This window comes from Taudactylus pleione, unplaced genomic scaffold (genome assembly GCF_031769625.1).
Source record: "Taudactylus pleione unplaced genomic scaffold, aTauple2 ptg000005l, whole genome shotgun sequence".
Classification (NCBI taxonomy): Eukaryota; Metazoa; Chordata; class Amphibia; order Anura; family Myobatrachidae; genus Taudactylus; species Taudactylus pleione.
This window is the reverse complement of record NW_028284408.1, coordinates 2,313,297-2,385,385: the sequence shown is the minus strand read 5'-3', so window position 1 is coordinate 2,385,385 and position 72,089 is coordinate 2,313,297. Positions and strand designations below refer to the sequence as shown.

The 72,089-nt window shown below is 42.0% G+C and overlaps 1 long non-coding RNA gene across 1 annotated transcript; it reads right to left on the bottom strand.

Annotated features, from left to right (window-relative positions):
- Window positions 1–29,766: 29,766 nt before the first annotated feature.
- On the bottom strand, window positions 29,767–61,736 carry LOC148543179 (uncharacterized). The gene is made up of 3 exons (XR_015878882.1): window positions 61,599–61,736; window positions 55,165–55,297; window positions 29,767–33,610 (listed from the first exon to the last, which is right to left on the bottom strand). It is a non-coding gene; the product is annotated as an uncharacterized LOC148543179 (long non-coding RNA).
- Window positions 61,737–72,089: the final 10,353 nt, after the last annotated feature.

Here is a 72,089-nt window from a genome sequence, read left to right as displayed (position 1 = left end):
AAGTCATAGTCCGACTTTTGCAGGCTAGGAAACAAAGTGGGCAGTGGCAGCAGCGGGTTGCAGGTAAGCGGGTGGCAAGCAATCACCCCTGATGGCAGTCCCAACAGTACTCCTCCTAATGGTGGCACTGAGTGTGGTGGTAGGTGCAGGCGGGACCCCAGAGTGTCCAGGCCCGGGACTCCAGTCCCGGCAGTCCCCCCTGATGGTGGCCCTGAGTATATCATACTTCATTACAGTATTATATTATGTTCAAATTGGGTAATCTCACTTTAGCATTAAGTACTAACACTTCAAGAAACTGAGTAAAATCTATATGAACTCACTGCTTCAAACTCCAACATTTCCCTGTGAATTCATATTATCCTCTACATTATGCATCTATTTGCTTATTGTCAACACCTACTGTACATTGGTGCATTGACTTCCTCAGAATCACCTACCACTCAGTGATGGTGTGGTCCTGTCATACCACAGTTTTTTACTATAAAAATTATAAGAAACATTTAAAGAAAATATTATAAATATCTTCTTTGTATTATTCAAATAATTCTTATAGTCAAAACTCTAGAGTCAAAAGTGTATGGCAGGGGAGGCGCTGCCTCCCCTGCCTACCTTTTCCGCACATACCTGATCAAAACTCAAAACACACCAATTTTCCAACACTATATACTGCTGCGCCTTGGTATAATGCCCACATGAACCCTTGGGTTCATATATGTATCTGTAAATCTGGCTCTGAAACTAGCCAATGCCTCCCCAGCCATTTACCTCACTGCACATCACTGCTACCACTATGCCATCATGGACCTTACACATAGTAACTTAGTGGTCTACTACTTCTACTTTTCTTAAGTGTCTCTGCATAGTTCCCCATCACCTAGTCCACATCCAAACCTCATCTGTCCCACTTGATCTCTGTGGTACAACTAGGTGTGCAGGCAGGGCACCTTCCTCGGTGATGAAGGGAGGGGGCACCAGTAGGCGAGTTGGAGCTACAACCACGATCCATACAAAAAGGAGAGAAAGCAGACTCTTTTTTTTACGGGGTACTCTTATTGATTTGTATGATTCAGCTAAAATATAACCTTTCTTAATGTATTAGGTAAAATTAATGAGTACAAAAATTATTTAAACAAACAATGCTAATAATTATGCTCGGAGTATACACAGCAATATTTTTTGTTCAAAAAACATCAGATCTGCAAAAATCACTTGACGTGAGTTTAGTTTCTCTCATAAATAATGTGGCTACCCAATTCTACAACTGCTACTAGTCATCAAGTATATAGCTAGTACAAGCAAGCAACAGCGAATTTGACTTCCACATGTAATAAATTGTGTATTAAATTAAAAAAAAAAAATCTTTAGTATACACTTTAATACAATACCCTTTAGTCCAGCAATAAATTGCATAGGCCGACGGAGCAAACCTGATTTATATCATATCACAAAACCATGTAATGGACACATAGGGCCTGATTCAGACCCACTCGCTGTTGGAGGCAGCTCGCAAGTCTGATGGGAGTGTTTTTTTATTTTTTTCTATGTCCACTCGCTAAGCTTTGGGAGACCTCCCACAACTTGTGTGAGCAGCCAGGAGGCCGTCGCGACCATCGGCCTTGCGACGAGACCCAGTGGTTGGCCGAGTGAACTTCCTGCTCTAATAGAGCAGGAAGTCCACTATTGACATCAATTATGATGTCAGTAGGGCCTCCCACAAACGCCAGGCATTCCTAAGGGAACGCCTGCGTATGTGTTAGTCTACAAGACGGGGTGAGCTGTCACTCACCCTCAACAGCCACCCCATCTTATAGTGAGCCCCGTAGCGACTGAGCTGCAGTCGCTGGACAGGGCTAGTGCATGCCGGATGTGGCGTGTGCGCAGTCAGGGACCATCGAGCCGCTTGCGAGCGCTGTGCGCTTGCAAGCGGCTCTGAATCAGGCCCATAGTTCCAACCTGGTATATCACATTCATTAAGTATACATTGTAACTTTTTATGCTTGTGACATGTACTGTATCACTTTTGCTTGTAAAGAAATAACAAGTGTTCCCAGTATATTATCATGGGATTTAATATTGTTTATAGAAACACAATTTCCACATCCATATATCAATTATAACCATGAACTGCGGTATTAGATCTCTGAGCACCGGTGTCATATGTATAAATTTATACAGAGAAAGCATATGTTTGTGCATCAGTGTTAAATCATCTGACTACTGTCCATAAGTAAGTGAACAAAGGGAAAGGGAAATAGCAACCTCCGCTCTCATGATATCTAATCCGATCTCAGCATGCCCGTAGATATAAACATAACGTCAGAATATAAAACATCAAACCACACATGCTAATGAGTGCTCTGATTGAGATAAGACTCTCAGAGCTTTCGGTTCCTGTATCACATGAGATCAATGCTCATTTAGTGAGTGTAGGTATTGGAACAAATGCATATAACCGTCTAATGAGTCGTGGTGTCTGCAGGGCTGGTTCCTGTATTGGTTGGTCCCGGCTAAGGTAAATGGAAGAAGACGATCATTTCGCCTGAGCAGCTTGCAACCATGATCACAAGGAATTGGGTGAGCAGTGTGGGAGAGCAGTAAGCATATGGCTATCTCATTACAAGGACTGTGTGCTGCAGTGGTATGCAGTCGGGAAGCCGGCGGACGTAATCCTAACCGCCGGCTTCTGAACTGTCTAATCCCAGCAAGGGTCTAAAGACAGGCGTCAAAATCCTGATGCCTGTCATTAGACATAAGCTGGGAGATCGGGATGCCGGGCGCTGAGCTCAGATAGCCATGGGGGGGGAGAGTTAGGTGTAGGGTTCCCGGGGAGTATTTAGGGTTAGGCACCCCCCCGGGAGGTTAGGTTTAGGCTAGGGGAAGGGGGTTTAGTGTTAGGCACACACGGGGGGGAGGTTAGGTTAGGCACCCCCCCAGGGGACTTAGGGTTAGGCAGCGGGGAAGGGGGGGGTTAGGTTTAGGCACTTAGAGGGGGGATTAGGGTTAGGCACTGGGGGGGTAGGTTGGGCACCCCTAAGGGAGGGTTAGGGGGTAGAATAGGTTAGCAAATACTTACCTTAGGACAATCAGGATTTTTACTGCTGCTGGTGTCGGGATTCGAACCGCCGGCCATGCGTCCAGTGGTAAATCATACCGATTCTGCTGCAGCAATAGTCTGCAGGGCCCCTGTTTCTGCATGGCCCCCCTCCTCCTCACTGACAGCAGCATACCTGGAAGGCTACTGAATGTTGTGTGACTGCAAAAGATGAGGTTTCCAACAGGTAAGTTATGCTTTAATGGAGGCAATTAGTATGAAGGCTTTTTGAAGCCTGAGGGAAGTTATTAGGGCTTTAATGTGCATAAAACAAATTATTTTATGATGTTGGGGTTAGTTAAGTAATTATTGTACATATGTTAATTGTATTAAATACATGGAATGGATTTGTTTCAAAGATGCTGAAGTAGATAATAGTTTTCGAGTAAGGGCAAATTCTTTATGATGGAGTGATATTGTAAGGAAATTAAGAATACTCTCTGTACAGTATTGTATGATGTTATCTGGAAAATATGGTGGTCACTGAAACTCTGTATTAAGTCCAGGTGGCACTTAAGTGGCCACCTGGACTTAATACTCAAAGTAGTAGAGGTTTACACTGGTCACCTTCTGAAACCAGAGAATATCAGAAAATACTGGAAACTGGAAGAAAAGTCCGTAGTACGGCTAAAAAGCCGATGGCATGGTTATGAGTGCCGATGGTGCGGCTAAAGCTGGTAGTACAATTTGCAAAGTTAACGCGTGTTATTGTGGCTGGAGCGCCAGTGGTGAGATGCAGCTTTGAGCCGGGAGTGTGGCTGGGGAGCTGATGGTGAAATGTGGCTTTGAGAGCTGGTAATGTGGCTGGAGACATGGTGGTGAGATGCGACTTTGAGCCAGTAGTGTGGCTGGAGAGCCGGTGGTGAGATGCGGCTTTGAGAACCAGTAGTGTGGCTTGTGAGTCGGTGATGAGATGTGGCTTTGAGAGCAGGTAGTGTGGCTTGTGAGCTGGTGGTGAAAGGCAGCTTTGAGAGCCGGTAGTGTGGCTTGTGAGCCGGTGGTGAGATGCGGCTTTGAGAGCCGGTAGCGTGGCTGGAGAGCCGGTGATGTGGCAATGAAGCCAGTAGTAGCTTGGGAGCTGATAGTGCAGCTGGGCAGCCGATGGAGTGACGACAAAGCCAGTAGCAGCTTAGGAGCTGATTGTGCAGCTGGGAAACTGTTGTAGTGGCAACAAAGCTGTTAGCAGCTTGGGAAGAGATGGTGCGGCTGGGAAGCTGATAATGCTGGATACAAAGCAACGGAAAAACCTACAGGAATGCTGACAATGCAGCAGAGCTGACAGATCCACAAGGAATGCTATAGTCAGCGAGGTGGCAAAAGGTCAGCATGCACAAATAAGGGAAGGAACCAATCATGCCGTGTTGTGGATAACACATAACATCCTGCGGTGTCCAGATCGCCTAGCAACCAATGGAACTAAAACAGCACCACCAGAAGGAGGTAATTATTGGAAGGAAACAAGTTGTGACCACAGAAGGTTAGTAATCATATGCAGTACAGTACCTCTGTTTCATTCTGTCTCATGTCTGTACTCTGTCTATGTAAAACATTGTGGTCTGGCTCCCTATTACCAGTTCCAGCAGTGCCACCTAACTGCCATCTTTGTCACCACTGGCTACTTGCAGCATCCCTGAGACATGTGGTCACACATCTATGAATGTGGCTAGTACCCCACTCCTGGCAGTTCCCACTATTCGGCCACCATCTTGTAGAGATACGCATGATCAGCTCTAGAAAACCAGTCTCCAGCAACTCTGTTCACATAATTCATCCAGCCTATCAGTGCTAAGGGTGCCCTAGTTATCAGGAACTGCTGACAGCTCATTACCAGTACAACTCCTCTCCATGGAGATCACTGCTTTGGCTCCTGGTTCTGTTTTGCATTCCTGCATTCTGTTCTACAGTAGTTACCTGCTCAGTATTTGTTTCACAAAATTCTGCACCTTTTTCAGTTACCTGCTCAGTATGTTCTTCACTGCATTTTGCACATGTTCCAGTTACCAGCTCAGTATTTGCTTCACTGCATTCTGAATCTGTTCCAGTTATCTGCACCAGTGTTGCTTCCCAGCATTCAGTCATGTTACAATCCTGCAGCTTGTTTCAGTTGTGTTCCCAGCACATAGTTCTACAGTTCCTGCAGCCTGCTTCTATTGTCCTATAGCATACAGTTCCAGTACCTCTAGCAGTCTGCTTCAATTATGCTCCTAACACCAAGTTCTAAAGTTTCTGCTGCCTGCTTCTATTGTGCTATAGCACCCAGCTCCAGTGTATTATTGCAGTCTGTTCCAGAGTTACCAGTATACTACTACCACCACTGGTTATCTTGATAGCCTGCACCCAGTATTACTGTGTCTGTTCCATGTCATTCTGATATGCATCATTATATGTTACTACCAGTGTTCTGCATGATGAATAGTATAGTCAGGCCATCCAGCTTCGTTTACACTTCATCATATTCAGCTAGCTTCAGGGGTCCCCTACCCAAATTTACAAACTCCCAGTGACAACACAGTTTGTACTACTCCCAGTGTTGTCACTGCCTGTCCTCATTTGTCACTTGTCATGTTTAATTTTCAACATTTCCTATGTGCCATGTTATTTGCACTGTTAATTACATCTATTTATTTAACACTGCTCAGTTGTTTGACCCCTGCCATTTTGATGCTGATTTTTTTTCTATACAGTATGTCAAGCAATATACTTTAATGGCATCTATGCATTTAGAATTTTCATTTGTACTGTGGGTGCATGTTATGTCTGATGTTACATATTCTGCATGCCATACAATTTTTTCTGTTAATTGTATCCCAGCATTAATCATTTTGCTCAATTGTACCCACATATCTGTTATTATGATTATTGCTCTTATTTATGTCATATATACCATTTGCTACTGAATCTGTGGACCCATATAAATAAACAATAATAATAATAATAATAATAATAATAAAAATAATCTCCTGGTTTAAACTTATGCTACTGCTAAAGAGTTGGACTCATCTTAACATATGCACAAAATTGGGACCTTTTTGGACACATTGGGCCTGATTTAGCCGATGACTCAAATGCAATTGCAACTGCAATCGCTTACAGATCACAGTTGCTAAAATATGTTAATGCTTGATAAAGCACAGCCGACATAAAGATGCCCACTTCTGCCTTCTCATATCTGCCCAATATTGCTCTCCTGCTTAAACATCGGCACCATCGATGCACATCAAGCCTTCACACAGCATGTACAGTATGGGAGGGCTGCTATGCTGTTCTACAGAAGAATGCAGAATGTTCATAATGAACAACTGCCAAATGGGCAACATTCTGGAATGAGCCACTAAGCTTATTGAAAAATACATACTTTTTTGCAGGTATTAATTCAGAAATACAGAATTCTGCTCTTAGACAGCTTACTAACTCTGTCCAAAAGGAATCTCATATCTGTTCAACCATTTCAAGATGATCTGCTTGTACCAAAATGGGGAGAAAGCTCTGGCAGTCATACTGACTACTGTCATATTGTGGTCTCCAAACCCGCTTACCTCACCCGACACTGTCCCTATTCCACATGGCATGTTCTCGGAGTCCAGATTCCAAATGTTGTTCCAAACATGGATTCAGGGTAACAGCATTTCCTGAGAAACAGCATGGCTAGGGCGCCACTATGTTGTGTCTCATCCCATGATCCTGTTGCTCCTATTCCAAGACCCCGACATTCCCTATGACCTTTCCAGCCAATACGCATTTGGAGTGCCCTATTTAGGTTCCCCAAGTTCACGAGCACATTTCCAGCACAACTTGTAGTACCGCTAGTTCCTGGTTCTGGGTCAGTGGTTTGTCTGCTGACTTCACCTGTCTGTCACTCTCTGAGAGTATCCAGCATTCCTGTATATCTCTCAGTACTGTGCTAGTACTCTTCCGAGGTGTGCGGCCTTACCATACATCAGTGTGCTCTTGCCTGTATTTACCTTGATTTACTGAAATCCTTGTTGCATTACCTGTGTATCACAGCTAGTACCAACATCCTGGTATTTCCTGCATTATTCAGCTTCCATTACAGATTCTACCTACAGAGGGTGCATGTAATAGAGTGTATCCTGTTCTTCACTAGATTAACATACGGTTATTAAAGCACCACATCCCTAGGGGTAAACTGACTAAGAATCATGTAGGCCTGATTTTGCTTTCATGGGATATTTTGTCATTTTTTACTATGGCAAAAACTGGTGTATTTTCTGTATTTTCAGAGGTGAACATGACTGAATCAGAAGTTAAAATGTACCCATAAATACTATTACAACTGAATACACCATTGTCGGAACATGGCAGTTCTTTCCATAGACAGGAATACAACAAGGGAATTTACCAAGAATCATTATTATAATCACGGGTGTAAAGTTTCAAATAGACACCTCCTGAACAGCGTCTTTGGCAGAAACAAACACAGATCTGTGTGATCCTTGTATGTTTCTGCCTCTAATTAATAAAATGAAAGGTTAACTTTTTTTTAAAATTATGTGGGGTCCCCCTCAAAGCATAAAAAGACCCGGGCTCCTAAGCCAGTCCTGGTTCTAAAAATATGGGGGACAAAACGTGTAGGGGTACCCGATATTTTATGAATGAGCACTGGTCTCCCTGAGCCAGTCCTGGTTTTAAAAATATGGTGAAAGTGGCGTGGGGTTCCCTGTATTTTTAAAACCAGTCATTTACCGGGGTAGAGATGTATGTGGAAACACATACATCTCTACAGTGTCCAGGAGCTTAGTAAATTCTCAAATTTCTTGAAGAAATAACCCCCCATATATGATCATTTCCACCCGAGTTTAAAAACGGACAGACACGGGTCAGGACGCGATTCTTAGTAAATTTAACCCCTAGTGTTCTAGGGTTTGGCAGTGTTCAGCCATTGTCAGGCAGTTCACCAGTGCCTCTACCTAGGTTTAATCTGTCCTACTTCACTATTCCTGTGAGCTCTCACCTATAAGTAAAAGCATCATGCATGCATTAAGTTTTACCTATATCACCAATTTTGCCCAGTGGTCCCAGTAAAACAAGTACAAAATCTGATGCAGTAACTACAGTTAATGCCTCCTTTCTTTATATACCAGTCACTGTCTCTTTTCCTGAAGGTCAAGTTGCTGCCAGGGGTGTAACTAGGTATTTGAAGGCCCCATATCAAAAGTTTGTAAGGGCCCCTATGTACCACCCAATGGTGAAAAATATATATAACACATGTAACTTTGAAAAGGAAGATGGACCCCCCCATCAGCTCTGGGTCCCGTAGCGGCTGCACCTCTTGCACCTATTGTAGTTATGCCCACGGTTACTGCCCTGCCTGAGGCCTTAGATGACTGTGCCATCCAAGGTCTGTTGGATGATTTTTCTTTCCAAGGTCTCTGAAACAGCAGCCTTGCCTGAGGTCTCTGAGACTACTGCACTGACCTCCAGGAATGAGGAAAAATCTGCTGCCTTGGCCTATGAGCCTGAGAACAAATTAGCAGTCCTGACCTCCCAGCCAGGAGACAATGCTGCTGCCTTTGTATTAGTAAAACAAAAACAATCGATTACAGTATGTTTAAAACATATTGACATTTGATCATACTTAGTAATGTATCTTGTTCATGTTAGCAGGTGGCTGGATTTCCACAAGCACCTGAGACAAACTTTAGAAACTCTGTATTCACAGCATGGAAACTGTTAGTGGGCCTTGCACTGTTTTGGAGCAGGGAACTCTCCAGTGGACTGCATTTATCTGTATGGATAAGCCCAAATGGACAAGGATGGACAATGACACAGGTCACACTGAATACCTTGCCTGCAAGATGCAAGTAAGTATCAATATACTCAAATATATATACAAATACAAAAAACAAAGACTGCAATTTGCAGAAACATTAACTCATGAAACATCTCTTTGCTTTACAATGTAACTAACTCCTATGATATTGTTTTCATTCTAACAAAAACACTTTTGGTTTGAAAAACAAAAAAACAGTGGCTGAACAGTTTTCTGCTGTAGTCTTCCTACACACATCATTTATGACATTCTCTCTCTCTTTCTTTCAAGAGAGACAGAGAACACAATAAATTATGTGTATAGACAGATTATTATGTAATAATAATATATACTGTAAGAAACACTAAGTAATGCTTTAGAAGATGTGACACATTTTATTACTTGTTGTTTCTACTGTTAGATGTAGATGATAAACCCACCTTGGGAGATTGGCTAACCTAGAATCTGAAGGCAAATAAGAACCACTTGGCCCATCTAGTCTGCCCTTTTTTAACATTATGGTAACCACCATAAACAAAAACAAAAACACCAAAACCCAACTAAGAATTAGAACCAAAACGGGGGTCGCGCACATCTCTACAAACTATACATATTAATATCTTTTAGTCTTTCCTGGTAAGTTTTGTGATGTAGGCCATGCATTATTTTAGTTGCTTTACTTTGTACAGTCTCTAATGTATTTAATCCTTCTGGAGATACTGTATGGCCTTCAGAACTGATCACAGTATTCTAGATGAGGCCATACCAATGACCTATACATGGCATTACTGCATCTTTCTTCCTGCTTGATGATTTTGAGTCCACACAATTGCACTGGTGTGGAGCATGAATATTAATGGCAACATATGCCAACCTTGTAATCCCCCATTGTTTGAGCATCCCCATCTGGATAACTCCTGGAGGAACTAAGAGAAAAGCATACAGTTATCACTTAACATACTGGAAAACAACAGCAACTTGGAAATCCTACACACCACCATGGGAACCATCAAGTGCACCCTGCATGAGATGAAGAAGTATTGTAGTAGGTGACCATGACCATATTAAGGAATTAGGCATTACCTTGTCAGCCTTCTTCAAACAGCTGGTTCCCATGGACCCAGTGCCTGACCCCACATTTGCCCCTAAAGACTCTGTGTCTGTGGAGAAAAGCCTCATTATGAGATATTTCTTTTATTTTATTATATGTGCCATGAGCTTGATGTTTTAACTTGAAAAAAATATTTTGTAAAGTTATGATAACACAATAAATGATTTTGAGCGCAAATAGAAATCTGTTTTTTTCTTTATTTTATTTTTTATTGAACATAAACATTGATGTTGCATGTAAAATCAAGAGATAAGTATTTGCACAATGGTTGTGCATGTTATGAGATGTTACGGCCATAACATAAAAAATGTGATACCTCATGGTTTTATTTCTAGTTATTCATTTTTAATGTGTGTCATATATTTGGTTGTTGATTAAATTGTATTTTTGGTATTTTCTAATAAATATTTTGAAACAATATATCTTTTCAAATTCTGGAAAGAATTTATGAATTTTTTTGAACATTTGAAACTGTTAAAAAATGTCCATGTGACCCGATAAAAGTAAACTTCTACAACAAAACACTCATATAAATATATAAAGGTGTAAATAACATGTTTAATGGGTATCATACTGTAATTGTTTTTTATCCAAAAAGGTTATTCTATAGTATAGCAATATCTAAGGTGTCAAACTACGTCAGAATATACAGTAACACTAATAGTTTCTTGTGTTTAAATATAACATAGTCAAAGTTAAGTAAATAAGTTAATTCATTTAACCTTGCCTGCCACCTACAGGAATATTAAAATATATGTATGCTATGAGAATGTTTTTTTTTTGCACTTTTTAATAGCGAGGCTCCAGGGGTTTTCACACGAATGACATTTACTTAAAATTGTTAGCAACCTTTTACGTAATTCCATTGCTTTAAGTATTTTAAAAAAATATGAAGAACTACATTACATAGCAGCTTGTATTTCATTACTTTCCCGAAAGTGAGTAAAATTACTTAACAGATACAATTACTGATAGTATGAAAGAATCTCATTAAGCTTGCCTTGCAGAGGATACAGGCAGTGCAAGGAGCCATGTCCTATAAGGTAATTATATTATGGCACAGGGCTGCAGAATGCTGCAAAGATAACAGTGCATTATTATTGTATGCTATCAACATCAAAATTGGGAAAAAATTGCATTTAGACTTAAACATAACTTTAAACATGGTAGAAACATCTTCTTCTTTGTACAGATACAGTTTTTTGAATAATATATATGTCTTTCATGCTTACAAAAGAAATATCCCTACAGCAGGGATTAATATTTGTGCCCCCTAATAGTTAAAGTAATCAAGGAACAAACCATATTTTCCACAGGAAAAAAGTTGTATTCTATCGAATTGAGATTATGGGACTGATTCAAAGTCACATATTAATTTTTTACCATAATCGTGTCTTCGACTTTATGCTAATTAGAGTATCAGCCATTCCCCTGGTGCACAATCATGCATCTGAATATGCAAGGACTGAGACGCCTCTTTGTAGTGTCATTAAATGCTGTAATACCACTTGGTGCATCTTTAGATGTCACCTCCCAGTCACCACACAAGAATACCCAATACAATTCCAATACATTTCTGTTACCGTGCATCTCAAACAGGACTGCACCCATTTGAGCTGCCGATCTACAGTTAGCAGCCGCTGATTGGCTGGCGACTTGAGCTCCTGACAGTTTCCATGTGGCATGTGCAGTCAGTAGCCGGGTAGTCATGTATGTAGTCAGACATACATCACTACGGTATGCAGTCGGGATGCTGACGGTCTAAATGCCGACCGTCGGCATCCGGACTGTCTAATCCCAGCAAGGGTCTAATGACAGGCGTCGAAATTCCGACGCCTGTCATTTTACCTACGCCAGGCGCCCGATGCCCAGCATCCCAATCAAAGGTAAGCCGGGCGCGGACAGCCGTATGCGGGGGTTGGGGGGGAGGGTTAGGTCAGGGGCTCCCAGCAGTGGCAGATCTAGACTTTACTTCTAGTGGGGGCGGTTTCAGTGCACCAGACCCCCCCCTCGACCCCCCAATAATGTGCACACATGCACATACATTGCCTTACTAACACGGACACCCCTTACTCACAGATACCACTTTCTAACACAGACCCTTACTGACACTGATACAGACACACTTACTGGCACAAACTCTTACTGACATGATGAATGACACAGATACCGCTTACTAACACAGACAACTCCTACTGTCACAAACAGTCTTACTGACACAGATACTGCTTACTGACATGCACACCACTTAGTGACACTGGTACTGCTTACTGACACTGACACGCTTACCTACACAGACACCCCTTACTGACACGGACATCTCTTACAGACAGAAACCGCTTACTGAAAAAGACACACAATGAAACACACATTTATTGACACAGATACCACATACAGGGCAAGATGCAGCAAGGTGAGAAATAAAGTCAAACCCCGAAAATGCGTGTTTGACCGCATTTCTCATATGCACCAAGCCTCGTAATACAATGCACTCCGGGGCTTGGTTGCGGTCAGTAACGCCATCTCCTGTTTGGCATTAGAAATCTATGGACTTCTATCGGGAGAGTGCTGTTAGATGGATCCAATCAGATTCCTCCCAGCACCCCGCGACGTGTGCGCTCTTCTGTGCATGCGCAGAAGGATGCCAGAGGTGCTTCTAGGTCAAAGACCCAGAAGATCCTCCTTCGCAAAGGGCCGCTTTTACAGAGAGAGTGGTCCTTTGTGCTTTTCTACATACATACTGGATTTCCAATGCCGGCATGCATACGAAGAGCGTCAAGATGCATTGTGTCATGCGAATGCGATACGTCATGCATCCCGCCCACTGAAAGATTCCCCTTACTGACACCACTTATTGGCACATTATACAGACATACTTCCTGACAGATACCCCTTACTGAAAGACAACACTTACTGACACACACACTGACATCCCTTACTGACAGGCACACTAACTGACACTGACATAACTTACTGACACACACACTGACAGTCTGACACCACTTACTGACAAACTGACACACACTGACATCACTTACTGACACACACACTGACTCCACTTACATACACACTGACACCACTTACTCTGAAACACACACACTGACTATCAGACTTATTCATTTATTATGGATTGACACAGCACAATTAGACACACAACATCACAACCCCCATTGCCATTCCCCCCAGGCTATAACAGGAGAGTCTTGGAAACATCAAATAAACAACTCTCTCCCCTCCCTGCTCGGCAACCCCCCCCTTCTGTCCCGCACTATAGCAGATGGGTGCTGGAAACATGTAACTGCATCTCCGCAGGAAGCATTTCCAGCACTGCCACGGATCGGCTCCTCCCTCTGATTTTTACAGGTGATGGTGGCAGTAGTGGGATTATAGAGAGGGTTCATGAAGTGGGTCCCCACACACAGCAGTAGTGGGGCTGGATGGGAGCTAGGTGCAGCCACTCCCCTCCCTCTCCCTCCAAAGCATTAAGTCACGCTGGTGTTGCCCAGCGGTTCTGCACGGCTGCACAGCTGAGCCGGCTGACTGTTAACAAGTGGATGGGGATTTTGGGAATCGGGGCTGTGTTTACGGGAGGCGATCGCCTTTTTACGTCACCCCTCTTGGATCCGCCACTGGCTCCTGGGGAGGCACTTAGGGTTAGACACACCCACGGGAGGGTTAGGGTTAGGCTAGGGGAAGGTGGGTTAGGGTTAGGTACCTCATGGGGGAGGTTAGGGTTAGGCACCCCCACAGGAGGGTTAGGTTTAGGCAGTAGGGAAGGGGTGTTAGGTTTAGGCATTTAGAGGGGGGTTAGGGTTAGGCACCAGGGAGGGAGGTTAGGGTTAGGCACCCTAAAGGAGGATTAGGGTTAAGGGGGTAGGTTAGTTAGTACTGACTTTTAGTGCAGTTGGGATATTCACTGGTGTCAGTCATCCGGCGATTAATCATACCGATCCCCATCACAACAGTCCATTCTGGTCCAGGTGTTGGTTTGTTATGTTGCCAAGACCCGAGGATGCTACAGCGACCAGCGCAATGACTTAGATGAGTATAGGAATTTTTTTGTAACAGGTACACATGTGGATTTCTACTGGTCAACGGGACCGAACACCTGGCAGTAGGTAATTATGTGTGTGTGGTAGGTTTGTAATAAAATTTTACTTACTATGGTGTGCATGTCTCATGGTTTTATAACAATTTTTTTTTACACCAGGGTACAGGTACCACCTGCCTGCTGGCACTTGTAGTTCCACAAGTGACAAAAGGGCAGGCATGCTGGCACCTGTAGTTCCACTGTAAAAAACAATAGTTTAATGATATTTTCAACACTATTACCCCTGTACCCACAGCCCAGGGGTGTGGGGAGGAGCTCTGGGCTTCAGCATAAGCCTGGGATGCTTGGGAGAGGGGGGACCCCTTTATTGGGGAGGGTCCCCACCTCACCTGAGATCCCCAGCTTGGGCTGACCAGCTTGGGGTGATAATGCTTTGGTTGGGGTGACCCAGTGAAATGGTCCCCTGGCTGTGGCATTACACCCTGGCCGGATTTGAGCCCAGTGCTGATTTTAAAAATAGGGGGCCCCTATGCAATTTTTTCCCCCTATTTTTAAATCCAGCACTGGCTCATCAACTCAGTGCTGGTCCCTAAAATAAGGTGGAACCCTACTTGTCCCCCCCCCATATTTTTAGGAACCAGGGCAGGCTGAGCAGACCGGGGCTTGTTATGCTATTTGGGGGGGGGGCCTACATCTTTTTCTTTAAACATTTAACCTTTTTTTTACAGTAAATACACACAAGCAGCCTTCACATATCTCACTGATATGTGCATGCTGCTTATTCAGGGCTGTTTGGCTGTGGTCAGACACTTTCAACTCGAATGAGAAATCTCAATCTGATACACCATTGGAACACTCAGTCTCAGCTAAACATGCTTTTTGGTATATTTGACAGTTTCAGAAGACTCAAATCACCCGAGTTTCAGATTTGCAAATCGAGTTTGAAAATAAAAAAACTCGATCAGACACGATTCTTAATAAATGTATCCCCCATTGTATGTAAATAGCTAAGCCACTATGATTTCTAGATGAGAGAAAAACTGATTGTAGAATTGATCACCAAGTGAGGGGAGAAAGAGCAAACCCTCACTAACTGGCATGAGCCCCTTACAAGTGTACCCCCTATACACCTTGATTGCATCCCTGATAATATCCGAATCATCAAAGACACTGCTAGCTACAGAAGATAGACACTATGCTGAATTGGGCCCTAATTGGGTGTCTAGTTTAGTACAAGAAAGCCTTCAAAAGAAAGTGATAATTTGTCACCCAGAGCTACGTTGCACCATGGTCTACTGTTAGATTTCTCCTTAATGACTACAGTTATTTTGACTAAGAGCCCTTAACACATGAATAATCAAAGCAATGCATAGCATAGACCTCTGCCCCTGCACTATGGTACCACAGAAAAGCCCCTGACAGCTGTAGGACAGCTTTTACACCCCTCTTCTCAGCAATGTAGAAGAGGCAGTCAGTGACCATTTTGGAGTCCATGGATTCCAGTGTCTATATGACTCCTGACACTGCCTGCTCCCCAAGACTGCTTTCTCCCCTGAACAACAGTTGTCAAACCCTATTAGCTCGATTGTACAGCATTATTACATGGAGCTTATTTCATAATATGACCTGAGCTCAGATAGTGGAGCTTTCCCTCCTCATTTATTGTAAGCAATACAAGAAGGCTCACCTTCTGAGAAAGTCATGTGAGCATGATGAAACACATTAAGGACTCCATTTCTCCTGTTATACTTACACCAGGGAACCAAGTCCTGCCGGCATTGGTATTAATACAGCCTCATCTTTTACATCCACTTTGTGACTAACCAGTCTAGTTGACTCTGGAACAAGTGCATTTACCTGCAAGGGAGCCACTCGCACAGGATCTGGGGATGCTTGGAGGAATAGCATGTCAACCAGCAGCCGCTGTGTGCTAAGACAGTGAGTGTGCGGCATATGCCGTTTTACCATCACTCCTGTCATAACACCAATTCACAGCAGGTATCTAAGAATTAGACTGCAATCATTGATACAGAGTTATTATGTATCCAAGCAACATTTAAGACAGTCTTTATTTGGAAGTGTTGGTTTCTGATTGCTCTATTTTTGTCAGGACTGCAGGAATCCGCATTTCTCAGCTACCAAAATATTTATTCACCGTAAGCAGTTGGCTTTCAATCTTCAGCACATTACTATTATTTAACCCCTTCTTGGATCAATAAAGAGGTGCATATTAATTCAGAGGGAATTTAAATTAATTACGCTTTGAAATTGGGAGATCGGTTATTTACACCTATAAAGAGACATTTTAACATTTGCTTTTTGAGACTATACATTGTAATATTATAAAGGAATAAATTGTAATTTTTAGTTTTACCACTGGGTTTCTGTTTTAATTGCACAGTTTGATTTGGTAAATACAAGAAGGCTACCCTTTTCCTACTACACCCCCAGATCCACCTGTATACTAACATCTGACCTGAGGACTATTACTCACACACCTGAAAATTAAACTCATTTGCCTCCTTGATAACCACACAGAGCATGGATAAACAACTAGTCTAGGTAAAGCCCAGTGGAACAGGCCCAACAAAAATGGAGATGCCTATTTAACTATCTCAACCTCCTACTGCCTCTCCTATCATTAGTTTTGCTTCCTCATTAGCCAGCTCAAGTTTATCAGAGTGTCATTCATTCCCCTTGATGTATGATGAGAGCCATAAAAGTTTTCATGGCTCCTATTATGCAACAGCAAGTGACTCAGTTTGCAGAGGCTAATAATGTCTTCAAAGCCCAATCAACTTCCACTGACTTGCAAGTTTTGAGGAATGAAACAAAAATTGGGGAGCACAAGCAAGCCATCTTTGATCTACAGCAACAGGTAACCTCACTACAAAAATCCAAGTACCAACTACTTAACAAAGTAAACCAAGCAAAAAAGCACTAGTAATCAATATTTAATGGTCAAATATATAATAAAATCTTAACTAAAATAGTAACATAAAATACTGGCCAGGTTAATAGGTTATATTAAACTCTGGCCAGGAAGGGACATTAAAATATCACTAAGTGAATGAATGGAGAGTGTTCTTCACTTTAATCACACAATTTCTAATCCTTATGATACATAAAACTGACTGTCAATAGTCCTGAGAAGTTAACCAATTCCTATGCTGGGACTTTTTAGAATATCATGATAGCATAAATTGTTTTTAAATACTGGCTGGTGTTTTATTTTACTATTTTATTTGTGATTTTATTCTATATTTGACCATTAAATATTGCTTACTAGCGCTTTCTATCTTGGTTTGTTTTGTCCCTATATGGGTTGAGTATTCCCTATAATAGAAGCAGCGAGTAATCAAATTATTGCACTGATTAATAATGAAGGGACAGGTGTTCCTTTGTTACTTAGCAAAGTAAATGGAATCTGGAAAATGTTCATGCACAAATATCCTGAGAATAGTCGATTACACAAAAGTCTGAAAGGTCCAGATTTAAAAAAATTCCTTCACATTGATTTGCTACATATTTTGGGTGTTGTTGAAGCAATCCCAGACTATGATAGATCAACAATAGCTAACAATTATATCTCCCTTGTTCTCCATTCATAGAGGGATCTCTAAAGGTTTCCCTCTTTCCCCATTATTATTTGCACTAGTCTTAGAACCCCTAGCAGTATCTCTGCTACATAATACCACTTGTCGTGGCATATATGTAGATGATGTTCAATTCATATTACAGGTTGAGTCTCCCATATCTAAAATACTTGGGACCAGGGATATTTTGGATATCAGAATATTCCGTATTTTGGAATATTTGCATACCATAATAAGATATCTTGGGAATGGGACCCAAATCTAAACACAGAATGCATTTATGTTTTATATACACCTTATACATACAGCCTGCAGGTCATTTTATACCATATTTTTAATAAATGTTGTGCATTGAAAACAAATTTTGTGTACATACATGAAATTCATTTATGGTTCATATACACCGTATACACCCAGCCTGAATGTTATCTTATACTGTATTTTAATTATTTTGTACTGTAAACAAAGTTTGTGTACATTGAACCATCAGAAAGCAAAGGTTTCACTTTCTCAGTTATGTTAAAAATATTCTGTATTTCGGAATATTTGGATATGGGAGACTCAACCTGTATCATTATTTGCAGACAACATGCTGCTATTTGTCTCTCATACTGATACGTAAACTCCCAAAAGGTTTGAAAAATAACATTTTATTTAGAGGTATTTATAAATCCTGGATTACATTACATAAACATTTGCAGGGGTATTCAATTTGAAACGTAAACTTCGCCGTCTATGCATGTCGAAGTTTTCACCGCACATCGAAGCTTTTGCCAGCGAAAAAGTATCACGTGCCCCCACTTATACCCGTATTCAATCGGAAATCGTCGAAAACGGCACCCGGCGAAAGTGAAATCAGCGAAAACTTCGCTGATTTTTGGGGAAATCACCCTACCACCCCCAGAAAGATGGTCTGACATGGGGGATCACTCTGGATACCCCCGATTAGCCCTGCTGAAGGTTTTTGGGGTCTTTAAACGGGCTCGATAGCTGCTATTGTGGGGATTTGGGAAGGTGGTGAAGAATAGTATTTAGAAGTTTTCTTTGCAGAAAATAAGTAGTCCCAGCAAATTATAAGGGGTATTCAATTTGAAATGTAAACTTCACCGTCTATGCGTGTCGAAGTTTTCACCGCACATCGAAGCTTTTGCCGGCGAAAAAGTAGCGTGCGCGCCCCCGCTTATACCCATATTCAATTTGAATTCATCGAAAACGGCACCCGGCGACAGTGAAATCAGCGAAAACTTTGCTGATTTTTTGGGAAATCACCCTAACACCCCCAAAAAGATGGTCAGACATGTGGGATCACTCTGGATACCCCCGATTAGCCCTGCTGAAGGTATAGTATAGTATTTAGAAGGTTTTTTTTGCAGAAAATAAGTAGTCCCAGCAAATTTTGGGTACTTGAAAATGGGGGTGAGCATATTTAAAAGTTGCTAAAGTGAAGTTTTAAAAAACTTGAAAAATCCACCTGCTACAAACACCTGCAATGAAAAAAAACCTGGGGCATACTTGGGGACCCCCGTAGATTGTAGTTCGCTAGTTTTTAACTTTGTACCCCCCAATAGTTTTTTCACCCCCAAAATGAAAGTGCTTTTTTTGGGGTCTTCTGAGGTTTTTTTTTTTTTATTTTTGACACAGTTTACCTTTGGGGGACTGTCTGAAGGTTGCCGGGTGGTTTCCGAAATGTTGCACCCCAAAACCCCAATTCTGCACTTTTTTCGCCACCCATTCCTTGGTGATACTTTTTCGCAGGGTCGAATGCAATATACTTTTCGCACCGGCGAAAAGTTTACAAATTGAATACGGTGTAAAAGTAAAAGCGGCGAAAATGACTTCATCCGAGCGAAAACATCGCAAAAACTGAGTTTTCGATCCATATTAAATACCCCTATTGTTCTCTGATCCTCATTTACCAAATATTTACTGTTGTGGGGCAACCCCAACTTTCCACCATCCCTCCCTACTACAACACTTGGAGAAAAAAAAGTAATTGCAGCAATCAGTGATATTTGTGTCCCAGAAGGACAGCTTTATTCGTATCAGGAGCTTAAAGCTAAATATGATATACCTAATATGCAACCTTTTCTGTATTTACAGACCAGACACTAATATTTGGCAAGCTAACCCCCAGCACCATCTGTCACCCTTCAACACACTGCTCAATTCTTTCTCTCTTTACACTTTGTACCTCAAACAAATTTAAATTCTGATTTTTATATAGTGATTTGTTACCATCCAATATTTAGCACTTATGGGCTGAACTATGGACAGCTTAGTCCAATGATTTTTTACTTTTCCCAGTGGTGTTTTGTCATCTATGTCAATCACCATATGATTGACTACAAAGAAATCCATTCAAAACTTCCTAATAGAACTTACATCTCACAAGCCCTAAGGCATCATATAACATCGGACAGTTCGTCATACTTCCAAAATGCTAAGCTGGTTATGCAACATTTATACAAAAAAGTTTGGCAATGCTCCAAAAAAACATTTTGATATAAACTCCATCATTTCATTATGATTTACCTTTCTCATGGGATGTGTTTTTTGCTAGCCAACTTCGTGTCTGGTCAGCCACAGCCTAACCTACTAAATATATTCCCTTTCTTTTAATACTAATTACACTAGCTACAAAGGCTGTTCTACAGAAATGGCTCTATCTGAACAACTCCTCACTTGCAATAGTTAAATCGGAACTACTTTCAGTATTATACTTTGAAAGATACACCGCACTCTATGATATTAAATAGCGGTTGCCAAATTTCATAACAAATAGGATTTATGCCTATATTATCTCCCTGCAAATACCTCTGAACAAATTATCAAAGTCTGAAAACACTTTGTGGTCTCTACTGCGCAACCTTACTTGATAATCTGGTGCAATCCATTCCCCACCTCCATTTAGCAAACTCATACGATGCATCACAATTTCCTTTACGGAATTTACATCTGAGCACAATCTCCCTCCCCCTTCTATTCTACCCTCTACTCTCCCCTTCTATTCTCCCTCTTTTTCTTCCTTTTTATTCTATCCTATGAAAACATAAATACTTGTTACTATGAATTTACAATATTAACTTAGCTTTTTGATCCTTGTGACTGGTAGATTATATTTGACACTAGTTTTTTATATCTGCATTTTATATTTTTCTTCTAGACTACTAAACCGTAGGTTCAAAGTTTTCAATGTTTATTATGCAGAACTGTAATATAATGTTCTATATCTGTGTATAAGCAGCTATGTTTACATATATATGAGTTTACTATGTTATATATCAGTATACTATGTATTGCATCCTTTATTCCTAAGAAATATATTTAAATGTGCTTATTATTTTGAATATGTACAGTATGTCTACTTAATGAACATTTATGAAACATGAATTAAATCTTAACCTGCAATTTTCCATGAATGTGAAAGAGCAGTAAAATGTCAATTTAAGATGTAGAAAGTAGATAAATGTGGCTAAGCAGTAACTTTAGTATTCTTTTGCCTTTTCTTTAGAGAAGAATGCAATCTATTGCTCATGACAATTTATATTTATGAATTTCTGTCTTATATCATTACAGCCAGCAGCACCAGTCACCAAACACCAAGCTCAGAGAGTTCATCTGCTTCTTCAGTAATGCAACCTGACATAGTGTTGTGCATTTTCGAAGCTTAGTCCTGTAACCCTTTCACTTCTTACATATAACCTAATGAAGAAAAGCAGATTTTCATGTTATTTTCTAGTTTAGACTGTGCAGTCACTTTTGAACCAGGGAGCAACTCAGCGCATTACTTGCCACTGCACCTGGCGTCTGACTGCTCGAGAGGTCAGGCGAAGCAGGCGCTGAGGTGAGTAATGGCCAATCCTAGGCTGCAACCTGACACACAGGGCAAGTGGCAACAACCTAGCAGCTGATACATGTAAGATCCTCTCAAAATTTACAATAGAATGGCAGTTGCTTGTCTAATAAAGGAGTCAAGGCGTGCAGTCCAAATCTCAGAGGAAACTCTAGAAGAAGTAAAGTTAACAGTTAAACATACCCCCAGCAGGGGGCATAAAGTTAGCTAACCACCATGCAGAGAGAGGACCCAAAATGGAGGGTGCGATTATACCAATTCATCTGACTCAACCTTGCTGCTGATCTGGTAACAGCACCTCCTATTTCATAACTTGTGGGAGTGGCAGAACTCCAAAAGAAGTCTCAGGAGCTGTGGTTGCTGAGATATTATGCTGCAACACAGTACAGTGAGCACACCAATCGAGAGGGGCACTGCCATGTGAACCTTTTCCTCTGAGCCCTGTGAGTGGGCCATGACAAAGGTATTCCTGTGACAACCATGGTGTGTGCTGCCACCAAAAGGATCACCATACCTGGCTGTGTATGTCTGTCAAACCCAACTAGCTGTGGGGAGGGGGACTGGTTACATCCTTTTGAGACACAGGGTCTGATTCAGAGCTGCTCATAAGCGGCCGCTTGTTCGCTCCGAGCGATGTTCGCACAACTGCGCATGCGTATGGGTCATAATACGCATGCGCGAACCAGTCATTGCTGTCGGAAATTGTGTGCTCGCAAAATAGTGAATGCCTGCTAATTTGAGTGACAGAATGAGGCGTTTGCGGGTGGTAACAGGGGAAGGTGCATGAAAACGGGGAGTGATGATCCGAACGCAGGCGTGCCAAATGCATGTTTCGTTCGCTCATTCAGACATAGAGGCGTCAACAGACCGCAAAGATCGAGCGCTCTATTTAAATATCCGGCCCCTTTTTCTGAATGAGCGAGCGCAAATAGCGTCCGGCTCTGAATCAGGCCCACAGAGTGCACTGTCATTATGCAGACAACAGAGGCAACAGAAAGGGAGCAGTGGACACTTTTGTATTGGGTACAGAGTCCCAAAGATCCTGGGAACACAGCCTTGAAGAGGGACCTCATAACAGGTTAGATAAAGAGAAAAGGGTAATGAGTGGGGAGAGAAGTTACAGGAAAGAAAGGAGGAAAGAAAGAAGTAGAGAAAAGGCAAACAGTGAGTGAGGAAGAGAAGGAGGAAAACAAAAGGTACTGTAAGAAAATAAAACAAAAAAATGAACAAGTTCACTAAAGACCAAAGGGCAGCACTATTCCCTGAAAATTTTCCAGAAGAAATAACCCTGAGGCAGGCCACTATCTAACTAAGTATCTCAAACCCCACCCCTCCCTACTACTCATTGGCTAGATGACATCACTAAAACCCGGTTATCAATCTGATACCATTAATACTATCCTATCTGTGTAGCAATCAGGTCATGCCTTGAAGTTTTAATGTTTCTTATTCACCAGTCAGATTTTTTCATCTGAATATGTAAATTATCTTTTCTCACTGCTTAAGAATACCATTGCTTCCACTGAGTCCTAAATCTGTTGTGGACATTTTTTCCTGTCCTGAATTAAACTTCGGTGGCCAATCAGAGTTAAATGTAGACAATATTCTGAGGCAAATGAACTAATAAAAGTAGTATATACCATTAGCAGCACTGGGTTCCATGTTATTATGATGCTACTGTTTCATATCACTGTTATGGCACCTGGTAGAATTTACAACCTACAGTAAGTATGATTTCTACTGGGCTGTTATGAAACAGATGTTGAGCAATCCAGATGAAAGTAAAATCATTAAAACCTCTTTGAGTGCAAAAATTGGAATGGACTTCATACCCCAAAAGTGGTAGATGCGATGCATAAGGCCTTTGGGTTTCCAAACATACTTGCAGGAAGTTCAACTAACTATTCAACTAATCCCCCCATAAATAACTATTTTAAGTTGACAACGTCCACTGATCTATCTGCTTTATGGAGTCAATGCAAGTCACCATACCTACCCTAAATGAATGAGTGCCATATTGATCCACTGCCAAACCTAATGCAACTGAGAACTTATGAAACACGCTTGTAAATTGAAACTTGGACAGTGATGAAAGGTCAACAAGGATAAGCCATTGACCCCCCTTCAGCTGCAGCTTGCCAAAGCACTCAGCCGAAACTGCAGGACTATCTGATCAGAATGTGCTTGAATAGAAATCCACTGCTCTCTAGCTAACTGATCAGTCTTAAACATAAGGATTTTTACACAAAATTGAATCCAATTTAACAACAACATTAATAAAAAGCAGACCCGAGGAAACTTTTATTAACAGCCACTAACTCTCTCAATCTCAATGTCCCCAAAAGGCCAGTGAGAATGCCAAACTAAAAAGTGACACTTTGTACTCACCTAAAGTAACCCCAGAAACCACAATAATCAAATCTTATAGAAAGCTCAGATCAATAGCCCTGTGGGAATCACCAGGACCCAATTATTCTTGCCCCAAACCCTTCAATGCATTGGAAAGCAAGAAAGATTGGTTGGGTCATCCAAACCATGCAATCACAAAAAAATAACCTCACAAAGCAGCTGACATTGCTGGTTTTGAAAGGTCTAGGTCATGTAAACCTCCAAATGAACTCCAACAGGATAAGGTAAGCTATATAAACTAGCAAAGAGTGCAAGTGACCTGAACCTAACCAACTGAAAATGTGACAAAGCATTTGCAATCTAATTTTCAACTCCCGGAAACTGTTGAGCCTTAAATAAATGCCTCAAACCAGGAGCAGATCCCCCCACTGATTATTGATAGCATGCATGACACCTATTGTAAGTCAACCAAATAACAATCTGCCAGTTGCTAAGCCTGTATGCCCATAGTTCACCCACCACCACAATTGGAAAAAGCTCCAACAGCAGCAAAGTTGTGGTTAAACCATCAACCCCCAAGATTCAAGTCAAGACTTAGTGCACCATTCACCTTCGAAAAAAGCGCCAAAATTGAAACTTGAAGTATCCATAAATAACTGATGTTCGGAGTTGGCCACTGGCTGAGGCAGCCATATCCAAAGCCTGTTAAATTTGTGTAAGAAAGCTGACCAAACAGGCAAATCATCCTTTAAGTCCATGGAAATGAAAATCAAATAGCAAAGATCCTTAACTCAGAACGTGGGTCTTTCTAACCGATCACAAAAAACCCTACCCATAGAAATAACAGGATACACAAAATTAAGCAGACCCAATATCGACTGCAACTGTTTTAAACCTTCTTCCCCAAAACAAAAGTCTCCAGCAAACCATTCAAGTAATGGACCTTATACAAAGGCAAACAGCAAGGGCCTAACAATAAATCATGCTTGATACCCAAATAGGACAACTTAGTTATGGATCTCTCCATCTTCCTCTGAGCAATGAGAATGCCCATAACAGAAAAATATTTGGGACCAAGAACAGTAACTCTTTATACACCATGCTATCTGCCAGCCCTACAAACAGAAATTCATCAGGGTATTGGGCAAAACCTAACTGGCATGTACCTGCCTGAATGCACTATTGCAAAAATTAATTAAAACACACCAAGAAGGCACAAGAGATTGAACAACTCATTGGCAGACACTTAATAGGTTCCTGGGCTTAAAACACATGTATTTAAAGACATAATGATGCAGGGCAGAGGGCAAAAGGCAGACTCAATATACACTTAACCCAATAATGCCCATCTTCTGAATCCCTGGACAATAAATAGATTCTGCTCAAAAGATTGATAAACGATGTGGCATTTCATTCATTGAGGTCTCCCCCATCATTTTAGACAGATGTTGTATCAACCGAAACTTACACAGATCCTATTTTAGCACCATTCCTAATGGAGAAAAGCATAAACCCTCATAAGGAGGGGAAAGGAAAGGACCACACTTGTGCCCAAGTATGACTTCTGCCTACACCTTACCCTTAACAATTTCAACATGTGCCAATTTCAAATTCCGCTTAGCAACGATGCAAACCTGATGTGACAAAGAGAAACAAAATCCCCCCCCTAAAACCCTGTAATAAAAAAGCTTCCTCTTCCATGACAGGATAACAACCTAACCAATACTGAAAAATGTCACAATTAATAGGGGAGGTAGCCTCATTTAGCACCTCCCCACTGTTTGCCTCATCCCACTGATGGACCTCCAAGATGATTGCAGTCCTTGACTGCTTTTGGAGAACATACAGGTATGCTGGTATCTACAGCCTGCTTCCTTGTTACACTCTGCACAGTTAGATGCATAGTACTTCTCCCGCCCAGCACTGGAGAATCCAAGATGAGCCAGAAAGAGTTGTTTTTGACCTGGCACAAATTCTAACACTGACCAAGATTGGTGAGTGACATTTCAACCATACTTCAAAATTTTTTAAACCAAAATTGAAGAACCACTGCCCTTCCCGCATCACCCTAAAAATGCCTCATCGAATTGTGACCAAAAAGAATCTTTGGCCAACAAGCATTTGGCATGAACCATGTTCATATATTTAAACACATTCATATACTCCCCAGGCAAAATGTCCAAGTAACAGTCTGCAAAGATGTTCATACCACAGAACCAATGATGATAAGTAAAAGGTTCAGAGGATCTAACTTGATATAAAGCCCACTTAAAATAAGAGAGACGGGGAAGAAGAAATACTGAGGAGAAGGGGACTATGGGTTGGCAGTAAGTTGAAAGTAAAAACAGCTTAAGAGGAAATGAAGAAAAGACAAAGGCAGATCAAAAATAAGAGGATAGAGAGAAGAACTATAGAAAGCAAAAAGGCAGACATAATGAAATGCATAATTTTGACAAAGGTAATGACACTTATCCAGCACTGGTCCTATGATCAAAAAGCTTGCAAGAGGAAATTAAACCTCGTCCAGACTATTTATATGGATTACTAAACACAACCTCTAAACAAACCTGATAGGCTACCTAAATTAACTGACACCTAACTGACAAAACCTCTAGTAGGCTAAATTATTAACCCTTTCCAAACCCAACAAAATGATTAAATAAAAAATGGGTTGCTATATATCCTCAAAATTAATTACTTGGATACTTATACTGCATGTGTAACTTTTTGTCTTTGTTACTTTGTTATTTTTTTTTCAAACATTGTGTAGTATATGTATCCAATGCCTGATCTGCAGATACTTTTTATGTAATGGGTTTGTAAAATTGCACAGGTTTTATTTCTTTCTCGATCATTTTTCAGTATTAGCAAAAAATACTTATTTTTTTAAAATACCTTTCAACATTTTTATGCACTATACTCCAACATTGGCCACACTTCCGACATCTTCACTTTTAGGGTATACATAATTATATCTCCTCATCAGGGGCTTATTCTGAGTTGCACGCAAAGTAGCTGTAATTGTGGGCAGCCATGGAAGCCTGTTATAATACTTTATGCTAATGCAAGTATCCATTCAACAGGGGGATCATGCATGTGCAAGTGGCAATGATTTTACATCAGCCACCACAACTATCATATTAGTATCTGAACTTGCACCACTCCCAGGCTAGGTGCAAGAGATCTAAAAGAAACGGGATTCCCTCCTCTGTAAGCATGAATCAGAATCACATGGAGCATTAGATACATTCTCATTATACTCCCACAAGTCGCTTTACCTATGCTTAGTTCAACATTATCACAGATCTGGCCAAGTTGCTTCCAACTCAGAATAGGACAGACATACGCAAAAAAAGTGTACATTTACTTATGCACATGCACTGTATGCAAAAATGTGTGATTTACATTTGTGAAGACAAGCTGTGTAATTTAGAATCTGCCCCCATTTCTTCAATTACAGCCATGTTTTCCCCCTCACAGTTGTGTTTCATTACATTTTATATGGAAAATTCAACTGTGACCTTAGTATTTAGTCCTGACACAGAGCCTGATTTGGAGTTTTATACAAACTGAGGGTTTACATACAAATCAGATGTTTGGGAATCTGCACTTGTGCTGGACCCGGTCTGAGCATGCGCAGAAGGGTCCTATGTGATTGAACTCATGGGGATGGACCATTCTACAAATCGGGGGCATGTTGCTATCAAATGTAGCTGTGCTGTGCCACAACGCAGACTTCCTGGACCCAGATGACCAGTTCTGCAGGCCAGTCTGAGTAAGCTTCGACTTGCGCAGACTGGCCGAGGACTGCGACCATCGGTCAAGATGGTAATCCGATGATACATCTTTGGACGCAGCACTCAAATGGCATATGCATGCAGGAGGTATCTTTTTCCTACAGATGCCTCCTTCTGCATTTGCACTTTAGTTGTATGGTATAGCACAGCTGCTTGACTGCGGCTGTGCAATACTGTCCACATCAGAATCAGACCCACTGTCGAGCCACATCTCTCTATCAGCATAACCATATATGCCTGTGATACCTGACATATGTCTGCAACACATACAACTATTTTTGAGTTGGATGCATCTTGAGATACTTACAAATCAGCATGCACACATCAGCATAATTTTTTGGACACCATTTTTAAGTACACTGTATTTACTTGACATCATAGTAGTGCATTAGAGACAGTTTAGTTGATCTGCACCTATAATATAATCCTGTAATATGGTTAGTTTAAAATGGATTCTGAATCAAGAATAGATGTATTAATTCCACCTCTAAAGATGTGTCCTCATATATCTAACTTCAATGTGCCACACAGTGTGACTTGTGTGGTGTGAGTAAGCTGCCAGGTCCCTGCAATTCTGCTAGTATCATGCGACTTTGTGACAAAAAATACATCTAAGTTGCAATGCAATGTGACTAGGATACACCAACAGACTGTGCTTATTAATTTGAAATAGCCCGGTGCTAGCCGAGTCTCACGGGACCTGGTGCACTTTTTGGCATGACTGCAGCACAGACACATCTGTAGGTATCTAGATTCAGTTTATTAAAATTTTGGGGCTAATTAGATTTAGTAAGCCCACACTATTACCAGTGTAATGCTACATTTGCTACTGCCCAGTGCACAAAACTGAGGAAGAACTGGTTCAGACATCAATGAAAAGAGAGTCAGACCATTCTAAATGACAGCGTCCCATGCCACTGAAAAACAGTGGGTTTCAGTCAAGATTGCCCCAATATCAATGCCACCTCGCATACTTCAATCTTGCATGGCTTTTCTTTCATTAACAAACTGACAAGGTGTAAAAAAGCAGCTATTGTGTATGCACATGAAAACACAGTGGCGATGAACAGCTTGCTGATATCCTCCATGCCATTTACTGGGGCAAACTAGCTTTTAAGTACTATCAGCAGCTCAGAGCAGGTGCTGATGTGCTGAACTAAGTTGTGTTTCATCAACCATGTAATAAGCACTTAACATAAGTAAACCCGAGCAACTAGCAGGTAAGTCTGGCAGGCATATGGAAGAAACAGGTGTAAAACCATAAATTGGGTACATATTTGAATGTGGGCAGACATGTGCATCTGGAATGGCACCTTGCAGCCTAGAAAGTGAGAAAAGAACTGCTCAGCACATACTTAGAATACTCCAGGCTCCACTTTTTCTTGATCCTGGTGGCCCCACCCCCTCACCATGTCATTGTGACATCACATGTGTGGGGCTGGGCCAGGATGCATTATTGCCATGTTATGGCCCTGGGTCAGGGGCATATTTATAAAGCAAGGTTTCCCCTTGCATGCAGGCAAATAAAGTCTCAATCTGGTGGCCTCCGGAAGCTCCAATTTGATACCTTTATGGTCGGGGTAATCCCTGGAATATCCACCCTTCAAACCTTTCAGTCTGCACCACAGGCCAACGCGTTTCAAGAGTCACTGCTCTCTTCCTCAAGGCAAATGTGCATGCAAGGGGAAACCCGGTAATTACCCACCTTATAAACCTGCACTTTTATGATATAGATGAACTGGAGTTCATATATTTTTTAAAGAAGAATATTTTTTCTGTTTGATGTTTGGATTCTGTTACGAACCATTGTTGTATGTTCTTATTAAAATTGTCGTGTTTAAAACATACTACACTATGGTCCCTATCCCTTTGATTATGTTTTTTATGGCACTGGACTTATAAGGGAGGAAGAAGGATTCAGAGACGTGAATGATCCAGACCATATTATTAAGGGAAGTATTTTGATGACATATGAAACTCACTTTTTTGTTTATATCAGCGCATTCTAGTCTGCAAATTTTTTTTTTTTGTTTATGTTCCAGTTGTTTGAGTTATAATAGGGTATAACTTTTTTTGCGGATAGGAGTGCAGCATAAGATATACACATAGGCGCCTGGTAACACACTCATTTTTATTCACGTTTGACATATACAGATGGGTCGTCATACATCCAGCCTCCTTGCACGATAAACAGGCCTTCTAGTCTCGCCATGCCATGGTGTGACTCGGTAGTGTGAGCGTCTTTTATGCAACTTTTTACTTCCAAATGCATCTGAATCATACAGCTTATCGAATTGATAGCACAAGCAGCTTCTGCTGATTAAAATGATATGCAGCATGTTCTGTGAGCCAGAGCGGGTGTATCTGCACACGAAACACTATATTATAGTATCAGTGACTGTAACACTGTAACTTAGTGATTTACTTGCACATACACCCACACTCACAGAACATAGGCATGCTGCATATCATTTTAATCAACAGAAACTGCTTTTGCTAATAAGATAATTTAGGGTAAAAGACACTCAGCATTACTGAGTCACACAGCACTCCTGTGACCTTGGACTCAAAACATTTCTCTCGACATCTCACCACCTGGAATTTCTGCTATACAGTAGACATTGTATTGTACACATAACAGGGGGCAAGTTTTTCATAAAGAGTGATCATTTCAGGTTCCATACTTTTAAGTACTTTTAAAACTTTTAAGAAATCTACTGCATTTCTCTCAACATTCCATCGCAGTACATATTTTATCAGTGGAGCACTCGCCACCTAGAGGTTAAGCAGTGTATTAAATGTCATGGCTTATCTTTTCTTGTAGAATACCACGGTACACCACAGTACAGCCATCATGTTACGTTCTATGGCACGACGCAGGAGGCCTGAATGGCGCGCTATGAGCAACAAACTAGCTGTGCTCATCTGTATATATAATATAAGCAAGGTCTGGCACTCCCTATAAAATAATTGCTTGACCGGGTGCCCACCCAAGGTATTAGAACAGTCTTACATGTGGGTGGCACTCCTGATATGGACAGAGACTCCAAGGCAGTGATATAGTACAGTCAACATTTTTGTCATCAGGACTACAGAAAAAAAACCTTATATCTACACCATCACCCAGTAGCAGCATGCTGAGCCTGGAGTGGGACCACTCCCCCACCAGGCAGCACTGTACATACATGTCATCATCCAGGTGGTCACATTCTCCACCCTGACTGATGACGCTGCTGTGCTCCCAATCACCATAGCAACTAATAAACAAATACAAATACCTATATTCAGGAAAAATATATAGATTCCAGCAATGCACTAATGCTAATCCACAATCGAATATATAAACTCAATCTTAAAATAAAAATGCACATGATATATAAATAGAACAGCCGATTAATATAGCTAGGTAATCGGTACATAATTAAAACAACCAATTAATGCAGCGAAACAATCGATCCATATACAGGCATAGATTAGCGTGATCAGACAGAAGCACTCTATTAGTAGTCAATTACAGAAAAACAATATTGTCATAACATATATCATACATTGTGCAGTAAAGTATAACACACCACCTATCTAAATCCCAATGTCAATCATGAAATGAGTATAATGCATCATAAATCTCAACAGAAATAATCAAATAAAACAGTTAAGACCATGCTGTTCATTAAGCCCCTTGGGTGCAATGGTCCCCAAACGATGGATCCAGCATTATATCAATTTAGGGGACTTATTGCCACCCCTAATATAAGGTGGAATATAATCGATCATTCGGTAGTGTAAAGATGCTAATTGGTGAGGTGCCCAAGCAAAATGCCTTGCCACTGGTTGGTCACTCATGCCTACATTAAGGGCAGCCTGAATGGCCAACTGATGAAGGGCCATTCTTTCTTTAAAAGTTCTTTCAGTCTTACCTATGTACAGTAAGTCAGTCTGCAAGGACATACAATTTGGTACACTACAAAGGACCTATTACATGTAAGGGTGTGCCTAATTTGATACCTTTTACCATCTGCATTCAGGTAAATTGTATCACCCGCTATTAGATAGCGGCAAGTCATACAAGTGCATCTAATGCAACCCAATCTTTTATACAGATTACTAGGGCACAATCTTTTATACAGATTACTAGGGCACAATGACTTATTAAGCAGCATAATCTCAGTTTTTACAAGGATGTCACATAGATTACGGCCCTGTGTATAGCAAGGCATGATCCTTGGATAGATTTAGCTCATTATCTGATTGAATCATACAGTATGCCATAGATTTTTAGAAGTTAATTTTAGTACTGGCATTACAATAGTAATTTTTCCAAAGGAGAGCAGCAGGTTTATCATTCTTATTCTCCCTATATAGTATCTCTTCTCTAGTTAAACTCAAAATTTTTTGTTTGCTACATTCTAAATTATGGGTATGATAACCTCTCTCAATAAATCTCAGGATCATAGAATCCATCTGTTTTTCTGCTGAGATGGGATTGGACGTGATGCGTCTAACTCACAAAATTTGTGAAGATGGCAAATCCCGTTTCAGTGGTTTCGGGTGACAACTATCATTATGCAATAGATTATTTCAATCAGTGCTCTTCATAAATAGAATGCTAGATATCTTACCCTTGTTAATCGAGATCAACACATCAAGATAATTGATCTGCGAGTCACTAACGATAAAAGTAAGTTTAACTGAACTATTACTCATATTATGTTAAGTGATAACTCTAATCAGAGCTTCCTTAGGTCCCCTCCAGAAGATAAGGAGATCATCTATATAATGAGTATAAAATACAATCCTTCTCGCCACCGTAGGATTAGAGAAAAATATCTCATTTTCAATCATAAACATAAAGATGTTGGCGTACGATGGGGCTGCATTTGACCCCATCGCACAACTAAAATTTACCATCATAAAGAAATCATTTTTTTGTGAGTATCAGATGTAATAAGTCCATCACAAGTTGGAGATTGGAACACACATAATCTGCATAATGCATTAAATGATTCCTAGTGGCAGCCATTCCAACTTCATGTGAAATTATAGTATTAGAGGCTACAAACATCTATACTACAATGCCAAATTTCCTCACTAAGTAGAGGTAATTCATGTAATTTTCTCAACAGGGTAGATGTGTCCAACAATTATCGTGGGTGTGTCTTGATACAAGGTTGCTTTAGGGAATCCAAATAGACAGAGGCTGGTTGTAACAAAGAGCCTCTAGCCACTATAATTGGGCAACCAGGGGGGACAACCATAAATTTGTGGCTCTTGGGGATTATATAAAAAATAGGCACCAATGGGTACAGTGGAGTAAAGCATCCAATAACTTGGCAGAGATCACATTGTAATTTACAGCATCCACCAAAATGTATTAGTTGACAATAATTTATAAGTACCAAAGTCACTCAGTTGTTTATCGATCTGTAGTTTGTAATCAGTCAAGTCCTGTATAACTAGGGCACCCCCTTTATCTGCACAGCGGAATATAAGGTCAGAATGCATACACAACTGTTGGAGTGCCTGTGTTTCTTCATGGCCCAAATTAGATCTTATTCTAGGAAATTTGAACACCTCATCAGAGACCTCTGTATTTAATAACCTCATAAAGGTCTTAATGGTAGAATTAAAGGATTGAGGTTCAAATGCTGACAGTGGTAACAACTTGATCAATTGCATTGTCATTTCAGGGATTTGAAGATTGCAATTTGATGATGTTATTGCAAAAAACTCCTTGAGTTTTTAATGTCTTTGTAACGTATATTGTTCAATCTTCCACTGTAAAGGGTTAAAGGAGACTGAGGGCACAAATGAAAGTTCTTTATTTAATACACACAATTCCATGTCAGCTAGTGGATATGAAGACAAATTGACCACTAAATTTTGTGTGGTAGAGGTGGTTTTTTGCCACAACTTCTGCCTTTGGGCCTGCCCTACCCCGTCGGGTATATGATCTCCTCCTACCAGGCCTTGGGCTCTTTTGTAGACATCCCTAAAAAATAAATGAAAAAATAAAGGATAAGACAACAAATCTTGGTGCAGGGATTCTAAGCTGCCTGTTTCCAGTCGGGGTTAACACCTTACAACCCAAACAGAATATGACAACCAGAAAGATGACTGGAATTTCGGTGCTAATCACCTTTAAAAATGAGAACTAAAACACTTTAGTATAACCAAAATATCAGATAAAACACTCCCCTTATTTTGATGGTCTTCTCTTCCTCATTCCAATTGGAAGTGTCAAGTCATATGTTGCTCTACTTCATATATGAAAAATATAAAGCATAAAGCCCCAACATAGTGCAATAAAATACAATTAAATATGAACAATAGTAAATGAAACAGGTATGTTTCCAAATAGATTTAAAAAATAAAGCAGTTATCACACAGGTAATTTATTGGAGATGTGACCAGAAAACAGTGGTATCCAGGCATGTAGATGGTAAAAAAAGAATAAATGATTGATCTAGTCACTATACTTCCGGGCGCTAATAGTGTATAAAATAGTTTAATTAAATAGCACCAGCTGCAAGTAAAGGGTCTAGTTAGGACCCTCCAGCTACCTTCTTGCTTCAGACAAGTCAGAGTGGCTATTGCCTTTTCAAGAGCTTGATTACCAGTGGCTGGGAAGGACAACATTAGTAGTTTTCACTTGCTGCATACATCGCTACCTTCCACTGCTGTCTGATATCTGCTCCTGCACGAACACCACCATCCGGTCCATAGGATTGCTAACAGCAGCAGCCACCTATTATCACACACAGCATTCACCCCTGGCCACTTTCAGATATCTACCACCTCATACTGATGAAAGTATTCGGTCCTGGACCTTTCTGTGTGGCCATGCTTATACAGTGAGTTGGGGACATTAAAAGGTGGAACTATCTGCTCAATTGGACAGAGGTAATATAATATTTAATACTCAAGCTGCAGGACCAGTGGGATTGAAACTGGGACACCAGTTCAATCACTAACAGCTGTGGATTGCATTTTTACAGGTTTATTCTGTGGTTCATATATGAGAACATTGGAATTGCAACAAATTGGTACTTGCTTTCAAACCATACGTTCAACAGATTCATTTGTATCAACTAAGCATTAATGAGTTTTGGACACTGATTGCTTTCACACAGAAATGCTAATCTATTAGCTCTGTATGCAATGCTCCATATCCAATTCCAATTATATATGGTACTTTTATTATACCAGGGATAATATTGTTTCCTATGAAGTATGCTGCTAAACTTATTGTGATTTAGTATTATACGTTTTATATATTGTCTAGATGTTTATGTGATTAAACTCATTTTGCACAATTACATACAATCCTCTTGTGTCTAAATAGAAAGCAAACACTGATATATCTATTGAGATTTAATGGGATTACTTTATACCACTATGCGCAGTAAATAAATAAGTTTTTACCTTTTCGGTAAAAAAGAGTTGTAGGCTCCGGAACCTTCAGCTAAACTACCTCTGTCACGAATGTCTGGTTCTGCTTCCACATTCACCTTTCTAGGAGAGGGGGTCCTTCTGTCACAGACCAACATGTATCGAGCAATGCACTTCCTCAGGGCATGTGACAGAAGTGGGCAGCTCTCTTCTTAAATAGCATGGCTGTAAATCTCTACCAGGTCAAAGTGCATATGTGTTAAATCCCTTAAAAATGCAGAATTAAATTCTAATGTAGCATCTTGGTTGATATAATGTTATTCCTATCAGTCCATATAGTGATGTGGGCCAATGGAGGATGTCACTGACGAAGCGTGGGAGCGTGTATCATCAGCAACATAGTGGGTACACACTAGATGATGTGCCTGATATTTTGCTCCAATTCGCTGGATCAGATGACATATCATATAGTGTTTACCCAGCATAATCCTGTAATTTTGTATGCAATTGAAAATTTATATGATGAGATCAAGAGCTCTAATATACCACATTTATACCGAAAATTCCGGGTCTGACCCAGAGGTTGGAACAGGGTACCAATCCGGATCAGACCCGGAATTTTCCCGGCGCTGACCCAGGATATTCCCGAGTCGGCGCCATTCACACCGGAGCCGGGTCTGCAGAGATCCGTTTTTTCTGGCCATCTCCAAGCGCCACTGAAGCTGGCCAATCGGTAGGCATGCGGCACGATTCAGGTCACCCTGACCCGGATCGCACCATTTACACTGCAGGGTTTCACAGGTTATTACTGTGTTAGCTACCTGGGTTGGATTGCCGGGTCACTCGACCCAGCAAATCAACCCTTTCCCCTTTTACACCAAGGAGCTACCTGGGTTAACCCTGTAATAACTTGGGTTTTAGCTCTGGGGTAAAAGGGGCAATAGTTTATCTTTTACATTAAATAATACCATCATGCAGATGGTACCTGGGCTGTCTACCTTTGGACAATTTTCCCTTAATAATTACTTCCCTATTATAGTATTAGGATTTAAGTCTCAACCACTTGAAGTGTTACTGAAAAAAACAGTGCTGTGTTTTTTAAAGAATAGACTGATTTAAATGCTAAGACATGGTTATTTTAAGGATTAAAGCTACTAGAGGAGAGATTTGTAGCAGGTAAAGAATTGTACTGGATGGAGGTGGCTACAGCCCAATCAGGTGCTGTGTTTAATTTGCTTCTCCCATCCCAGATTATTTGAAATACCAAACCAGTTCAATGTGAGCATTAAATGTGATTATTGCTCACTGCTCTGAAATATCACAAAAAGGTAAATATTATGAGTTCCAGCCTGGACAACTCCTTTAACATATAACTTATACTAATTTCCTTTCTCTGCTGCTAATATTTTACATGCTAATTATCTGTTCAATTAAACTATAATTGCCCATAATTGAAATAAAGCACATAGACACATCAGAGACGTTTGAAAACCCGTGAAGTTTTCATTTCATGTTCACCATGTATTAGCATTCCTCCCTCTGCTTGAAATTGAATCAAAAATTCAATAATGGCTTTCATATCATATTAACAAGGCTGTGATACAGTGGAAATACAATTCTTTGAAAATTTCCAATATGTATGTTTTCATTATTTTCCTCTTATCACATTAGTACAGGAGCAATTCCTATTTCTAAAACCCAACTTTCTTTTACACTGCCTGCAATATATAGGAATCATGAATTTTAAAAAGACTCATGAGCAGGGCTCTTGTTGGCAGTAATTAGTCTATATTGTTAAATCTACAGCTCTTTGACATCTCAAGTCAAAATATAATTTTCCTAATGTAAATCATAAAGCTTCTTGCTCTACAAATTGAAAGAGTAAAAAGGAAGATATAAAACCTTAAAAAATTAATAATTTATTATATTATCAATGTGTCATTTCTAAATGTAGTGCAATATGTTTCTGATAAGTTAACCATTTAACTGAAATTTTTTTCCCAAAAATCGCTTCAAAATTGTTGGTTTTTTTTATGATTGAATTGAGTCATGTATTTAAAACTTATCAAACACGATTTTATGAAAACAATTTTTTTTAAAGACAGTATATCATAAAAATAGCAATTTTGTATGGTATCTGCTGTAGTGATAGCCATCGATGGAAAACCATTGATGATGCAGCCATCGATGGTTGGGTTTTGCACATGTGCAGAGCACGATCATCAGGCCTGCACCACCAATGTTTGTTAACATCTGGTGCTGCCATTGATGGGGCAGCATCAGTGCTTGCCATCAGGAACATGCTATCGATGGTAACACACCATTGATGGTTGAGGGCTGTCTCTTGTATACTCCGCATTAACTTTCTTAAAAAAACAAAAATAGTTTTTTCTGATATGTCAAAATCAATAAGTATTGATAATCAATACTATTGCGGACAGCCAGGACACTGCTATATATGCCCTAGGGAAGGCCATTGGTGGGTTGTCCATCGATGGTTACCATCGATGGATCCATCAGTGATTGCCATTGATGGCACAAAAACCATATATGGTGAACCATCGATTGGTTGCACCTCTCGATGGCCACCGCTATTGGGGGCAGGGTGAGCCAAGCAAAATTGCAGGGGCAATTTAGAGGCTGTTGGGAGCAAGGCTAAGCTCCATCCAACAACAAAAAAAATCATTGGCTTCCGCTTATCCATTAATGGTGTAGAACCATTGGCTCTCTGCCATCAATGGGAAAACTGTTAGCCATCGTCAATTAACTATCAGTGTTTAATATTGATGGTCAATGCTCAATGGCCATACCTAATATGTCCCTGCAGCTGCTTTCACTCGATATTCACATGGGGGCAGGTGCTGATTGGCATCATTACCTGGTGGCTGCTTCTCTCTGCAGCTGCCAGGTAATTACAGTGAGGCAGGCGCACATTGGCCTTCACTTCCCAGGTGACTAATTACAGGGGAGGGAGGGGTACTCACAAGGGAGTGGGTGCTGGCTGGGGTTTCTTCCCCAGCATCTGCTTCATAGTGTAGCCACCGGGTACACACTGGGGAGAGGGCACTGATCATCCTCACTTCCCTGGCAGCAGCTTCACAGTGCAGCTGCTGGGTAATCGTATGTGGGGTGGGTGCTGGCAGGGCACTCTTCCTTGGCAGCTGCTTCACTCTATAGCCACTGGGTATGCACAGGAATGGTGTGCTGACTGACAGAGTGGAGCAGCTGCCGGTAGGGAGGTGCCGCTTGGATGCTGAATTACTGCAATCAGCAGTGATCGACAGACACTGGGGGGTTATCCAATGATGCAGAGGGGCCGGTAGGTGGCGGCTGCCAGAAAACTGTCTTCTGCCAGCCGCTCACTGGGCATTTCTGACTGGTCACATCTGATGTGACCATGCCAGGCAAGTGGTTAAAGATAGTGAATATGCTTGACTCTTGTTTTGCTTGCATTATAATACTTGATTTTACTATAGTTTAACACTAGTATAACAATGAAATCCATTGGCTTAAGTGATACCAACATCACTGTCAATTGTATCTATAGTCAGGACTTTTTGGATTGGGGCAATGCTGCATGCTCCATTGCTTGTGTTCACCACAATGATAGACACACCACTGCAAATAACGGGCCTGATTCAGACCCACTCGTGAGCGGCTGTCCGCTCGCAAGTGGGTCGATGTTCTGGACTGAGCATGCGCACGACGGAGGGAGCTCCGTCGTGCGCATGCACCAGATGCGACGAGCGAAGGAAAGTCCTTTGTGTCTGATCAAAGGGGGCATGCTGTCGATCTTGATTGACAGCACGCCCCCTTTGGTAGGCGTGCCGGGGGCTTGCCACCCTGACGGGGGCGTTCCCACGGGAACGCCTCCCATCAGAAGCCGGCCCACTGACATCACTAGTGATGTCAGTGGGAGTGATTTTGGCTCTGATAGAGCCAAAATTACTCTGGAGCTTGTGGTTGAAAACCTCAACCGCAGGCTCCGGCTTGCAGTTTCAATGGTTGCGATGGTCATGACCATCGCGGCCATCAAACTGCACGCTCGTATAGCCTGTGGGTGGTGACCCACAGCTATACGAGCGTCCAGGAGGACGCTCCGTTTTCATGGAGGCCGGCCTTCATTCAGAGCGTGCACTCTGCTCAGAGCGTACGGCTCTGAATGAGGGCCTACGTTCTTTCCTTTTCTTTCTTTGACATACATCACTCTATTCATCTTTTCTTCTGCCTCTTCTGCCAGCTTTGTATAGAGATGTGTGCAGACCCCTGTGTTTTGGTTTAAAATCTTTGTCATGTTTTAATATTGGTAAAACACCCCCAAATGTTTTAGTTTTGGATTTCTTGAAAAATTGCTATAAAAAAGGTAAAATCATATAAATTGGGCCTATTTTGTTCCTACAGTATTATTAACATCAATAACATTTATTTCCAGTCAATTTTGACCACCTCACAGTTTACAATATTGTTTTCACCAATATTGGCAAAGGCTGCAGTGAGCTGGTTGGCTAAACTAAAAGACTAAAAGAGAGAGCAGCGCCACAAACACATGGCAGTTTAAAAGAATATAACACATCTATGAAACATAGTGGCACAGCAGTGGCATATAGGATAGGATAGCATTTTAATAAACTATTTGGCCCTATAGAATGTTTTCAGTAATAAAAACTTAATAGTCTGAAAGTATAAGCCTAGTAGAAAAAAACATAATATATTACCAACACACTTCTACAACCAGAAAATCAGAAATCACAGGCCTCAGGCCAATACAGGCAATTTAAGTCAGAGTAACAGCAGACAAACAGACTAGTTAAGAAAAACCCCATTGCTTTCAGTACATGGGTAATAGTAAAATAATTGTTAATATTGTTATTTACAGGCAGACTACTGTCGAAGTCGGATGGTTGGCTGAGACCTAAATTGTAAAATTAGAATCTGCACAACGCAATTTTAGGTTGCCTCTGGTGACGCCATCTTGCGTTGTCAGCATGAAACCTTGGTGTGTGATGCTAATATGCTATTATTAGCATTGTGTGATCACATTACCACTGCATACTGTTTAAAACCCTATCATACCCCATACACATGGATACACATAAATATATATATATTTGAAGACTTCATATATTCAGTGATGACAGACTAGTCTTGTAGACATGTCTGTGACAAATAATCTAGAATATACAAAGATACTGTGAGTGTTTACTTCAAATATATACACAGTATGTCTGTGGCAATTGAAATGTAACCCAGACACTGATATGCACAATTGAAGTGTCCTGAATGTGGATTTATAAACAATTGCAAGACGTGTAGCTATTGTTAACAAATGTAGGCCTTGTATCCAATGCTGATGTAGTTAAATAGAACTAACAGTTGTATTAGGAGAATCTTTTGTTAAAATTTTCAGATTGTTTGCCAAAGCTTGCTCCATCTATGAACAGGACAAAACCCCATTGTCTGTCATTCTTTCAGTTCAGACGGAAGTAAAATAAATAATAACCAGTTTGAGGATATATATGTTTAGATATATATATGTGAATGTATGTATATATATATATATATATATATATACATATACACACACTTAAATGATCACATGGGTAGCCACAATGCGTGCACACACACATATATATATATATATATATATTGTGATAGGATCATTGGTAAAGTGGTCTGTGGCAGGTACATTTGTCTCAGATTCCTGTCTTATGTGTTTTAAACCCCCAGGAGAAAGTCTGCAGTATAGCAGGCTTGAGTTTCGGCTTTTTGAAAAGCCGGTTTGGGACCTGGGAGTTATGGGTGAGAGGAGAGGGAGGGCTCCACCCACGGCCACTCCAGGTTTTGGTTCTCGCAGCCTGGTAACAGGCTTGTTAGTTTTTCACCTAAGAGTGGCCAATATAAGCCTAGTGTGTTTAGGGCTGATTGTCTCACCTGGGAGAGCAGGCAGGGAGTTTGCTCAGAGACACTTGGAAAACCTATTTGTGAGTACTGTGCTGTGCCTTGTTGCTGGTGAGGGCATTAGGCCCTGCCAGGTTCTTGTAGTGAGGGAACTACCTGTGAAGTTAGAAGCCCAGCCAGGGCTAGGATTTACGTTTATGATTTCTTTATGTTATTTCTGTTTTGCACAATAAAGACTGGCACCGTCCAGCTTGTACTTGAATCCAGTCTGGCGTACTGTTTCCCAGCTGCTGTGTGTGTAAGGAAGGAGTCCTCTACCCAGGAGAGGAACCCCTAATCTGACTGTGTCACAATTTGGTGGAGAAAGCGGGCACCCACACACACTGAAGTTGCAGCAAGAGGAAAACTTTCCATTTAAAAATTAAAGGGACAGACACCAAACTTGTGAGTGTGGAAATAACACTGTGTCCTTGGAGTCCCATAGAGGAGGCGTCAGCCAATGCTCAGAGGCAAGGTTCAGCTTCCAACCTACACCCCGGGACAAAATGGAGGACATTATTAAAGCCTTGCTCCAAGCTACAGCAGCTCAGCAGGAGGCAAACAAACTTCAGCAGGAATCTACCAGGGCTCAGCAGGAAGCTACAGCAGCTCAGCAGGAATCTACCAGGGCTCAGCAGGAATCCACCAGGGTGCAACTGTTGGCCTTGGAGAGGGCCCAGAGGCAACAACAGCTCGCCATTGAGGAAACCCGCCAGGCCTTAGCGGAAAACAGCCAGGCCATAAGAGAGGTGGTACAGCACCTGGTCGCCCGGTACAGAGATGTTACTACTTGTCCTCCCACCACCACTCACTCCGTACGAGCCAGTCACTTCCTCCAAAAGATGACTTCGGGCGATGATGTGGAGGCCTATCTCGCCGCATTTGAAAGAATGGCCGAAAGGGAGAGTTGGCCCAAGGAACAGTGGGCAAGTCTGGTGGCACCTTTTTTGTCTGGGGAGCCACAAAAAGCATATTTCGACTTATGCCTGGCTGATGCCAAGGACTATAAAAAAGTAAAACAGGAGATCCTAACTCGCTTGGGAGTCACCACCTTTGTTCGTGCTCAACTGGTCCACCGCTGGGAGTTCCATAAGGACAAGCCTCCACGTTCACAGATGCATGACCTCGTCCATCTGTCCTCAAAATGGCTACAGCCCGAGACGCTGACGGGACCACAGATCATGGAAAGGGTCGTGATGGACCGGTACCTGCGATCATTACCTGTGACTCTGCGCAAGTGAGTGAGCCATGCAGACCCTAAGCCCGTGGACCAGTTGATCGAGCTGGTGGAGAGGTATGTGGCGGCTGAGGAGCTGATGAGTATGCCCCACCGAGCCCCGATGGCGCACCGGCGAACTCCCACAGACACTGTTAAGACTGTTCCAGGGGAGAAGGGTGCTGGGTGGTGGAATGTACCTAAGACTGAGGGTGTAGAACCTGGAGACAGGCCTGCCAGGCCGGGAAGGTTCTTGCCTCGTAAACGACTAGACATTAATATGACTCAGTGTTTCCGATGTGGTGGCTTCGGCCATATTGCCGCTAATTGTGCACTTACAACTGAACCTATGCAATGTGATACTGCTCATGTCTACCGCAGGGGATCTTTCTTTGCACAGATAGCCTGTACGGCTGACCGGCAGGCTGTGACTGATAAGCACATGTGTGTACTCACTGTAGATGGCAACCGAGTAGAGGCACTGTTAGACTCTGGTAGCTTGGTGACACTTATAAAAGCTGAGCTGGTGAACCCCTTGCGGCGTGAGGGGAAAACTGTTGGTGTGACCTGCATACATGGGAATACTCGATATTATGTTACTGCCGAGGTGAACATCGAGACACCATGTGGTTCTGCTATAGTTTCTGTAGGTTTAGTACATGGTCTGATGTATGATGCAATATTGGGGAGAGACTTTGCTCACTTCAGGAAGTTGTGGGAAAGCCGTTTTGTTCCAGAGGTGAACAACCCCGATCCATTTGAGAAGGTTGTCGATGTAGTAGAGGAGGGAGTTTCTTCTGAGTCAGAGTTATTCCCTTTTTCTACTATGATTGGCGAACTAGAGAATGCGGAGCGTGACGGTGGCCCGCCAACTGATGTGCCCCCCATTGAGGTGGGAAGTGTTGTTGGGCCAGGTGATTGTCTGCCTGATTTAGAGGTCAGAAGAGAGGTCTTTGCCTGTGGAGCAGTTGAATGACCCTACTTTGGTAAAAGCCAGGGAGAATGTAAAAGTAGTTGATGGTAAACCCGTAGACCCTGATAGTCCTTTGTCCTATCCCAACATGGCAATGTGGCAGGATTTGTTATATCAGGTGACTAAGAAGGGGGAAGATGTTGTGGAACAACTAATAGTTCCCAAAGCCTACAGAAGAACAGTGTTGGATCTGGCCCATGGTCATATAATGGCAGGCCATCTAGGGGTAGAGAAAACCACTGAGCGAATAATATAGAGGTTTTTCTGGCCCGGGCTTCGTAAAGAGGTATCTGACTTCTGCGCATCCTGCCCTGAGTGTCAGTATCATGCTCCAAGGCCACATTTTAAGGGTCCACTAGTTCCATTGCCTATCATAGAGGTGCCGTTTGAAAGAATAGCGATGGATTTGGTTGGACCCTTAATGAAGTCTGCCAGGGGACACCAGTATATTCTGGTCATAATGGATTACGCTACCAGGTACCCGGAAGCGATCCCATTGCGCAATACGTCAACCAAGACCATTGCCAGAGAGCTAGTTCATGTCTTTAGCAGGCTGGGTATACCTAAGGAGATACTAACTGACCAGGGTACACTGTTTATGTCCAAAGTCATGAAAGAGTTATGCCGCCTGTTCAAAATCGAACAGTTAAGAACTTCGGTTTATCACCCCCAAACCGATGGGCTGGTCGAGAGGTTTAACAAGACGTTAAAACACATGCTTAGGAAAGTGGTCGACAAGGATGGTAGGGATTGGGATTACTTATTGCCGTATTTATTGTTGGCCATAAGAGAAGTTCCCCAGTCCTCCACCGGGTTTTCACCCTTCGACTTGTTGTATGGGAGACACCCAAGGGGTTTACTAGACTTTGCCAAAGAGACATGGGAGGGGCAGTCTAGTCCTTACAAAACGGTGATTGAGTATGTTTCTCAAATGCAGGAGAGAATTGCTGCGGTAGTGCCGATAGTGAGAGAGCACCTGGAACAGGCTCAACAGGCACAGCAGAGGGTATACAACCGCAATGCTCGGTTACGCAGCTTTGCTCCTGGGGACAGAGTGTTAGTATTGGTTCCCACTGTGGAAAATAAACTTTTGGCTAAATGGCAAGGGCCCTTTGAAATCTTAGAAAGAGTGGGGCAGGTCAATTACAAAGTTTACCAGCCGGGGAAAAGAAAGCCGGAACAGATATACCATATAAATCTGTTAAAGCCCTGGAAAGATAGAACGGTACTGTCGGCCGTCCGAGACCCTCCAGTAAGTCCAGGGCCCTTAGTTCACAAAGTGACAGTGGCAAAAACCCTGTCAGCAATTCAACAACAAGAGGTCAAGGAGTTTCTGATTAGAAATAGGGTGCTGTTCTCTGACGTACCAGGGAAAACCTCGGTCATTAAACATGACATCATCACTGACCCAGGGGTTAAAGTTAATCTAAAGCCCTATAGGTTACCAGAAGCACAAAGAGAATCAGTGTCGAAAGAAATTAAAAATATGCTAGAGGTAGGGGTTATTGAAGAATCACATAGTGAATGGTCAAGTCCCATTGTGTTGATTCCAAAGCCCGATGGGAGTGTGCGTTTCTGCAATGACGTCAGAAAGTTGAACAGTGTTTCAAAGTTCGATGCCTACCCAATGCCAAGAGTGGATGAACTGATTGAGAGACTAGGGACGGCAAGGTATTTAACCACTCTTGACCTAACCAAAGGGTATTGGCAAGTACCGTTAACCGAGAGCGCCAAACAAAAGACAGCTTTTTCAGCGCCAGAGGGCTTGTTTCAGTACAAGATGTTGCCCTTCGGGCTACATGGGGCACCTGCTACCTTCCAAAGAATGATGGACAGGATTCTAAGGCCCCATAGACGGTATGCGGCTGCTTATCTGGATGACGTGATCATTCATAGTCCTGATTGGCAGTCTCACTTACCCAGGGTACAAGCAGTGTTGGACTCCATCTATAAGGCAGGTTTGACAGCCAACCCAAAAAAGTGTTGTCTAGGCATGGAGGAAGTAAAATATCTGGGATACACCATTGGCAGAGGCCTGATAAAGCCTCAGCTCAATAAAGTTGATGCCATACAAAACTGGCCACGGCCTCTGAATAATAAGCAGGTGAGAGCCTTCTTGGGAATTACGGGGTACTACAGGAGGTTTATACCCAACTTTGCCACCATGGCAGTCCCACTGACTGACCTGACCAAAGGCAAACAAAAAGTCATGGTAGAATGGAGTCCTGAGGCAGAGAAAGCTTTTCAGGAGTTGAAAGTAGCGTTGTGTTCCCAACCAGTCCTGATGACTCCTAATTTTGAAAGGGAATTCATAGTACAAACCGATGCATCAGAAGTAGGTATAGGAGCGGTCCTGTCCCAGAACAAGGAGGGTGAGGAACACCCTATTTTCTATCTAAGTAGAAAGTTGAATGTACATGAGAGAAACTATGCCACAGTGGAGAAGGAGGCGTTGGCCATAAAGTGGGCGTTAGAGGCTCTCAGGTACTACTTGGTTGGAAGAAAGTTCAAATTGATCACTGACCATGCCCCTTTGAAGTGGATGTCTGAAAATAAGGACAGTAATGCGAGAATTACGAGATGGTTCTTGGCGTTACAAACTTTTAAATTTTCAGTGGAACACAGGCCAGGGAGCCAGCTGGCCAATGCTGATGCGTTGTCACGCGTTCATTGTTTGGGGGCTTCAGTTGTTCTGCCCCACAGGTCGAAACAAAGGGGGGGGATATGTGATAGGATCATTGGTAAAGTGGTCTGTGGCAGGTACATTTGTCCCAGATTCCTGTCTTATGTGTTTTAAACCCCCAGGAGAAAGTCTGCAGTATAGCAGGCTTGAGTTTCGGCTTTTTGAAAAGCCGGTTTGGGACCTGGGGGTTGTGGGTGAGAGGAGAGGGAGGGCTCCATCCACGGCCACTCCAGGTTTTGGTTCTCGCAGCCTGGTAACAGGCTTGTTAGTTTTTCACCTGAGAGTGGCCAATATAAGCCTAGTGTGTTTAGGGTTGATTGTCTCACCTGGGAGAGCAGGCAGGGAGTTTGCTCAGAGACACTTGGAAAACCTATTTGTGAGTACTGTGCTGTACCTTATTGCTGGTGAGGGCATTACGCCCTGCCAGGTTCTTGTAGTGAGGGAACTACCTGTGAAGTTAGAAGCCCAGCCAGGGCTAGGATTTACGTTTATGATTTCTTTATGTTATTAATGTTTTGCACAATAAAGACTGGCGCCGACCAGCTTGTACTTGAATCCAGTCTGGCGTACTGTTTCCCAGCTGCTGTGTGTGTAAGGAAGGAGTCCTCTACCCAGGAGAGGAACCCCTAATCTGACTGTGTCACATATTATATACAGTTGCAATTATAAATAGAAACACACAGTGCACCTTTTACGATGCATGAAGACACACTGCATATTTACATATAATCATAAATATGCACGCACTCATAAAAGGTTCCTGCACATTATGGTTTATATTAAAGTTATTAATTAAAATGCATGTATTTATTATTAATGGTATACAACATGATAGACATGGCATGTTTGGTACTAAACTAACACACTGCTTATTTCCAGATATCTGAACCTATCAGCGAGGGAGTCGCACCTTGCGTTTGATGGTTATGGAATATAGGAAATTATTGGTTAGAATGTATACACTGTAATGTAGTGTCTCTATCTAATTTAAATCAATTAAAGAACGACAATGTAATCTGGAGAATTGGGACATACCCCTAGTGAACTGTCCTATGAACTACAGCGTACTACAGAGACCAAGAGCAAGAACCAATGGAATTATATTTGTCTGTCTACATTGTTGTTATCATGTTCTGTTAGGGTATAAAGCCTGTGTCCCAGTCCCAGTTGGTAGCCATTCTCTTGAATGACCACAGACCTCTGGATTGAAGACTGTAACTGGGACCGGTGTGCTTGCGTAATGTATCGACTGTACCTTATTTCTGTATAATCCTTTGCGCTAATTGTATTTATATCACAGCATGTAACTAAATGCTTTTCATGTGAATAATTACTTTTGTGCTTTAGAACCACACTCAAAGTCTGGAAAGCGATTACTTCATATGCGTATAGGATCTATATACGCTAAACAGTGACATTTAGGTATATAGGCCCTGATTCAGAGCCGGACGCTCTGACCAGAGTGCTCGCTCTGAATCAGGGCCCACCTCCATTAATATGGAGCGTCCTCCTGGACGCTCGTATAGCTGTGGGTCACCACCCACAGCATATACAAGCGTGCAAAATGATGGTCGCGATGGTCTCGACCATCGCGACCATCGGAACTGCGAGTGAAAGCCTGCGGTTGAGTTTCTTAACCGCAAGGCCAGGAGTGATTTTGGCTCTATAAGAGCCAAAATCACTCCCACTGACATCACTAGTGATGTCAGTGGGGCCGGCTTCAGACGGTAGGCGTTCCCTTGGGAACGCCTTCATCTGGCAGGCACGCCCCCGGCACGCCCACCAAAGGGGGCGTGCTGTCAGTCACCATCGTCCTTCGCTCGTCGGGTCTCACGCATGCGCACGACGGAGCTCCCTCCGTCGTGCGCATGCGCAGTGGGGAACATCGACCCACTTGCGAGCGTACTGCCGCTCGCGAGTTGGTCTGAATGACCCCCATAGATCATTAGGAATTCACACTACAGGTTCCAGCAAGGGCACACTGGCAAGCTGGCACTTATAAAAAAAACAAGTGCCAGCATGCCTGGACATTAAGTGCCAGCATGCCTGGACATTAAGAGCTGGCACAGTCTTCCTGTAAAGAAAATATTAAAATAACCGAAGTACACAAATGTTGAAGGTGGTATTCCTTTGTAAAAAGAAAACAATTACATACTTACCAAACCCTTGGGTGACCTCCTCTTCATTCCATGTAGGCATGCATAGGTCTTGGTAAAATAAAAAAAAAACACAAACCCAATCCCCATGAACAACAATGCACTCTGTACACATCCTAAACCTGAAATGATCGGTCACTACCATTGAAATGAAAGGCAGAAGCGCTGAGTGACTGAGAGCATGGGAGCACTGCTCTGAGTCATTTAGTGCTTCTCTATTCATGTAAATGGTAGTGGCTTGTCATTTCAGGTTTAGGCATTGTACCCATGTACCCAAAGCCCAGGGTGGTGTGTGGAAGGCTGGTAATTCCCCAGAAGAGGGGACCCCAATTTATTTTTTTGGCCCCCACTTTCCACAGAATTTCAGCACTATGCTCACCAATTGGGAGTTAGTTGACTGTATGGCATGGAGAACCTCAGGCTGTGTGTTTCCCTCCTATAGCATCATCTTAGTGGCTGGTTCACCCTTGTACTGGTTATTGGAAAATAATGGGAATCCCACACCATTTTCTCCCATTATTTCAATTACCAAACCAGGCTGAGAGGTCCAGGGCTGATTATTGATATTGTGAGGGGGTCTCACATATTTTTTTAATTAACTATTTTGTCCATATTTTTTACACTTAGCTAAGCCTGCACAGATCACAATAATCCAGAGGTTCCCAAACACGGTCCTCAAGGCTCCCCAACAGTTCAGGTTTTAGAGAGTTCTATGGTTGAGTACTAATTAAGTCACCTCTGCCCAACCATGGATAGCTTTAAAATCTGAACTGTTGAGGAGCCTTGAGGGCCATGTTTGGGAACCTCTACACTAATCTGTTTGGTGCTTTCAGCCTGCCTACAAAGGCAGAGGTGCTTCAGGGACAAATAGAATCTAGGTAGCAGATTGGGAGGCCAAAGCCACAGAGGCCATGTTTAGCCTCAATTTGAATCCAGAATTTGTGTGGGTAACCAAGGCATTCCTGGGTACAACTTGGAACCCTCCATGTTTGGCTGTATTCGGTTTTCAACAAAGCACTCATCTCTACTTTGTATTGCTGGCATTTATTGCCCCGGGACCAATTTCCTAATATCTTAACAACTTTGTTACCTGTATCACTTAATTCCTATCCCTTATCTATTCTCAAACTGGGTGATTTAAACATTTCCCTTGATAGCCCCACTATCTATTCCATCACTTACTCTTTTGGTCCTCTTCGTAAACTTCTTCTCCTTCCCACTGTGATGGATATTACACAACATTTCTCCTCACACATATACTTATATATTAATTTCTCCAACTGTGCCTAGACCTGCTCTCTGACCAGAGACCCACCTCATGTGCCCTCCTACACCCATCTCCTCGCACAAATGGCCATATTCAGAGTCACTCACAAGTGTTAGTTGAGACGGTTTTCAGTCCCAACTAGGGATGTGCAGGCTAGGATTAGTTTGGATTTTCCTGCCAAATTCGGGTTTTTCCCACCAAAAATCGGGTCTCAGAAAGAGGCAAAACATCATCTTTCATGGACAAACATCATCATTCCTGGACAAAAGTCCATGAAAGATGATGTTTGTCCATGAAAGATGACGTTTTGCCTCTTTCTGAGACCCTATTTTTGGCTGGAAAAATCCGGATTTTGCGGGAAAATCCAAACTAATCTGAGCCTGCACATGCCTAGTCTCAACGCAATATTTTTTTACTTCACATGTATGCCATTTTGCTTTCCATGTTTCAACTCTGTATTATGGCTGACTTGCGATTGTATGTGACCAAAGGGCCAGGAAGTGATTGATATGGCCTCCAAAAAGTTTAAAATACTGCTCTGCATGTGCTCTGCTCCATGTGTAAGTATACAGTTGATAATGGTGACTGCAAAGTTGATATTGATGACTGGGTCTGATTGGTTGCAAATGTGAAAAATACACCAAATCCATGCAGTGCTTGAAATGCCGCTTTGTACTGCATGGAACCCTCATTTTACAGAAATTTAGAATGATTCAGGCATGATTTTGGAAGGGACTCCTGAGCATTTATTTCTAGGTGATGAATTGAAAATAAATAAATCAAAGTAATATATGTGTCTGCTTCATGGAGCAATTCAAATGCTCCAAATCACTTGGGTACTTAATAGCTGCGTTATTCTGCCTCTTACTTCAACATATTTTCATTCTGTGCCACTATTTTAAGCAATTTCTTTACTCAAAGCAAAGTCGCCTCTAGTTACAATAGTCTCATCTCAGCCCAGTAGACAAGGGGACAGTGCTGCAGCCAAGTGGAAGGAGTTACAGCTGTGGGACTTGTGCATGTGACTGACTCTGAATAGGTTGAAGAGTTGCAATTTTTCTAAAAATTGCTCTGGTGACAGACTCTGAGGGAGGCCCTAAATTACACCTGTTTATCTTGACCAGATTCAATACTCACATTGACTAAACCTTTTTCTCTACTGTCCTGCATCTTCCCACAATATCATCATCCCTTGGCAATGTAGCTACCACATACAACATCCAAACCTCAATCATGTGATACAAACAAGCCTGTTACAGTTTCTGCTTACCACCACAGGAATAAACACAGCTCTTCCCATAAAAACTCATCCATTTGTGCAGTACAACCATGTCAAGCAAACCTACTTTACTTATCTATGCAGCTTTCTAACTTTAGAGTCTTTGGACCTGAATCAGACCTGCTCGCTAGGATGCGATCGCTCGTAGCTGGCCGATATTTGCATTCTGCGCATGCGTGTGCATCACAATGCGCGTGCGCGAACCACTTCGACAGATCGGGAAGCACTTGCTCGCCCACCTTAGACAGCCCAGTTGAATGAGTGACAGAAGAGGCCATTTGTGGGTGGTAACAGGGGCAGGTCACTAGAAATGGGGGAGTGGACATACGAACGCAGGTGTATCTGTGTGTTTCAATGCCGTTTCATAGGCGTGCATAATTAACAGGCAGCGTCATTGTACACGTCACCTGGTTGTATTTCACACTGAAGTAATTGCAGTGCTTGCAGCCAGGTATAGTCAACTTCAAGTGCTATGAGCACATCCGATGGTGCTCGATGTACCAATGTTTTCATGCTCTTCCAGGAGATGACGTGCGCAAGTGGGCATCTTATGAATGGCTGGTGGGCATCTGCATACACAAAGTGATCACTCGCCAAGACATAGTGGGCGTGCTAATGCCTTGCCGTGCGATAGCGCCTGCCTTGCTGGGCATGCGCTGGATTTACGTATGTTGGGAGCAAGCGATCACATCTAGCAAGCAGTTCTGAATCAGGTCCTTTGTCTTTAACTTGCAACACCTCCCCAATTCTCATGCACAGTCCATGACTTCATTACCTATGCCGAAATCAAAAGCAACAACATTTGACAATACATCTTTTCAAACAAGACCCTTCTTTTACAATACTCCCCCAATCCCCTGTAACCTAGGTTGATGTCTCTGTACACATTTTAATATTTAACCCCATTAACTTTATTTCTTCTTAATTTCTCTGCTCCATCTCTGCCACTGAATGCCTGGCTCTAGCTCAGACAGATGTGTCCTTTCTCATCTGGCCTCAATACGCCATCAGAGGCCCTGTGCAACTCCACTAGTGTTGGGCAACTTTTTTTGCTGAAAATGCGTCTAAGTCACAATGTGATGCTACTAGAGCACACCAGGACACTGTGCTGATTAATTTGATATGTGACACTTGTATATCTGTGTGCAACTGAGACTGAAAACCAAACTTGATGTGGAAAAAAGCTGTTGCCTACACTTCATAACACTTCATATGCTGTTTGAGAGACTCAGTCGCACACAGATATACAAGTGTTATATATCAAATTAATCATCACAGTCTCCTGGTGTGTCCTAGTGGCAACACATTGCAACTTAGAAACAAAAAAATAAAAATGCAAAAAAGATGCCTGGCGCTAGCAGATTCTCACGGGACCATGTGTGCCAAGAGGGGCTGTTTGGCATGACTGCAGCAAAGATGAGTGAGGACACATCTGTGTCTACCATCTACTGTACTTTCTTCGCTGGCACTTTCCCATTGACCTTTAAATATGCTCTAAACTCACCAATCCTAAAGAAACCATCACTATCTCCAAATTATATCTTTCTCTTCTACCCTCCAAATTACGGTATGTGAGTGATTTCTCTCTACACTCGCTTCATACTTACTATAAAGTCTAATAGTGCATACACACGGTCAGATTTTCCCTTCAGATATGAACGATAACGATTTAAAAATCGTTCAGTCGTTCATATCTGAAGGAAAATCTGACATATCTGACATGCCTGAACGATGGACGATCAACGATGCGCGTTCCCGTTTGTCAGATAACGATATCTGACATCTGATGTGTTTGCAGTCAATCTTGGATGATTCCATTCATTTTAATGCAGTCAAAAATCGTTCAAATCGTTCAAATTGTTCAATCGTTCAATCATTCATCTGACAAATTTGAGAAGTCTGACAAATCTGACCGTGTGTATGTTCCATTATAGTATTACTTCTCCATCCTACTGAACATCTGTTACTATCCATTAGGGCACCCCATGGCTCTGTTCTCAATAATCTATTGCATAATGTATTCACTAGTTTGTCCTAAAATACCACTGCTGCACTTACAACAGCCAAATCTACCTCTCATCCTGTAACCTACTGTACCTCTCTATTATCTTGTGTGACCATTTGTTTTTCTGCTACCTTTACATGGATATTCTGATAGTACAATACCTAAAAGTCCCCATGTCTAAACCAGCTTATCTTCTCCTCTAAAGGAAACAAAAACTACTATGGGACTGGTGATCAAGAACAGGTAAAAACAAACAGATGGATGATAATGAAATGTATTCACTACAAAACAAATAAATACAAAAAAGCTCCCAGGAGTAAATTATAAATAAGGCAGAAAACATAAATAATACATTGACATGTTTTTTTTATTCTTTAAAAGAAGAAATGCACTCAAATATTCAACCTTGTTGTGTATGTGTTTAAATACAGTGTTCTTTACATAAGAGGTGGACCCCTCTCTAATCCTTGAAGTGCAGCCAAAGATCAATCTATCCACACATTCAGAGCGCAGTAGATCCAACTTAGATTAATGTTTTTTCTATTGACAAAAAAGATTAAACAATCTCTAGCAGTGCCAATTGTTTAAAATGTGCTTCAATAGTTATTGCAGGGAAGCAAATAGTATTTATCCTTTCAAATTTGCATTTTGCATACAAAGCATCAAAAGATGGCTGAAAGGAAAATAGGAGCTCATTCAGACCTGCTCGCAAGATGCGTCCGTTCTCTGGCAAAAAGTGGCCAGATATTTAAGTAAGGACGCCCTCTATGTCTTAGTGAGCTACGGCACTGAGCGCTAACTAGTGTATAAAGACGCCCCCTTTCCACTCGTAACACACGTCATCTCCTGGAATTGTTTGATTAATCGGTAACATCGAGAGCCATTGGAGCTGCTTGCAGCCATTGGGGTTGCCTTTCCCCGCCGCAAGCACTGCGATCAGTGCTGGCTGAAATACATGCAGGTGATGTGTACATTGACACTACTTTGATAATTATGCATGTATTTTAAACGGCATTTTGGCGGCCTGACACACCTGCGTTCTCACCACTACTCCCCCATTCACAAGCACCTGTTACCACCCTCAAACGGCACTGTCACTCAAAGTAGCGGGCAGTCTGTGTGCTACAAGTGCACAATTCCCCATCGCTAAGACTGGCTTGCGCATGTTCACTGTGAATTATACACATGCGCACTGAACAACAATCACCCGGCAGCGAGCGATCGCGCCTTAGCGAACGGGTTTAAATCAGGTCCTTAGTCCCAATGAGGCAGGCTAGTTTAGCAACCTTTAACGTGTGAGAAGTTTCATATATGATGGGACATAAATATCAAAAAAACTCAATTGAGAGGACCAATAAAACAGATAGCTGCCAGTGAATAAAAGCTCCTGGAGCACTGTGGGCAAGGAAGAGATGAACTCACTAGGGTCTCCTTGCAAGTCCGATGGTCGCGATAATCGCGAACATCACCAGACCACCCACAAAAGCTGTGGATGGTCACCCACAGCTTAGCAAACGGCCTGGAGGCCGAAAAAAAACCCCTGCCCTGATTCAGAGCGAGCGCTCGCAAAGCGAGTGCCTCTGAATCAGGCCCAAAATATATATCTCTGTAGAGGCATATATCAGCTGACAAGTCTAAATTTTCTGTTTATGTGGGAAACATGCAAGTTATCTTGAACTCAAAAATTTTTCTGTCCATGCAACAGTGCAGCAAAGAGCTGTATATACGTTCACATTGGCCTAACGTCTAAATCTAAATGAGGCCCTAGCTGTGCACCAACTAGTAAGTATGAAAGTAAATAAATACAAGACTTAGGGCCTGATTCAGAGCCGCTCGTAAGCGGCCGCTCGTTCGCTCTGAGCGATGTTCGCACATCTGCGCATGCGTATGGGTTTTAGTACGCATGCGCGAACCAGTCAGTGCGGTCGAAAATTGTGTGCTCGCAAAATAGCGAATGCCTACTAATTTGAGTGACAGAATGAGGCGTTTGTGGGTGGTAACAGGGGAAGGTGCTTGAAAACGGGGAGTGGAGATCTGAACGCAGGTGTGCCAAAAGGTCAAAATGGGCGTTTTAAGGGTGTGCATAATTAACAAAGCAGCGTCATTGACCACGTCACTTGGTTGTCTTTTAGCCTGAACTGCTCGCATGATTGCGGTAGGAAAATCCAACCACAAGCACTGCGAGCAGTTCATACGCCTTTCAATGTACTCGATTTATCAAATAAATAGCGGAGATGACGTAGGATGCGAGCGGCCAGGGGGCATTTTTTCCTAAATAGTGAGCGCATGTTTTGTTCGCTCGTTCAGACATAGAGGCGTCAACAGACCGCAAAGAGCGAGCGCTTAATTTAAATAGCCAGCCCCTTTTTATGAACGAGCATCCGCAAATAGCGTCCGGCTCTGAATCAGGCCCTTACTTCTTAATAATTTCTATTGATACCAATACCAACTGTATGGATGAAAAAAATTACATTTATAAAAAAAAAATAATACGTATGTACATAAAAAAAAATAATTTAGATGAGAGAAGTAAATTGTTATACAAATAAGCCACATTTTGAAGATCACTTACACCATGTAACATGATACACAGTAATAAACAATAACAGCAATCACACAATGGAAATGTTAAACTGACCTATTTGAAAATATGAGTTATTATTTTGCCTGCCAGGTTTCTCATCTGCATTCCTATGATCAGGAAAAATTACTCCAGCATGGTCCAAAGCAAGGGGAGCCATGTTGTATCTTATTTGAAGGTCGAAGTCAACCTGTAAATGGACAATTGAGAGCCAGAATCAGAGTTGCACTCAAGTCGGCCACAAGTGTTGCGGCATTGCGTTCATGAATGTTAATGTGGATAGTCACCCATATGCAGAGTTACAGGTATACATGTACAGTATTTATCTGCTTGTTGAAGTAGCTGTCATCATTATCAACATGCATTTGCACTAATGCTATTCTAGCTGCAAGATATCCATCCTAAATCATATCTCTGCATATGCAGTCTGCATTGCTCGCAGTTCCACCTATACTTTCATGAAGCCCTCAGAATACTTTTCCTATGCACAAAAAAATTTCTATTGCCAGCCTGGTACACCCGATCAAATACTGCAACTATGCACTTGCTGAACACCATTATTTTTATATTTTAAAGTCTAATGATACTTGTATACTAAGGATTATATATTACAAGCTATAGTTATTCAAACATTTGCAAATGGTCGTGCATGTTTATAATAGACACTTCCTCCCTGGCCTCATTTTGTAGTTTGTCTTCTTGAAACACTAGTATTCAGACTATTACCAGCTTTCCTTTTCTCATACAGCTAACCTGGACCTCCGTGGAACTTTTTTTGCTTGAGCCTGAATGCATACAGTCCTAAAAATCACCAGAAAGATGGAACCACAGGCAGAAAGTATAGTGGAAGCCTGCTGCATGGACAAAGTAGGGGTTGGCTTTAGTTGTGAGAACTGAAGTGTGGATTAAATTTTAGCATCAAGTAAAAATCCACAGCTATCTTGCTTTAAAGTGCTCATTGTAAACTGTGTGGAGGTCTCCTATTATTATTTATATTGACTGATTTTAGATCACCCAACTATGTGCAGTGATTTTAGTATGGATATTCATGTTAAACAGCAAATTGAATTTTAATTGGTAACAGGACTCAAATATTTAGGAAACAATGTTCTCAGAAGCTACATTTAGCAGCCAAGCTTTCGTGTAAATGGGCAGTCAATTAGACAGAAGTGTGATTGGTAAAAGCTAATGGAAATTGAATTGCATCATTAAATCACATCTTTAGAGACTCATCAAAGGACAATAGTAGGTAAATGGTATAGGAAATTGATAATGATAGTGGTCCAGAGAGTCAACATAGGCAGTTTTCTCTGCATTTCTATTTTGCTTGAACAATCAAGACATATACAGTACCAATAGGTTAACTGGCCTCTGTCTAAATTGTCCACGGTATGTGTTTGACTGTGATAGGAAACTAAAATTCTTAACACTGCTGGGGAAAGGACAATAGGCCTAAATAAAAATATTTGCAGATTACTTTACTGCTATAAATTACAGGGATACGATAATCTGTAATTGTGCAGAGAACAATGAATGCAAAAAAGAGATAAGCTGTATGATTAAGTTTGGCACCGGTACATACAAGAAATAACTCTTTGGACATGTTTTTAGTTTGTCACAGCATTTATGTTACAGTTAATTTACAGATAATTTTTGAACTGGGGCAGTAGATAACAACTGCAGATCTCATCCCTGATGCACTATTCTCAATGTGATCCTAGACAGGAAAATAGACAGTTAAGTATAACATCAAAGTATGCATTTATATGTAAAAGTTAAGCAGAGAAAATATTATTTAGCCCCATTAGACCCTGAAAGCATAAAACACGATTAGAATAAATCCCATTATGTATTGCACTGGATACTTTAAAATAGCATAGCTGAGCTATGAGTAATATACTTAATGTTGTTTTCTTAACAATTATCTCAATTACATCTATACAGTAACATTTAGTTATATTCAGTGCATATCTTATCCTCTTTGATTTTTTATTGATTTACAGTAGTTGCTTTCCATTTAGGTTTACATAACACTAAACATTTTTAGTACAAATGCTGGCAGTTCCATATCAAAGATTATTTTGCATCAATATCAGATCAACATGGCATACCTATAAAATGTTCACTATAATGATTATCAGTGATCTGTTGACAAATAACAGCAAAACTAAAGAACCCAATGAAAGTTTTTACACTTATAATAGGATATGTGGGTATATTATGCTGAATGTGATTGAAAGTAACAGGAACATAGTGTAGAGAATAAAGAGATAGGGTTAAGAAATATGTAAATATATGGAATGTTAGTAAGCAGGAGAAGGTTTGGAATTTATGTAGAGTAGCCAGACTGGTAAAACTAGAATGGATAGTCACACAGGCCAAAGGTTAGAACCAGAGTATCAATATACTGTATAGCGATACAGATACAAGCTGAAATCAAACACAATATTTGTTAAAAAAAAACAGAAGACAAGAGAAATGCAAAAAAAGGCAGATTCTAGGGCGAGAGATAGAACTGACGTTTGGATTTCATATGGAGAACAGTTCCTAGGCTTTGTATGCATTTGTACCTACAGCAGTCACATTTATTCAAAACTAGAGATGTGTGCAGAACCGTGTGTTTTGAATGTGGTTCTAAATCTTTGTTGTGTTTTAGTTTTGGTACAAGCATCCTGAATTATTTTAGTTTTGGACTTGCATTTCTTTAAAAATTTATAAAAAAAAACCTAAATCATATAATTTAAACCTGTTGTTGCTCCTACAATATTATTGACATCAATAACTTTAATTTCAATTTTGACCACCTCACAGCTCACAATATTGTTTTCAACAATATTGGCCAAAGGCTAAAGCAAACTAGCTGGCTAAATTAAGCTACAGAGCAGGGGAACAAACACATAGCAGTTTAAAAGAATTTAGCACATCTATGTAACACAGTGGCACAGCAGTGGCAGATAGGATTGCAGTTTAATGCAGAATGCTTTCAATAATCAATAATGGATAGGCTTAAAGTTAAAATGTCTCGTTAGATAGATTTTATGTTAACAACACACTTCTCAAAACAGAAAATCACAGGCCTCAACTTAGTACAGGTAAATGGAGAGGGAATAACAGGCTAGTAGTCTTGGATGTGGACTGAAAGAACTACAGTAAAAAGGTAGACAAGGTCTAGATAGACACCAGATATTGGACAGATAATAGGTCGACAAGGACAAAATGTCAAAAGGGACAAAGGGTCGACTCACTAAAGGTCGACATGTAAGAAGGTCAACAGGTACAAATGGTCGACAGGGTCAAACAGAGACACCGTGGTTCCCCAGACTCAGGAGGAGAGCCATACAGCGGAGATGCACTGCCGCCATCCTCCACAAGTTATACGGTGAGGCAGACACTAATATTGAGTGAAAGATTTCCTCTGGATCCTGTGCAGTTAAGCTAAAGGAATCTCAGTTTGTGCTTTTTCAACTTGCTGGAGAGCATTGCACACTATATGTATGCAGTGGCGGATCTAAACTTTACTTTTAGGGGGGGCGGTTTTAGGGGGGGGCATTTTCAGTGCACCATACCCCCCTGCGCTCCACAATAATGTGCTTACACGCACATACATTGCCTTACTAACACGGACACCCCTTAGTCACAGATACCACTTTCTGACACAGACCACTTAGTGACACTGATACAGACACACTTACTGGCACAAACTCTTACTGACAGACACTGATGAATGACACAGATACCGCTTACTAATACAGACAACTCCTACTGTCACAAACACTCTTACTGACACAGATACTGCTTACTGACACAGACACCACTTAGTGACACAGACACGCTTACCTACACAGACACCCCTTACTGACACGGACACCTCTTACAGACAGAAACCACTTACTGAAAAAGACACAAAATGAAAACACACATTTATTGACACAGATACAACATACAGGGCGGGATGCAGCAAGGTGAGAAATACAGTCAAACCCCGAAAATGATTGTTTGACTCATATGTACCAAGCCTCGTAATACAATGCACTCCGGGGCTTGGTTGCGGTCAGTAACGCCATCTCATGTTTGGCGTTAGAAACCTATGGGCTTTTATCAGGAGAGTGCTGTGAGATGGATCCAATCAGATTCCTCCCAGCACCCCCTGTGACGTGTGTGTCCTTCTGTGCATGGGCAGAAGGATGCCAGAGGGGCTTCTAGGTAAAAAAAACAGAAGTTCCTCCTTCGCAAATGGCCGCTTTTACAGAGAGAGAGGTCCTTTGCGCTTTCCTACATGCATTCTGGCGTTACCAATGCCGGCATGCAAGCGAATAGCGTCGAGATGCATTGTGTCATGCGAATGTGATGCGTCATGCATCCAGCTCACTGAAAGATTCCCCTTACTGACACCACTTATTGGCACATTATACATACATACTTCCTGAAAGATACCCCTAACTGAAAGACAACACTTACTGACACCACTTACTGATAGACACACTAAATGACACTGACATCACTTACTGACACACACACTAAATGACACTGACATCACTTACTGACACACACACTGACACCACTTACTGACAGACACACTAACTGACACTGACACTACTTACTGACACACACTGATACCACTTACTGACACACACTGACACCACTTACTGACACACACACTGACTCCACTTACTGACACACACACTTACTGACACCACTTACTGACACACACACTGACACCACTTACTGACATACATTGACACCACTTACTGACACACACACTGACTCCACTTACTGACACACACTGACACCACTTACTGACAGACAGACTTACTGACACTGACACCACTTACTGACACACACACCACCACTTACTGACAGACACACTAACTGACACTGACACCACTTACTGACACACACTGACTCCACTTACATACACACTGACACACACTGACACCACTTGCTGACACACACACTGACACCACTTACTGACACACACTGACACCACTTACATACACACTGACTCCACTTACTGACACACTGACACTGCTTACTGACACACACACTGACTCCACTTACATACACACTGACACCACTTACTGACACACTGACACTGCTTACTGACACACACACTGACACCACTTACTAACACACACACTGACACCACTTACTGACAAACACATTGAATCCACTTACATACACACTGACAATACTTACTCTGAAACACACATACTGAGTGACAGACTTGTTCATTTATTATAGATTGATACAGCACAATTAGACACACAACATCACAACCCCCATTGCTATTCCCCCCAGGCTATAACAGGAGAGTCTTGGAAACATCAAACAAACAACTCTCTCCCTCCCCCCTGCTCAGCAACCCCCCCTTCTGTCATGGACTATAGCAGATGGGTGCTGGAAACATGTACCTGCATCCCCGCATTTCCAGCACTGCCACAGATCGGCTCCCCTTACAGACACCACTTATTGGCACATTATACATAAATACATCCTGACAGATACCCCTAACTGAAAGACAATACTTACTGACACACACACTGACACCACTTACTGACAGACACACTAACTGACACTGACATCACTTACTGACACACACTGACACCACTTACTGACAGACACACTAACTGATACTGACACTGACACTACTTACTGACACACACAGTGACAGCCTGACACCACTTACTGACACACATTGACACCACTTACTGATACACACACTGACTCCACTTACTGACACACACTGACACCACTTACTGACACACACACTTACTGACACTGACACCACTTACTGACACACACTGACAACACTTACTGACACACATTGACACCACTGACTGACACACACACCGACTCCACTTACTGACATACACTGACACCACTTACTGACACACACACTTACTGACACACACACTGACACCACTTACTGACAGACACACTAACTGACACACACACTGACAGCCTGACACCACTTACTGACAACATTTACTGACACACACTGACTCCACTTACATACACACTGACACCACTTACTGACACACACTGACACCACTTACTGACACACACACTTACTGACACTGACACCACTTACTGACACACACTGACACCACTTACTGACACACTGACTCCACTTACTGACACACTGACACTGCTTACTGACACACACACTGACAACACTTACTAACACACACACTGACACCACTTACTGACACACACACTGAATCCACCTACATACACAATGACAATACTTACTCTGAAACACACATACTGACTGACAGACTGTTCATTTATTATAGATTGATACAGCACAATTAGACACACAACATCACAACCCCCATTGCTATTCCCCCCAGGCTATAACAGGAGAGTCTTGGAAACATCAAACAAACAACTCTCTCCCTCCCCCTTCCTTCACGGACTATAGCAGATGGGTGCTGGAAACATGTAACTGCATCTCCGCATTTCCAGCACTGCCACAGATCGGCTCCTACCTCTGATTTTTACAGGTGATGGTGGTAGTAGTGGGATTATAGAGAGGGCTCCTGAAGCAGGTCCCCACACACAGCAGTAGTGGGGCTGGATTGGAGCTAGGTGCAGCCACTCCCCTCCCCCTCCCTCCAAAGCATTAACTCGCGCTGGTGTTGCCATGCGGTCCCGCACGGTTACACAGCTGAGCCACCTGACTGTTAATAAGTGGATGGGGATTTGGGGAATCAGGGCTTTGTTTACAGGGGCTGATTGCCCTTATCGCCCTCCCCCCCTGGATCTGCCACTGTATGTATGCAACTAAGCTCTACAGGAGACTGTGATTAATTGTAATTCATTAGTGAGGATTTATACTCCAAAACTTACCTTGTTTCATATTTCACATTGTTTTATCCAAGGGACTGTGGGCCTGATTCAGAGCCGCTCGTAAGCGTCCGCTCGTTTGCTCTGAGCGATGTTCGCACATCTGCGCATGCATATGGGTCATAATGCGCATGTGCCAACCAGTCATTGTGGTTGGAAATTGTGCGCTCGCAAAATAGTGAGTGCCTGCTAATTTGAGTGACAGGATGAGGCGTTTGTGGGTGGTAACAGGGGAAGGTGCTTGAAAACGGGGAGTGGAGATCCGAACGCAGGCGTGCCAAATGGTCAAAATGGGTGTTTCAAGGGTGTGCATAATTAAAAACGCAGCGTCATTGGCCACGTCACTTGGTTGTCTCTTAGCCTGAACTTTTCGCATTATTGCCATAGGAAAATCCAACCCCAAGCACTGCGAGCAGTTCAGACGCCTTTCGATGTACTCGATTAATCTAATAAATAGCAGAGATGACGTATGATGCGAGCGGCCAGGGGGCGTCTTTACAAAATAGTGAGCGCATGTTTCGTTCGCTCGCTCAGACATAGAGGCGTTAACAGACCGCAAAGAGGGAGCGCTCAATTTAAATAGCCGGCCCCTTTTTCTGAACGACCGCTCGCAAATAGCGTCCGGCTCTGAATCAGGCCCACTATTTTGTACATGTATGTTTTACTATGTGGTAGATTGTTCTATCTTGTGTGTGTCAAAATTGTTACCTTTGAATATGTTTATTAAATTTGTTATATTTTACTAAGAGAAGCATTGTCTAAATATTTTGTTTCGAAGTCAAGTGGTTATTACATTGTAGTAATTTTTAATAAGCTTCACTCTGAAGCGCAATCCAACAATCTTTTGGGTTAATTTGGCTGACAGAGCCACAATATCCAGTAAGTACAGTACATATTTGATCATTTAATGCCAGGTATGCATTGCATCTCAAGCACACACAATCTTCCCTTGAAATGTCTAATGAATTAAAAGACTTGAGATTGTTTTTAAACCAAAACAAAATGTTTTTCAGCTGTTATTAGATTGGGGTGCGGCTGACGGAGAAACCCAGTAAGTACAGTATTTGGCCCCTTCGTAGAAGATATACAATGCCACTAAAACACACAATCTTCCCTTGAAATATCTAAATTCAATTTAGAGACATTCATTTTTTTTTTAAACCAGAGAAAATGTCTATCAGCTCTTAATATTTTGGGAAGCGGCCGATGGATCCACCCGATGGATCCACCACACCCAAAAAGTACATAATTTGACCGCTTGCTGGCAGATATCAACTGCACCTCAAACGCACACAATCTTAACTGGAAATATATATTATAACATTTAAATAAGAGACATAAGATTTTTTTTTTTAAACTAGTAAAAAATGTCTTCTTTCAGCCTTCGGATGTGCATTGCATAGGTAGAGTAGACACAATGGGCCAAATGTAATAGGGTGTCTGTTTTGGTAAATTGCGAGTTTGGTGCTAAACTCGCAATTTTTCACAACTCTCCAATGTAATAGGGTGTCTGTTCACTAAAACTCGCATTTTTCAGAGTTACTAAATCTGCCCATTCTCAAACTCACATCCAGATATTTTCACATTGAAAACAATCAACTCGCCCAATGTAATAGAGTGTCTGTTTCAGACTCGCAAAAAAAAGATTACCAAAGGTCCCCAAATAATAGACCTGCTTCAGGCTAGCGAGTACATCCTGAGCAGGTCAGATTAACACAGAAACATGCACATATCCGTGAGATATGTACATGTTTCTGTGTGTACTTATGTAAAATGTTTTTAAATAAAAAAAAATTACGTGCACCCCCTCCCCAAAAGCAAAACCAGCCCTGGGCTTTATAAAGCCTGTTCTGGTTCTAGAAATACAGGGGCCAAAATGCGTAAGGGGCCCCTATTTATTAAGAACCAGCACAGGGCTTTGTTGAGCTGGTCCTGGTTCTGGAAAATCATGGGACAAAACGAATAGGGGTCCCCTGAAAATTCCAGAACCAGCACCGAACTCTTTCTAGCAGGGGGATAATGCCACAGTCAGGGAAAACCTTTCACCGGGTTCCCCGGCCAAAGCATTATCCCTGACCGCTAGTCAGTCCAGGCCGGGGATCCCTGGGGTGTTGGGTACCCCCCAATAAAGGGGTACCCCTCTCCAGGGCACCCCAGGCCTAGACTGATAGCCCGGAGCTATCCCCGGCACCCTATGGCCGTGGGTGCCAGGTTGATAGTGTTAGTGTAAAGTGTAAAAATTAAGTTTCCATATTGTCTTTCATTGTAGAACCACAAGTACTAGCAAGCCTCCCCTGCATGCTGGTATTTGGAGAACCATAAATACCAGCATGTGGGGCATTACAGGCCCGCTGGCACTTGTAGTTCCACAACTAAAGAAATACATAAATAAACCAACATACACCATGAATGTAAAATTTTAATAAAACATACATGCACACTCACACTCACACATACTCACCTAGTATCCGAAGTAAGTGCGAGAAAGTGCGAGTTTGTACTGTTACTAAAACTGACATCCTATTACATTTGGCCCAATATATTTGGTTGTGAACTATAATCTCTGACTAAACTTCTTGTGAAATTTCAGGGCACAGAACAGCAAATAAGGAGCAATGCACAATGAAGAAGTACATTTTTCACTTCCTTTACAAACTTGTTATGGAGCTCAAAAGAGTCCACTGGAGAGCCATTGATCTTCTACAATTACAAGAGTGGTCTGCAACAGCAGGAGAGTTTTGACTAACTGCGAGCTGCATTTGGGGTGGAAGCACTGTCCTGAACCACTGTGTTTGAGTGGTTTCAAGAATTTTGTCATGTAAGAAGCTCCCTGGAAGATGAGGAGCGCTGTGGCCAACCTATGTCACAGGGGCTGGCTGGCAACTTTTAGCCCGGGGGGCAAATGCATGCAGGTGGCCCTGGCAGAGAAATAGCATTTAGCCAGGGTGCCCAAAGAACGTGCGTGTAACTGAGCCCCCCATTCAAGTGTTCCAGGGAGGAGGCGGGTCAATATGGGATTAATGTAAAGTAAAAATAAAGATATGGGGCAGCCGCCCCTAATGCAGGCCTCCAGTAGTGCCCCCAGTAGTGATCCCCCTATGCAGTGTCCCTTGTGCCCCCAGTAGTAAGCCCCTTATATAGTGCCCCTTGTGCCCCCAGTAGTAAGCCCCTTATATAGTGTCCCCAATAGTGGTACCCTCTATGCAGTGCCCCCACTATGCAGTGCCCCCAATAATGGTAACCCTTATGCAGTGCCCCTTAAATAGTGGCCCCAGTTGTAGTCTCCCCCCTATGCAGTACCCACAGTATTGCCCTTTATATAGAGCCCCCAGCAGTGGTCCCTTGATGCAGTGCCCCCAGTGGCAGCCCCCTCCCCCCTAAGTAGTACCCCTAGTAGTAGCCCCTCCCCCTTATGCAGTGCCCCTAGTAGTAGTCCCCTCCCCTTGTTGTGCCCCTAGTAGTAGTCCCCCCTTGTAGTGCCCCCAGTAGTAGTAGCCCCCCCTTGTAGTGCCCCCAGTAGTAGTAGCCCCCCCTTGTAGTGCCCCCAGTAGCAGTAGTCCCCAGTAGTAGTAGTCCCCCCCTTGTAGTGCCCCCAGTAGTAGTAGTCCCCCCTTGTAGTGCCCCCAGTAGTAGTAGCCCCCCTTGTAGTGCCCCAGTAGTAGTAGTCCCCAGTAGTAGTAGTCACCCACTTGTAGTGCCCCCAGTAGTAGTAGTCCCCCTCTTGTAGTGCCCCCAGTAGTAGTAGTCCCCCCTTGTAGTTCCCCCAGTAGTAGTAGTCCCCTCCTTTGTAGTGCCCCCAGTAGTGATCTTCCCCTTGTAGTGCCAACCCCCCCAGTAGTCACACGTAATAAAAAAAAAAAAAACCCACTTACCTGAATTCCCAGTGTAGTACTGACTGAACTCAGTCCAGTCAGCGCTACATGCACGGTGCAGCCTGTGTCACAGAGACACAGACAGCCTGTGGCCTGCATGGCACTACGGCCCGGGGGGCACATGGCACCCTGCCCTCCGGCCCAGCCCGCCACTGTATGTCTGCCATCACCAAGGATAACGTTGCTGCCTTGCAGGTCATAGTTGAAGTGGATGACAAGTTGGCCTGAGCAAGGTTTCTGCACGCTGGGTGCCTCATCAGCTGACTCGTGAGCAGAAGAAGGCTCAAATGACTTGGTGCCTCTCGTATAGTATTTAGATGCTTGCTGGAAATATATATTGTAAAGTTTAATTAAGAAACTTGTGAATTTTTTTAAACCAGTAAAAAAAGTCTTCTTTCAGCTTTTATTATTTTAGTGTACAGTAGATGGTACCAAAACATAAAGTAAAAATAGTAATATACAAAGTTTCTCAAACACATGCAATCTTCCCATGTAAAATCCAAGTTGATTTAAAAGACTTGAGATTGTTTTTAAACCATAAAAAATTTCTTCTTTCAGCTTTTATTATTTTGGGGTACGGTTGAGGGAGCCACAACACCAAGTAAGTAAAGTAATTGACCCCTTCCTGGCATATAGACACTGCCTCTCAAAGACACAAAATCTTCCATTGAAATATGTAACTTGAATTAAAGACTTAAGATTTTTTTTTTAAACCCGAAAAATATGTCTCCTTTGTGGTGCAGTTTACTCAGACACAGCACAATATATTTTGGTCAGCTAATCTTGCAATTACAGTGCTGTTTCTGCCCCTAATGCACAATATATATACCCTTCAGTTGTGTGCACAAGCAGAAGGACTCTGCTCAGTTGTCTGATTATAGTGTATGTCCCTTTATCTCCCCTTGACATGTATAGTTTAAAATACTGTGCTTCTTTGTCCACCAAGACACAACACTTTGGTCAGCTAAGTTTGAAATCACAGTACTGTCTCTGCCCTCATACACAATATATACTGTAGATAGATGCCATTGTAAAAACAATTGTACAGTAAGTGCAGCCACACTTATTGCAGATTGCTTGCTATAGTGTCTGACCCTCAAAGACACACAGATTAAAGATACCTTCTTTTCCACCCACTCATAACCCTTTCCAACCACTACAACTCTCTCCAATGGCCACTATTGCAGTACAGCTGCAGCCATCAACCTTCTCCCAGTGGCAAACGCAGGATTTCTAGAGGGGGGGTCTCCAAATGCCTGATTTTAGAGTGAGTGTGGCCAGTACATGAAGAGGGTAGAATTAGTACTCAACCAGTTTTAATATGCATCATACAAAGTGTATTGTGTATCATAATTCCAGCATATACAGGACCAGTGATCACAGTAAGCCATTAGATGTGGCAGTAGGGCCATCCTTCCTGAGCTGGATGTTTTAATTTTAGATGTGTGCACAATTCCAGACTATTGGAGCAAGTCCGGGAGCCTGGAGGAGCAGCAGAAGAACCTAGCACTGCCCTGGACATATTGGGCTCTATAGCAGTGCATCCCTAATAGTGCATGTTTTCCTGAACATCTAGTTGGTGCACAGGTTATTTATTACTGTCTGATACATGTTAAAAGATCCACAAGTGGTGCTAATTATTTCATTTGTGATAATGAGAAGAACATGCAACACTAGCAAAATTCTATTATATTACTATTTCTACAGTGGTCATATGTGCGCAGGGGAGGTGGGTTTCCAGGCAGACGGAAACCCCCCCTGCATTTGCCTATGTCTCCGTGCACTTTACTACGAATAAGGCACCTGAAATCATGAGGGAGGGTCTCTTTACAATAATGATATTGAAAATTTTAGGCAACGCTCCACAATTGGTACAGTGGTAAGCATTAGTGCTTCACAGCCCTGAGGTTACAGTGTGGAGTTTGTATGTCTACCTCATGCTTGCATGGGCATACTCCAGATAGTTCTGCTTCCTCTCACATTCCAAACAGTTACTGGTAGGTTAACTGGCTTCTGACAAAAAAATAACCCTTGTGTGTATGTATCCATGTGTGTCCATGTGATAGGCAATATACATTGCAAGCTCCACTAGGGCAGGGACTGATATGAATGACTGAAATATGTTGCCTAATATGTGTAATCTACTGTATATAACTAACTTAATAAATACATGCTCAATAGTAACATATTTAGTAAGTTTAGACTTTTCAAAAGCAAAAGGGAAATCTGGAAAATGTCATGCACTAAGCAGCATTGCATTGTTAGGAAAATTGTCTGAAAATACCTTTACTGTTACTCATTGTTCTAGTGACAATTTAGTCTTTATACTACTACCCAGATCAACCGCACTTACACTGATGAGTAGAGATGCTCAATTTAAAAAACAGGCAGGTTTGATGGCCTCAAACAAACTTATGGTTCTCTAGTGTTGCTGAACTGGTTTATAGTAATGTGAACATAGCTTTCTAAGTTCTCCTAGAATGGAATTTAAAAATGCAATCCAAAGTTTAAGATGCTAGACATACAGTGATTGTGTTTGTCTACTATCAAATATTCTTGAGGTATGGAGTACATGCTTGATGTTTGGCTAATATGGTGCACATTCATTGACCGATTTTAACAGGTGCATTTGTTTAAAGTTCTATAATTTCCTGCTATTTTACAAACTTTTACATACATTCAATTGACTAGTTCAATAACTGTTTTCAAGATGGACAAGCACCTCTTCTGACAGTGGCCAATACAGATATGTTTGCAGGTGAACTGTGTTAGCAGAAATCCATGTCATGTTCTAAACACACACAGGTGTGACATTGATTCAGAGGGTTACCAAGCAAATGGCATTTCCCATAAAGGCAAAAATCTTTTGGATATAGGCGTTTAAAAATAATTTAACTTCTTTACTGACAATAAAATTGTGGACTCAGGCCCTGATTCAGAGCCGGACGCTCTGACAGAGTGCTCACTCTGAATCAGGGCCATCCCTCTGAATTTTAGAGCGGCCTCTTGGCCGCTAGCATAGCTGTGGGTGACCACCCACAGCTATAGTGAGTGGCCAAAAAGATGGTCGCGATGATCAAGACCATCGCGACCATCGGGCTTGCGATGAGACCCTTGTGGTAGGGTCTCGTTGCCGCAAGCCCTGGAGTGCTTTCGGCTCTAACAGAGCCAAGAGCACTCCCACTGACATCACTTGTGATGTCAGTGGGGCTGGCCCCAGACGGTAGGTGTTCCCATGGGAATGCCTCCGTCTGGGCAGCCACGCCCCCTCCCACCAAAGGGGGCGTGCTGTCACTCACCATCGACAGCATGCCACCTTTGTAGCGAGACCCATAGCGATGGCTTGCCCGTCGCTATGCGGGTCTCGCGCATGCACACGAAGGAGCCGGCTCCCTCGTGCGCATGCGCACTTGACCAACATCGACCCGCTTGCGAGCGCTCAGTGCTCGCGAGCGGGTCTGAATTAGGCCCTCAATTTTTTTCATTATTTGACAAGTCGACTATGAGAGATGACAGATACAGACACATTTTTGTGGTTGTTCCCTACATTCGTACTTTGTAAATAGACTTCCATTTTTCACAAACTGAGGACAGGTTTTCTTTGAGTCCTATCACATAGTTTTATTTGGACTTGCTCTGGGCTTCTATGCTGCACTTTTGCTAAGAAGTGCACTTCCATGTGCACTCTGCAATGTAATGTAAGGTTTCAAACAAACATACAATTGCCACATGTAATAAAATCAGTCCCATAGTCACTATTACATGATTAATATTATTCATTAATCAGGTTAAAGAAAGCAATATTTAGGCAAAAAGATTATTTTGTTTGAAACATGGGTTCTAAAGGATGAGAGGTTGAACTTGGAAGCAATGTTTAAAGTACTGCACAGTGATCATTTAAAGACTTTTACAATTGTACTACTGCAAACAAAGACATTTTGAAGTGCACATTGTGGGAACATCATAAATTACCTCCATTGTTTTTATATTTTTCTGTTTACATTTTTACTGTTTTGGTTTTTATACTTTTTATTCTGAATAAGTTAGATATGTAGAGGCTGAAGAAGAATTAGCTGCAAAATATGGGTTTGCACCAGGTACATAATAAAAGATTTATGTTCCACTGCTCATGTTGTAAACCTTATTTTATGTGCATCAAACATTTTACCATTAGGTATCACTTAAACATATTATTAAATTCCCTATTTTTTTATGCTAAAGAATTTGGATAAAGTAATAGATTAAAGTATAATTTTTATTTATTTATTTATTTTAATCACAAGGTGTTGCTAAGTTGCATATTCCATTGCATGCCAATTTGGGCCACATGGCTAGATAATTGGAAAGGAGTATGTGGACACATCTGTAGCTCTATCCATTTAGCTTTGCTCAAGGATCAAGATGGTCATTTTATTATCTGGCCTGGTAACTTGATCCCATAGATTTAATGCTTGCTAATATTTACACTTTAATTTTGGCCAATGTAATTTATTCACTAAACTTCACAAAGTTCATAGAGGCCTGGTCCTGATGGATGAATTCTTAATGCTGCTCATAAGCCCTCTCTTAATAAGTCCAATATATTCAGGTTTTCAGTTTCCTGCAATGTCTTAAAAAGTTTTATTAAACACCTCAGTGAACTAGGTGAGTGCATAACCCTACTTTGTGAGACTATACCTTTTATTATTGCCACCACCAAACCTATACACAAATAGATATGCTCTTGGGCTGTAATGGTGTCTCGTGGTCACTATTAGATATTTACGCAAATTCATACCAACCCTTTGTCTGATCACTCCACTTGCGACCACCTCATTTGATTTTTTTTTTGCTCCCAACACCAGACCAACCTGGCAACTAAACAAGACTTTATTAAAAAATTAAGTAACAATAATGTCCTCACTGATGGTTTACGTCTCCACCAATCTTCATAGTGACTCCAATATGCCCACAGTATGGGAAGCAATTAAGGTGGTAATTAGAGGCAGGATAATCAGTTTTGCTACTCACCATAACAAATTGCAGAAGCAATGACTGGAACCCCTTACTTCTACAATGCAATCACTTGAAATGCTTCATAAACAAAAACCATCCTAGATGAATTATAGCAAGTTTTTAGCTGCCTGGGGGGAACTTAAAATCCTCTAGTCTGAAAGCACAGCTTTCTAGTGCATCTACAAAAAAAGCAATAAAGCTGACACTATATTGGCAAATAGGCTTAAAGCCCAAAGAGCTTCTCATGCAATCCCATCTCTAAAGGTCAACCTGGGAACAGCCCAATTTGATCTCCTAAAAAAAATGACATTTTAAATCCTATTATGAATTACTACATAATCTCACATTCTCAAAAGTGGTTTATCTGATAGAATCTATGATTACCTGTCCTCCAGCAATCTCCCAAATCTTGATACAGTAACTTGACATCAATGCACTGATGCAGGGATAATGAGAACAAGGAAATCAAGAATGCAATATTTTCCCAAAAACCATGTAAGGCCCATAGCCATCACGCATAACCCATGTCCTATAAAAGACATTCACACCATTATAATACATTATTTACAGAAGACTTTTAACAGTATTCTTGATGGAGGCTTCATCCATCCTGACGCCACTAAAGGAAAAATAACTTATTCCTAAACCAGGCAAGAACCTGGAAGACAGCATTATCCTTCTCAACACAGACCTTAAGACTTTTTGGAAAGAATTTGTGAATAGACTTAGGCCCTCATTCAGAGCCGTATGCTCTGAGCAGAGCGCACGCTCTGAATAAGGGCCGCCCTCCATAAAAATGGAGCGTCCTCCTGGACGCTCGTATAGCTGTGGGTCACCACCGACAGCCTATACGAGCGTGCAGTTTGATGGCCGCGATGGTCTTGACCATCGCGACCATCGAAACTGCGAGCTGGAGCCTGTGGTTGAGGTTTTCAACCGCAAGCCCCGGAGTGATTTTGGCTCTATCAGAGCCAAAATCACTCCCACTGACATCACTAGTGATGTCAGTGGGCCGGCTTCTGACGGGAGGCGTTCCCACGGGAACGCCCCCGTCAGGGAGGCACGCCACCGGCATGCCCACCAAAGGGGGCGTGCTGTCAATCAACATCGAAAGCACGCCCCTTTGATCAGACACAACGAGCGAAGGACTTTCCTTCGCTCGTCACGTCTGGCGCATGCTCACGACGGAGCTCCCTCCGTCGTGCGCATGCTCAGTGCAGTACATCGACCAACTTGCGAGCGGACAGCCGCTCGCGAGTGGGTCTG